Here is a 72089-nt window from a genome sequence, read left to right as displayed (position 1 = left end):
AAATGGGAAAGAACAAAGCTTCTCACAACCCTTTTAGCTGAAGAACTATTGGTTCTCCATTTATCATCAGTCCCTGCACTCGTGACAGCTCAGTCCTACAGGAGCAGGGTGCTGAGGGCTGGCTGGGGTTGCTGGCTATGGCCATAAATGATCATATCTCAGTGTGGGGGGAATGGAACTGTTGCCGGCTCCTGGAGGCATTCAGTGGCTCCCTAGAGCAAATGTTTTTAGCCTGTGCTTACTGCTGCCTCACACTCCCCTGTGCTGGCAGATCTGAGTTCTGATATTTCATCACATTTCACCATATTTTCTAACAGCCTTTCCATAGCCTCCAAGGAGGTTTTAACCCAGTCTGATGAACACTGAGTTCATCTTCAGGGCCTGATAAAAGGCACAACTAGCTTAAAAGGAAGATGCTCATCAACTCTAGCATGTGCTGCATTGTGTTCTTGTGCTGTTTGTTAGGGCAGGATTTGTTGTTTTTCTTTTCCTGTTGTTTCTCCAATCACCTTGTGCACCAAGGTAACAGCTTCGTTTTTGGATACTAGAGATGGATATGTCTATGGGAAGAACATCATTTTGCCGGACTCATACAGATCAGTATTTCAGGAAAGGTCACTGTTTTGTACCAGTAAATCTCTTCTTGAAGAAGATCATCAATATTAATCGACCTAGAAGTCACAGACAGTATCTTACAGTTGACAGGCTGCTGGCAAAGAAACCTTAAGAGAGCCCTTCAGGACAACAGACCCTGGCAGACTAACACAGAGCAGGAAAACCAGTGGGAAAGAAGGTATGGCCAGTAAGGCTTACCACTGCCAACTTGTGCTGAGAACTCCAGGAAAGTAGGTCAGTGCAAGTGGCTAAGACAATGTTATGAAAACAGTGGTTGTATTTATTCTCGCATAGTCAGGTGAAAAGGCATGGTTCATAAGCGGGTTGGCTGTGATAAGGGACTTAAACTGAGTGCGTAATATGTGTTAAAACTCTCTGGAGAACGTTTTTACACTGGTGTGCAGGTTGACATGGTTTTAAATGAGAAATAAAACAGTAGGGGAAAAAAAAAACAGGAGACAGTCTGTTCAGGCGTGTTTGGTTAATGCCTGGAGGGAGCTGTTACCATCTCTTTGACTCCCAAGGCTGCTGCTTACCTCTGTTAAGGACTCGTTGGACGTAGTCCTGTTTTTTTTGGCTCTCTCACATTTTAGTGAATGTGATCTCAGCTGTGATGTGTTCTATGTTATATATTTCATTTTGGTTTGGATACTTCCAAGGGTATCTCAAAAGAGGAAAATTGGAGAGAAAATAACTGACTATACCTTTATGTTTTGTTAAGTTCTAGTAACGTGGTATGGGTCTAATCTTGAAGTAGGACCACCATTCTACCTTATTTCACCTCACTTTAATTAAAAATAATAATAAAAAACATTTACTAAGAACCTTTTCTCCCTGAATTATAATTTTAGATTTCCTTCCAGCTCCCTTAGCTTGATCAAGTCAGTGCATAATAGTCGAGAAAAATCATTGACAAAGGAACTGAATTCACTTGATCAATCTTCGGGACCAGTCTGGATCATTTGCAGAATAAATTTTAGTCATTGCCCTCATCTGAAAGTGGTATTTCTGTTCTTATATTTATTTGTGGGCAAAGTAATGCCAGAGCTCAGGAAGCATTATCTTTCAGACTGGAGTCCTGAACCTGAGGGAATTTAGCCTATTCCTTTTAATTCCCGTGTGTATCCTGCTGCTAACAGAAGCAGGATACTCATACGCATAAAAGCAAGCATTATCTCATTACCTCTGTGAGCTGGGCAAAAGCTATTAAGAATGACAGCTTCACTTATCTGTGGGCTCAGATTTAGAGCAATATGACTCAGTGGGAAGGCTTTCAGATTAGTGCTTTGCCCTTGAATGTACCCTGCCAGGAGGTGCTGGGAGACAGCACAATCATGTGGCTGGGTTCCACCCCAAAAGGACAACAAAAATCCTTCTGATGCACCTAAAGTTATGGAGACAGTTTCCCATCCCTCCCACCTAGTTTTAAATATCTTATTTCTGTAGTCAGCAGAGACGGGTACATCTGTGGAGTGACTAAGTCCTCCCCTCTCACATCCTCGGATCCTAAGTGCCTTCTGGAGACACCTGATCCATTCATTGCAGGGGGAGCTGGGGTAGCTAGTTTAGAGACTTGAGGTACTTAGGTGGTATTGAAAACTCTCATCAGTTTATCATGAACATCCCAGGACTTTTTAAAACTCTGCTTGGAGGCATGTGATTACAGAAGAATATCGAGTTTGTTTTTGCTTAAAACATCTTCACGTACCGGTGAGAAACTTTGATTTTAGTTATACCCTTAGTTACCCTTGAGCTTGGACAGCAGGGGACAAATAGAAAGTGATATAAACTCAGTGCTTGGGACTTAGGAGTCTTCCCCACAACTTCGGTGGAAGTGGGCTTGTCAGTAGTCTTCCTCCTGCTTAAATCTAGGAGATACCAGAAGATCAGCCATCAGGCTGGGAAGGAGCCCAAATATTCTACCTGTGTTTGTTTGGCTTAAATGATCATTTTTATCACTGCCTTTTTCCAGAAGTCTTCTAATGAGAAAAGACAGCTGAGCAATTTGTATTTTCTCCTGTTTTAATCTTTTTTTTTTCTAATTTTTTTTCCTCTTTTCTTTGTGTAAAAGGACTGCAAATTCTTCTCCTGGCATATTTATCAAATCTGTCTTTTACTAAGACTTGTCTGTCAGCTAGCCAGACAACCCAGTTAGAGATACAGAGGCAATTTAAAGATGAATATTTCAGTCTAAGAATCGTGCCAAGGAAAGAGCATGCCCAGTTTCTACAGACCTGAAAATTCCTATTCATTTGGGATGCTCCTTTCATGTCACTGCTCATAGCAAGGCATAACTGAAACCCAAGACCTATATTCAAAAAATCTGTCAAGTAACCCCTGAATTGACAGTTGAATTAAAGCATCCCAGAAAGATACTCAATCTAAAATTGTTTACTTAATTTACCAAAATATCTGCTGTGCCTTTTGTGATTTGGCCTCCTAGTTGATAATTCAAGCTGTAGAACATCTTCTGATGGGATATTTTTTCTTTGGAGATGATGGCTATTTCATAAACACTGAAAATATCCCAGTGAGTGTATTAATAATATCCCAATGAGTGCTTTTTACTTTATTTGTTGCACCCACAGAATCCCCTTATGCCTTTTTGTGAACTACTTGGATGTTTTTTCTATCAGGTATTCCCTCTGTAGTTAGGTAGAGCTCATGAATAAATTGCCTTTTTTTCCACTTTACAATTGGCATTGGGAATAAAAGTTCACTTGCTTTGCTTTGTTTTGCATGTAACTGACATAATTAGAACTGTTTCCCATTTAAGTTACTTGGAGATCTAGATTGCACAAAGTAAGAAGAATCTGCCTCCATTTGAATCACAGGTGGGAATGGCACTATGGTTATGTGGTAATGTGGGTATTAGATGGCTGTGGAGCTGGGATATGCCCCAGGTAGGCAAGCCAGATCAGTTTGGCTTAGAAAAAGAGAGGAAGAAAATAAATCTCTCTTAGATGTAACTCCATTCCCTTCTATGGCATTTTGGTTGTAGGAAGGGCCATAGGAAGCAAAGAATATAAATCTGTACCCCAGGTATTGTTAAATCTTTCTTCTCTGTTCCTTCACTGGAAGGGCAGCCTCTACACAATGCTGCTCATTCAGGCATTTCCAACGTAAAGTAAATACTGCAGTCGTGATGATACCTTTGGAAGACTTACAGAGGGGAATGCTTTTTAGATGCTAAAATACTTTGCCTCCTGATTTGCTGGCTCTTGATTCTCTTTTATTCATTTTGCTTCTGCTTGTAGTCACTAGACTTTCCTCTTATATTCACTTACTGCAATCCAATGGTTTAATCCTGCAATTAATTCTTTGCCTGTAGTACTAGCCAGGCTACGTACATGATGCATAGAACTATGAGTATGTTTAAATATCAGACTGAACTAGAGCTAGGGAAAAGTAGGAACAAGATGTGATCTAAAAATATTGTAAGAGACTGAAGTTATTTAGTTACCAAAGGGAAGCAGATTAACAAATGTGGTTTGCATCGTCTTGCATGTTTTTCAAAGCTTTTCACATACTTAAATTTCAGAGATGTTCTTTTAATCAAAACAAAGCTATAATAAATATTTGTGGAATGGTATTTGGGAAGTAGTAGAGTGAAAGATACCAACAAGATAACAATTTCCATGTTGAGATATTTGCCAAGAGATTTCACACGGTCCCTATAATTAGCCCTTAGCTTCTTACATTCTGAACACTTCTTTCCCATGCTCTCCCTGAGTAGTTCTGGGTGATTGGTTCTGCATCCCAGACTTGTGCCTATGGCATGAGACATGAAAATGACTCCGCTTGTAATTCTGTGTGCAGTTCCTTGGATGAGGAATGTACAATGTCCTATTTAAACACAACTGAGAATATATGTGTAGCACTCATTGTGTCAAAGGGATCATTTTCTAAGGCATCAAACTGTTTTAACCTGCTACGAGTCCCTTCTTCTTCCCCCTTATTTGCCGAAAAATGCAGAAGAGCTTAGAGGAGGACTTTGTATGAGAAACATTAGTTTGCAACTTTATTTGAACTTTATTTGCAACTTAATGCAAAACGATGTACAGCAACTTCTCTATATTTCTTTGTTTTATGCATTGTAGTTGGGGAAAGATGACTTCAACTTCAATGTCAGTGTTAGAGAGGACTTTCATAAACTACGTTGTTAGCCCTCTTGCAGACTTTCAGTACAGTGCAATGTGTTTGCTCCCTATTGCTACCAGACTAAATTCCAAATTGTATTTAAATCATAATTTGCTAAGTAATAGCAGTCTTTTGACAGTTAATTGAAATGGGTCCATTGTTTTTGCTACAAATCTACAGGCAAGATATACTACTGCTAATACTAATTTCAGTTATTCCACGTCTTCTTGAAGGAAACTGAGGTCTTGGAAGAAAAACACAAGTGTGACAAGATACTACCCAGTTTTGCATTCCAGTCATAACCCTGCAGAAGTTACAGCTGTCAGAATTCATCACTGCAATTCTAACGTAATTATTATAAATGTAATCTATTTAATGTCCCAGGATATCTGTCCTGATAGACAGTGAAATGGCCCTATGGGCATCATTTTTGTGCCACACTCTTTCAGATATTGTTCTGCACAATCAAGGGGCCTATCATTCAAAGCCTTGCTTCTGGAAGGTTCTGAGGGTATAATTTCTCTAATTAAACTGCAGCATTTGTATCCATTAATGGGGAAAAAACAATCTCTCTCTGTGTGTATTCTGAATGCCTGATCTTCTCGAATGGATGTGCGCCACTGTATTGGCTACGTGCAGAAGTTTCTGTGTAAAGCTGTGATCATCATGATACATTTCCTAGCAGATTTTTATGAACAGACTGTGATCAGTTTTCAGACAGCACATGATAGTAATTTTAATTATAGTCAAAAAATGAAGTACTCAAGACTATATTGGAGAAAGCAACACAGACAATATAAGAAAACTTTGAGCTATAGTCCATATCCAGTTGAAGTGTTATTGGAACCATTGATTTTCAATTAATATTCAATATTGACCCTTACTATAAGGAAGATAGCAACACATACTGTAGCAAATTTATGGAACAAGCCATTGATTTTTTTTTTTTTCCTTACTGTGCAGCTGTTTCCATTAATAAGACTACACAAGGAAATACTCTCTAAAAATTTGTTTCTCCTCATTTCAAGGAGACATTGTGTGAGGATCTGTGCTCTCTAGAGAGGTTCCTGCAACACAAGATAAATTATCTCCTATGCATCACTCCAGTGCACATAATAGGTACGTTTATAGCACTGATTTCACTTTTCATAATGAGGTAACAACTCAGGCTCCCTTTTGGCCAGTGCCTTTATTTATACAGTCTGGAGAAGTTGCTCGGGCTGGAGAAAATCTTTGTTAAGGTGGGAAATAAAAGACATTGACAGAGGTCAGTCTGTAGCTGACAGATTTAGATAACTTGGAGTAAGGAAATTTCATCTGCCGCTCCTATAACAAACAGGTCCTAAGCAAGTCCTGTAAGTTGTGTTGCTGTTGTTTTTTCTTTGAAAAAGAAAACATAGGAAAACTTGGGATGTAGAAGTATCTGCAAATGATTTTTTCCAGTAACAATAATAAGCAAAAGAAAAATACAAATTTGATATAAATTAAAGTTTAATACAGGGTCAGGAAGAGGTTATTTTTGATTCTTTGTTCAGATTGTATTATAGCTATCTGCTGGGGTGGGCAGGGGGAGTGTGAAGTTAGGATATACAACTGATGTCTTTGGTTGTCTGCGTTCCACATCAGGCAGAACTGCTTCCTCAAGACCAAGTGACCTGTCACAGGAGGGGAACAAAATGTAATGCTGAAAAAGAATGGCTAGGTCAGAGTTGCTATAACCTGATATAGGCAGGTCAAGTTCTTAAATCCATATTTAACCACTAGGACCATCCTGTTTCCATGTGTCCTGAGTCATTGCACGTTCTATAGAAGTTTCAAATTGTGAAGGGAGAACATTTCCTAGCGAATCCTTAAAATTGCAGTCTGCCTATTTTTCTCCCAAGACTATGACTTTTTCCCACTGGTTTAGGTTATTAGTAGGTATTTGTCAGTCTATTTTCAGCAGCTGACAAGCTAGATAAATTTGGAGTAAACCTGTGTACGTGTATCTGCCAATAGTCACTTTTAAATATGGATAAAGCTGTCAGGATACATCAGATGTCCCTCCTGAACAGAAGGATAAAAACTAACCATGCAAGCTAACAACAAGCACTGATCTGAAAAATGAATACTTGTCAAAGAGTCTTACTCAGGATGGCCTGCAATAGGCAGAACTCAGGCCTTATATCTTAATCACATTTCAAGGAACGTGGTTATTCTATCCTTTTATTACAGAAGAGACTGGTAAAAAGTAATGTAAAATATCAGCTTCAATTATCCCCAATATGCTGGTGTCACAGTGGGTGGGATCTTTTCCCTCCTTTGCCAGCCCTAGTCCGGCATGGCTGCCTGACGTCGTCACCTGCACCTGTGCCAGGGCACAGCGCGCACAAAAGCCCGTTATTTGCAGAGACCACGAGGGAGAGTCCCATCCTCCCGTTGCCCTCTGCGCGCCAGCCTCTCGGCCACCTGCGGGACAAGGGCTCTTCGGCTCCTGGGAGCGGCGAGGCCAGCAGCTGGCGTGCTGCTGCGCTCTGGGTAGCGTGCCTTACCTGTTACACCAAAAGGGAAAGATCTTATCTTTCCTCCTCCAAGAGAAGGGGAAAGTTGGGGAGAATTGGTAGGGCAACTAAGGATGTTGTGTAGTATTAGTCGCTATTTGCGTTATTGTATTGCCTAGGACCTTTGATCTTTGGTCATAAGAGAGCAGGTGGCACAAAAACCTGAGCTAGAGACATGGTCCTGGTCCACAGGGTTTGGAGTCTCAGGAAAGTCAACGGAGAGTAGAGAGAGTACAGATATTTGATTGGCAATCCAATAAGTAAGCGATAGAGCTTCTGTCATAGTGAGATGATTCAAGAGGGGAAGTCAGGGGACAGATGCAGACAGAGGTGTGACGTGGCAATGGACCTGAGCCTTTTGCCATGTGCTTGCACTGATATCAGCAGATCAAAGCTGCATTTGCAAAACCTGCAAGAAAAGATGTTGCAGTAGCTTCACTCTAAACGCTGTGAACTGGAGGGGAATACGTACATGTCACGTGTCCAGTTTTGCATAGGATGTGCTTTTACTGGCAGTGTTGAAGTGTGGTTTTGCTCAAACTCTGTCACTGGGGAAGATGGACCCAACCATTAAATAGCAGGGCCAGTTCCACAGCTCGTGTAAAACTGACTCACTGACTGCTGTTTTCATACTAACCATGCTAGCTGTGGAGCTTGCGCTGTAAACGTAGAACGTAGTTTGATCTATTTGAAAGTACAAAATGGGCAGTTATACAGCAGTTCCTTTTAATTATTATGAGCCATAATGTGCAATTAATCCCAAACCAGTCACTGGAAGCATCAGACAGTCCACCTGTCAGGCTGACCCTCTAGGGGAGGAACTTTTTTTTTTCTCCTCTAAAAAGAAATCTGTTGCTCCACAGCTTAACAGGCAAAATTACCCTCAGGTAAACCAACAGTCAAAAGATAGAAATATTAGGTGTACAGGTAGGCACAAGACCGAAGTGGGAGCTGAATGATGAAGTGTATGAAGTGAAATGATGTTTTTTTTTTTTCTTGAGATGACTGTTCTTCTGCCTGGGGAGGTGGAATTGGTAAACACTCGATAAAACCTGCAAGGTGAATAGAAGTGAGAATGAACAAATGTTAAAGTTGTTCTCAGTGCTGTGCTGCTGACACATTAGGAAGCAAGCTAGATTTTTTCTGACTAAGATAATACAAATCAATGTATAGTGAAGAAAAGCCTTTATTGAATATGGTACTTTGAATGTTATTACGAGAACAGCTCTGGCAATGGCAAATCAGCAGTTACTCACAGCTTATTGCCAAATGCTGTAGGTCTTACAGTGCTATGTTATAAAAATGACATTATATTAAAGGTATTGCAGTGTGTGGCTTTTACAAAGCCCAAGAGTAATTCTTTGAAAAGCAGGCTCATTCTATCCCAATAGAGATCACAATTTATGGCACTAGAACTGCAATTTTGTAGCAGGGGTGAACAATCACACTGTTTATCTTCATCATTTTTGGTTGTTCTTAAGTATTCAGGCTGAGGAGAGCAACAGAGTAAGAAATCTGCAATGTAAAATTATAGCCAGTCCTTTATTTTTCATTACAGAGCTACTCCTGTTACTGCAACTCAGTCACCTAGGTCACTGCAGCAAGAAGCTCAGAAGGTTTCTTGTTCATGTACGGGTTTTTTGAAGAGCTGAAATGTTTCTACACTCCTGCAAGCTTGTGCTTTCTGTTTGCTCACAAGTGATTAGCTCTTTGTTCTGCACTTACCTACTCATAGAAATGGCCTGCAGGAATTAATTGTCAATGAGGGCAGCATGCTTTGCATGACATAGCTTGACTGGTGCTCACAGATTTGCTTTGATTTACCCCAGCTTAGGATCTGTTTTCATTTTGTTTCTGTTCTAAAGGCATTATGGTTCTTTTTGTAGATTGCTTTCCTTGCTATAGAGTTCTAGAGCTAAATTTTAAAAAGGCCAAAATTTGCTGCTGTTTGTATTTTATAGGTTTTTACAGTAGTTTCTGTGCCCATTGATTTCAATTCCTAGCAGAGAGGACTTTGAAAGATTTTTGATCTGGAAAATACCTTGCTCAGAATTCTAGCTGGCGCTCTATTGCGCGGCGTATGCTAGCCATCAAACGGAAGTGGATGCAAAGAACCAATTCTGTCTGGTTCTCATTTCTTTCGGCATATGATGCACTTGTCTTGTGTCATCTCTGTCACCCTACAAAGGCATTTTCTGAGGTGACACCTGTATTAGTTTTTTGATTATACAAATGAACCTTTTGGGCTTTTTTTTTCCCTTACTTGTCCATTTTACTGAGTGTTTCTGTAACTGGCAGGTATAATCTGTGTAGTGGGGGTGCCCAGCATGACATTTCTATCCAACCAAATCATTGCATTAGTCTTGCTTCAATGCAAAAATTCCAGACAAAACCTACCTTTTTTTCTAGCTGTCTGGCATTATAGACTAGGAGTTTGCTTTCTAGTACCCAGACTGGTGTAAGACTTGTAGGGCACCCAAATGACATAAGACTGTGTATTAAGTACTCATCCTTAATTTCACGCTAGGGCTGACTACCCAGGTGGCTGCTGCTTATTTCTAACATGTAGTAGAGAGCAGTTCAGCAGCCAGTCCCTTCAGATAGCTGCCAAATGCAGCAAAATAACCATTTGATCCAAAGCCCACTGAGGTTGATAGGAAACAAGTGTTCAGGACCGGGCTGTAATTCGCTGAAATGGATTAGGATCCCCTGTCTGCTTCATATTACTGCTCACTCTGCTGCTCCGCTGTGAAGGTAATTTACAAGGAGACACAATATCGGCAGAATAGTTCATTTATTTTCCCTATGAAAACTACATGGGAAGGCTTAGGTCACATTTGCCTCCTTTAATGGATGCCTTGCGCAAAATAACACATTGAAATGTTACTTTGTGCATTACCTTCTAAAAAGCAGATCAAACTTTTAAAGCTGTCAGCAGTAATGGGCTGGGAATGATCTACATGCCATGTGCAGTGGGATGACAGGTTAATGGCTACATTCCCAGTCTTCTTCTCTGGTGTTATTGTCTTAAGTGTGTGTACTTCTTACATTTAAAAAAAGCCATGATATTAAGCAGAAATGAATTTACTGCCATTTCATTTTCTTTTGGAAATATATCACTGCATTTGGTGCTGCAGCTTTTCACCCTCTTCTGCTGATCTTTGGAAACATTTTGCAAAATTCTCCTTTTCTGTAGTCTTAAGGATATGCTTAGGCAGTTCAGTAGTTTTACTTAGTGTTACCGCTGTGTGCTAATAGAAGCTGACCTTTACTGAGTCAGTGACAAGCTAAACGTTTGATCACGCTAACCCGAAGCCAATCACCCCAAAGGAGGAGTGTTTACTGGGGGCAGAACTATGTGTTCAAAACTAAGCAAATGCTCTAGTGTATTACTGAGACTGCGCTTCAAGGTTTTTCTCAATAATATAAAGCTGTCAATACACTGTAAGAGAGTGCTATTAATGTTGCAGTAATTTATATATCTCATCACATTACTATAGCATTAAATATTCTAAAAAAAGCTCAGAATAATTTTCTTATTTTTTATTGTCTGAAGAAAAACAGACATTTCTTTGATTGACTATGTGAATGTTGGTGCCTTGCTGTGCGTTGTATTCATCAGATAAGCTGTTTACTGGAAGGAACATATGCTAAATTAAGTGCTGGAGAGTAATTTCCCTTCTTGTAAATGCCAGAAATAATGCAATTCTAAAGTTCTCCAGCTCTCTGCACATGTGATTCTGGTATCTGTATGGTTTGGGGGGGATTTACTAAACTAAATGAGATCGGTGAAGAAACCAAGGCAAAGAATCTTCACAGCATGTTTTACTACATTAGCTTCTTTTGACCTTTCAGCTTTGGAAGCCTGTGTGCCCTCTGTAAGCAATTCAGTGTTATAACATGCTGGTGATAAATGGAAATTTTTGGTATTGCTAAACAAGCAAGCTCATGCAAACGGGAAGTTAGAGATTGCAGAAAAAGTGCATCTGTAGACTCACTTTTTGTGGAGAAAGAAAAATCTCTAAAGCATCTCTGTGTACCTGGCCATACCCTGCATGTCCTCCTGGTGAGACAGAGGTCTACAGCAACGTGTCAAGATACATGAGCTTGTGTAGGAAGAGCTGATCTGAACTGTACTGCAAGAACTGGCCTGTGTGGAAAGCTAGAGGAGCTGTATCTTGCTTGTAAACCCCTCACTTCTGCAGAGCCTATCAGTTTTAAGGTAAATTGGAGAGAGTGAGAATTGGAGGTAGGAAAAGGTAAATTTGAGAGAAGAGACTTATTGCAAGGGACCTGTCGTAATAGTGAGAGAAGAAACGAGGGAACAGATTTTCCATTTGGTGCACCCTGCAGACACCAAGTACATACAGGTTTTGTCCAACAGACACTTAAAATCCCGCCTCATGATCCATACCATAGAGATGTAAAACCCATGTAACCGTTAGAGCCATCATGGTAGGAGTTCAGAGCTCACTTTCTTCCGCCACAGCTCATGGAGGAGGGTAAATAGTCCCCTTTATACAGTAGTATGGGGATCATCTACTTTTTATTACGATGAGAATTGGAGCCTGGGGCCTGACCAAGAAAGGCCCAAGCGCCTGCATTTGAGGTCTTGCAGGACTGATCCTTCTGTTCTGAGATGCCTCTTTGAGGCCAGAGGAACTGCAGTAAGTTGGCCATTGCGTTATCAGACCCAGCTGGAGAAGGGGAATGCCTTGGGGGTTCCCATTACAAGCTGAGAGCTCAGCCTGAGGAGGCTGTAAGAAGGAAGTGTAGATGGTCATAGCAAGTTTTGAAGTGAGGGGAAGGGAAGATTGTAGGTTTCTCATCTATTTGGTTAGAAAAGGATTCTTGTTATGCTGAGTCTTGAGAGGAGGGATTAGATTTAAATCTTGCTAGCCTGTCAATATTCCTTGAGAGTAGGAGGGTAGGCAGTAGGATTAGGGTTTTTATTTCTTTCTGGCAGGATATAATATGAACTTGCTACTACTTTTCTCTGTGCTTTCTCTTAATTGTTCAGACTATAAGTTATTTGATTGGGTTCTGAATTTCTGCTTCCAACCTTCTACTACTGGCAGTGAATAGTTAGGACCTGGCATAGGGCAGTTGGTGTGACTGTAGGCACAGGTGGCTGTGGTAAAATGGGCTCTTGGTAAAACATGCCCACAGTGTGTCTGCTATTTCAAAAGACAAGGGGGAATGAGAGGTGGTTCCTTTTGTCTCTGGCAGTGACGCTTAGCCCTGCCACAGCCTGGGCTGCTCTACCTTGCATTGGCTTTGCAAGCGTCTAGGAAATGCTGGCGGATGCCATAAACCTTCTGCGTTCCCTGCTCTCTATAACTTTATGGGATGCACTGCTGAGCACAAAGCATGTGTTTAACGAGCCGAACACAGCAAGACAGGGCTTAAATACAACAGCCAGCCAGAGGACAAAAGATAAGGACACTGGAAAGGGCCAAATGGAATTGTTGTGCTATTTGAGGGTAAACATAGGAGGGCTTTTTATTTTGTTCTTTCTGTGGAAGGAAAAAGACACCTTATGGAAAGAAGTTTCTGCTTAAGTTACAGCTAACAATACTTTGTTAGATTCCTTTGTTCATTGAGAACAGTAAGCTCTTTCAGGCTCCATCTGTCATTTACAATATGTTTGCCCAGCACCAAATACAAAATGACCCCCATCAGGAGGCGTCAGCACTTGCTCCGCACTAGAAGTAATAGGAGGGAACATAGTCCCTCAGCGTTCGCAGATGAACTACGCCTGGGGTGGCCTGTGCAAAGCATGAGGAAGCGAGGAGGCCGGCAAGGCAGCCCTGATTGCCCGTGCAAGAACGTCTCGACCTTGGCCTGCAACCCCTAGCTCAAGGCATCTGCCCAACCCAGCGGTGCTGCACTGGCTGATGCCTCTTCAGTGGCTTGTGCAAATTGATAGTAGTAGTTCAAAGGGTTTTTATTTTCCTTCTCATCTGAAATTGCCCATGTTTCAAAGCTAGCCCTTGTCAGCAGTAGCCCTGCTAGCAACAACAGAAAAAAGTAATGATGTCTAAGGTGACCTTTCCCTTGTGGGCTTACCTCTGGATCACAGTCATATTGGCAGACTGATGTGGTGAAAAAATGTTGATTAACCCTCTGCCCAGGTTATTCTCAGGCACACTAATGCTAGGGCTGTCAAAAGCACTACAACGCATTTAAAAAAAAAAATCACAATGAAGGAAGATTGAAATAATTGTAAGTAAAGGTGGTTATTACTATAATATGTCTTATAGAATTGGCCTTGAGTTCAAAGGTCAACATCTCCCATTGCCATTTCTGTGGAGCAGCACAGAGTTAGATGCTAGGTCTCACTGTGTTTGGTAAATCAGTTGCTATGCACAGGTGCTGGGATCTCATCTTTACATCACCAGTTTGTAGACTGAAACATATCTCATTTTTGGAGGGATTTTAGCAGTCTTGCAGCTGTCAGAAACCCGACACTTGTTGTCATGAATTATATGGTGCTCATACCTTTTACAATTATATTTCATTTCTTTATGCTATTCGATAGCTACGTGTTACGATTATAGTGTTGTTCTTTCTCCCCTCACTGATGATTATGTATCCTATTTCCTCAGCTTTAATGCAGACGATGTCTGACCCCAAATTGAGCTGGCGACTTCCAGGTGATGTGTATTTGTGTCAGTCAGGAGAGCGCAGGGGCTCAAGTTGCACATTTATGCTCCATTACTCACCCCTGCATTGTAGGAAGGAGAGTTACTTCCTTCTGTGCTTTTCTCTGGGCAATTGTAATTCTTCAGCTCAATAGCTTTGAATTTATTCAGCCTAGCTGGATATTATCAGTTTATTTTTATGTGTGTGGAGAGACAGAGCCAAGAGGAGAAAGGGAGGTGGAAAAAACCCTACCCCTCTTGTAAGGCTTACAGTGGGATTTACACTGAAGCATGAAATTTGTCATATAAATATTTTAGGACTCTTATCTCTGCAGAGATTAATCTCAGAAATACTTCCAGTAGAAGCAGGGGCAATTTGTTCTTGGTTGCTTCCTCATCTCCCCTTTCTGTATGAAGGGTTGCAGGGGGCTCCCATGGCTTTGGCAGCAGTCTCTGCAGGCTTTTATTCCCCCTCCGTACAGAGGGGTGGCTGCGCACGGGCTGAGCAGCATCGGTGGCCACACGGGAGAAGGTCTTGGTGAGGCAGGGAATGATGGTGGATAACTGTGCTGTGATTCGGACTGGCTCGAGTCAGCAGTGACCGTAATGCTAGGCTTCTGCTGGAGCATCCTTGGCTTTGGGGTCTCTGGGTATGTGCTGGGCTTCAGGTGCGTTCATCCTGGCCAGCTGGGAATAGACACCTGCCCACAGGCCTTGGAGCTGCTCTGTGGTTCACAGTCTTGCCAGTTTGGCTAGTTGGGTCTGGCAAAACATTTAAGAATCCAGTCAGCTTTGTTGAACTTTCAGCAAAAGACTAGATGCAGTAAGGAGTAAATCTAAATAGGTCCCTCCAGTTTGGCCACCCAGCACATAAACCTTGAATAAGCCTTCAAATTATCTGAGCTTCCTCACCAGCAGAGTGTGGCATCGTCTGACAATCTCAGAAAAACTCTTCCCTGGGAAGACTCCCATTCCCCGCTCCACAGCCGTGAGCATGCCCCTGAGAAGTCACCGGGGCTTTGTCACCCGCTTCATCAGGCACAGGGTAGCAGCTCCGCTGTGCGACAGGATGCCAAGAGCAGATCGACAGTGTTAGCAATACGCTGCTTGAACATAGATGCCTTTCAGATTAGAGCCGTGCTTTCAAGAAAGCCGTTAAGTGTTGTTTGCGTTGTGGCATCTATCCTCTCTGACCCATCTCCTTGCAGCCTTTCTGGAGCTGATCCATTTCACGGCAGAGGGACAGCTTGAAGAGTAAATGTTGCCTTGTGCTTTTGGAGGTGCTGAATCCTGCCCTAAATGTGAGGTTGATTCAAATGCCTGTTGTTGATGGCGGGCAGTCACATTTCTGGGGAGCCTGAAACAGGACTGTCCTCCTCTCGATGGCCTGGTAAAGCAGCTGGTAGTCTCTAGGGCTTGACTATGCTAGTCAAACCTGATAGTGTTAGGATGGGGAGAGCTGGAGTGGGGTGGCTGCAGTGTTGTTGCCGTGTTTCTCTCCTGCTGTGGTACAAGGTCCTTCACCCTTTTCTCACTGAGGAAAGGAGCTTCTCTTGCAGCTTCTTGGGGCTGCAAAAGTGTGGGACAGCCGGGACATAGGCGGGCTGAGTCCTGGCTGATCTCAGATAGTACATGGCTCTTTTGAAAACAAAAGCTTTGTGAAATTACCCGAAGCTAACAAAATAGCCAGTGTCAGATCTGTGGTTTGTATCACGGGTAACAAAAGTTGCCCTTAGTGAGCTGGTACAACACTGCTAGATAGGGCTCATGAGAGGTGGGAAACTAGTTACAGAATGAGCTGCTAAGGCTTTTCCCAAGACTTTGTCTTTATTTATCCATTTCTGCTATTGTCAAGAGCACCTTTCTGTACTGCGAGATACTTGATGCTTCTTCAAACCCCAAAGGGTTTTTATGGTGTGGCTATTAGGGAGAAATGCCTGAGCGGCACTGCCGTGCTGCCTTGTGGTGGCGGGGCCCTCTTCCATCACTGCTAGTGAAATAATCCTTCCTGAGGTGCTGGGTCAATGAGGTCTTTCACAACTGCACCAACTCCTTAGGGACTGGCTGTAGCATCACTGATACCTGAATTGACAAGTTACCTGAAGGATTTGTATACAGAACTGAAATCTGAAAGGAAAGTTTCAATATTTAAACGGGGCCTTGGAGAAGCACCTTTGCATGGACATTCCGCTGCAGTGGGTGATTTCCGATTTATTCATGAGTTTAATAACGTGATCTGGTTCATACAGTCAGGCAGTCACGCCTCCAAGAATTCATGGTGTGTGGTTGTGTTCCTTCACACTTTATAAAAGGAGAAAAACGAGCCATGTAACGAGGAAATCAGAAAAAATATTCAGGATTAGAAATTTTTTGAGCACTTAATGAGTATTCAGAGCTTAAAGCCCTTCCTGTTGTATACTGAATTTTTGAGAGAGAAATATAAAATCCATTTTTTTGTACCCTCACTGTAGAATTAATGATTTGGAGTATGGAAATTTGGTAGTCAGCACTTCAGTTTTTTGTGCTTTTTGTAAGAATTTTATTGGCAAACGAAAGGGAAAAATTAAAATATAACTGGATAAACAGAGTAAAGAGCAATACAGTAGATAACTGTAGTGAGAGGATCTGAGGTAGACGTGTTTGTGTTGGACTGTAACTTAGCAAGTAGTTTGAAAGGAAATGATTCTGCTCCCAGGAGTACATTGCAAATATATTTAAATTTACAGGGATCCAAACTGAGATATCACATGTGAGTTAATGTACTATTTTCCCCACATTTCAAACCTGTTCCCTACCCCCCAAACATGAATGTGGCAGAGATGAACAGAAAGGTCGGTACATAGATCTCCCTGTAGAGATACTGGTCCAGGAATGATTTGAAAATGCCATTCCATGGAACAGATGGAAGAATTTGACGTAAATCTTTGTGGTGTGAGCTCATGTTTGTTGCACTATTTTTCTACCTCAGGTCTTAAATTTATCTATTATGTTTTACCTTCTGGTCCAGCACATGATCTTTGTCCCTATTCTTGAAAGTTTCCTCCTCCGTTTCTCTCCTGAAGGACTGTGATTATCATTGTCATCCAAAATAGTCTAAAGCAGCAGGCTTGGTACAAAATGCTGTGATCACAATTCTGCTGCTTCTGTTACGGACTGCCGAAGTGCGTTTGCTGCACTGACAGAGCCATGAAGATACCTGTCCCTGCAGCTGCTGCGGGAGGCAGCTACAGGACGGAGCAGGAATCCACGTCCGGGCAGATGCAAACACCCGTGGGCATGAGCGCCCGAACCGCATCCTGCCAGAAACACAGCTGCAAGGTACCTGCTGCTCTGGAGTCTGGCTCCCAGGCAGCCTAAGCAGCCAGAACAGATGGGAGAGAGCCACAAGGCACCCACAGAACTAATTTCAAGATAAAAATCGCACCCCGTGGGTGATCACCCTGGCACTGGCTCTGTAGCCTGCGTAACGTGCAGCATTCATGCCAGCATTGCAGTTCTGCAAGAAACCTGGTATCAGTAAACAGCCTGTATTAATTCATCTTCAGTTTCACCACAGGAGGGCAGGCTTTTTGTGTTTGCATTTATAATAAATAAATAGAAGAATGTGGAAGGTTTTTCAAAAGGAAAAAGGACAGCTAGATGTTATTGCTCCTAGGAGAAGTCGGTCTGTGCCTTGTGGAAGCCAGTCATCTCCTAGATGAGTTCATCCTCCACTTAGCTCCAAAGTCCATTGAAAATTCTCTTACTAAGTGGATGTAATGGTGTGTGCAGAGTATGAGGAGGTGGCAGAGATGCTAAGAAAGTTTTGGGAGTGAGCTGCTAATGATCCATCGTGGCACTGGTGCTGGAGGTGCGTTCCTTTTTGGCGGCGTTGGTGATTCTCGTGGGCTGCCGAAGGGCCGGCCAGCCTGCCTCAGCTCACAGCACTCCTTTTGGTAAACAGTGGGAAAACAAAAACCCAACCAAACAGCAACTAGCAAGCGTTGAATAAATACCTTGTCATTTCCACAGGCTACAAAATGCAGCTGCTTAGGCAGGTAAACCTTGCAATGCACATATTGAGGATTAGCAAGCTTTTGGGCGTACTTGGAAAACACAGTTACAAATGTTTGCAGAAGTTATAGCCTGTTTAAGACAAAGGTTTAAAGGACCTATTTTTGCCTTGCTTTTCCCCAGGAAACTATGCTCGCTTAATTAATTTGTAAAACACCTTCCCCCTCCCCCCATGTTTACTCTGCTATCTGCAGTGGTATATCTTCACTTAGCTCACAAATAGCATGGTGAACTCCTTTTAAAGAGCCATTTTTGCAAAGCATGAATATCACATAAGAACCAAATTGATTGTTGAAATGAAGGGTGATAGCTGCAATATTTTATATTTATACACTACTTCCAGGAGATTTGCAGAAGTCACAAAACCCGAAAAGCATGTGCAGTTTACTGAAAGATGGATAATCTTTCTGTGTTTGCAGTGCCATTAGTTATTTATAATGTTTTTCATCCGTTACATTGAGAGTTTGCTCATTTAAAAGCAGCTTTGCCTTCTGGAGAGCAGAGCCATTTGCAAGATGGAGTGAAGCGAAGACAACAGCATGGAAACCTTGCATAACAAACAACAGGGGGGGAGACATGCAAAAAACCTTTAAAACCCCCAATAATGTAAAGCCACTGGAAAAGCTATTTCTTCACTAGGAAGCTATCTTGTATGAAAGGAAGCGTTAACGAACGGCGTGCCCTACTGCTGGACACTCAGGGTAGGAAAGGGCATGATCCTGTGGTTTAAGCTCATCAACTGGCGGATTTTTAATCACAGTGGGACTTTCTCTGATGTGCCATCATCCAGGCCTAATAGGCTGATGGGTGTGTTACACTGTGCTAGTGGATGCTCTTTTTCTGGAGCAGATATTTGCATCGTATCCATTTCTATGCACCTTGTTGCCTTGTATCTTAACGCTTTTGAGGTCAAATACGCTTATCTCCCTGATAACCTTCTGTGGTGCTTGGGCACTGCTGTTTTACAAATCTAAAATGGGAAACTATGGTGTTTAGGTCTCAGGCTCTTGCATGTGTTTAGGGTCTAATTGATTAAGGTCTCCCGGCTGATTTCAGTGGTGGACCCCCCAGCTGGGGCACTCAGCCCAGCCCACGTGTGCGGCGGACGAGCCCTGAGCCCAGACCGGCCCGACCCCACAGCGCGCCCGGCCCCTTTCTCGCAGCGCTGCCTCCGCTCCGCGTGTCTGCAGCCCGCTCTGACCCCACGGTTGTTGCCCGTGGCGGCCGAGACGGAGCCGGCCAAGCCACAGCCGGGCTCTGCGCTGCTGTGAAGCTGGTTTGTCGCAGCTCTCTCCCAGGAGCCTTAAATCATTCTGTTTAAAACACAGTATTATCATAATCCTGGCTTGCTCTCTTTTCCTCAGTGTCATTTCATTAAAAACAGCCTGAACAGACTTAAAATCTGCCTTAAGATTTCAGCTGATACCCAAGTCCGCTGCCGTGCAAGGATAGCGGACACGGAGGGAATGTCTGAATTACGGAGGGGAAACGCTTGTTTCAGCCATTCATAAAAGCAGGGGAAGTGCGAGACCTTGCGGGATGATCTCGACATCCCCACCGCCCCCCGCACCCGTCCGGAGCCTCCTGCGCGGAGCCCGTCCCTGCCCTGCTCTGCCCCCCGGCTGCCGCTGCCCCCGAGCCCGCCCGGGCGGCTGCCGCTCTCCCCGGCCGGCGGGCTGCCGGGAGCGGATGGCTCGCCGGGGGAAAAGGGAAAGGTCAGGCAGTCTGAAGGCTGGATAAAAAATAGCTGTACTCCAGCCCAGCTTTGGGTCCCCCTGGGCTGCTAAGCTCCTGCCTCAGAAAAATGTATGCTCCCGTTCATCTTTACTTAACAGAGCTTTTAACCACGTGCTTAGTTTCTATCGTGACTTCAGAGAGACTGAAGAACAATAGTGATAGGTTGCTCTAGGGTGGAAATATCTGGAATTTAAGCCTTTTCCTACTCTTACTCTTCCTCTATTTTTCCTGTCTCTTATGCATAAACACAGTTTTGCATGCTTTTAAGCATAAATTGAACATGTTACGTTTATCTACTTTTATGTATCAGTTATACGTTTTTCTGTAGGTGACTAATCTAGCTCCCTCATGTTAATGCTACCTATTTTTTTCTTCCATAATAATCTCTCTTTTCTTGTTGCAACCCTTGGGGCACGTGAATTTTAGGCTGCTTGAAATATAGACTCTATTCCTTCCTTTTTATAGGAACAATAACATTTTTTCCCCCAAAATTGTTGCACTGTAGAGGCTACATGCTTTGTATTCTAGAGGAGGGAAGGGGAGCGCTGAAAGGACCAGCGACCACCTAACCTGCACGTGACTTAGAAGCATTAAAAGGAATTGCTTTCCAAGTGGTGTAGAGGGGAGGCACTTTGCTTGGCAGCCTGCTGCGCGGAGCCGGCCTCGTGGCCAAAGCCTGGAAGCGGCAGCGACCACAGTCCTAGGGCTACTACAGCTGTCAGGCTTGAAGAATTGCCTAAATTGCAGAAGTCGCAGAAATAACTAGCAGCCTGGTGGCGAAGTGTGAGTGGGGGCCAAGCACAAACCACCGCGATCTCGCACCGTTCTCTGGTGAAGCGTTGCTGTGTGCTTGGAGCGTTTGCTCTCTCCCAGCTGGCATGTTGATTAACGAGGGAAGTGGTGCTAAGGAGCAGAACTGTTAGTCTGTAAGTACAACTGGCTTTATTTGGGGTACTCCATTTCAACTGAAGCTGGGCTGCAAAAATAAACAAAACCCTAGCGATAAAGTTAGCTCACTAACGTTGCCTGGCCTTGAAATTAACTGCTGCTGCCATTGACAGACAGGGAAATCTAGCTGTCGGGTTCATTTCGAAAATCCAGCTGGCGTCCCAGCAAGTCAGTAAAACTCGCCCACACGAACCCCCACGTACCTACTGCAGTAGCTGTGGAGAGACGCGGCGATTTCCAAGCGTGCCAAGCCAGGGTTACCTGCCTGTCCCTGTTAAGTGTTGTGGGAGCAGCGCTGGCGATCCCGACCCCAGCGCCCAGCGGCAGCCTGGAGCCGCTGCCCGCTCAGCAGCCAGCTCCGTAAACAGGGAGATGAAAACGAACTGCTTAAAGCTCATTTTGTACTTTTAATTAGGAGTGTATTAATTTGACTTAGTTACTGAGCACTGACTGCTTTATGCATTCCTAATTTAGTGAGCTAATGGTGTGGGGATAAATAATACATGATAAAGTAAATCTTTATAGTGTTAAATTTTGCTGTTTTACAACAATTTTAATACATCTGTGTACAAGTCAATTAAATCCACAGTTTATTGCTGATTGTACTGATTATAGGGCTTTCAGGCTTCTGTACATCATGAAACGTAGCAGAAAAGTCACTGTGGCAAGCACTTAGGCCAGTAAAAGCCAGCAGACAGGAGAGTATTTCCCTGGTAATATCTGGGATGGCTCAAAGCTCAGTATTTTGTATGAGTAGTGATTTGGTAAGCGCAAGCTCTTATTTTTTGTCTCTGCCATAAGCAACCTAGAATGTTTCAGTGAAATTCAGTCAGGAGGTGATTGTTTTACCTGCTTGCATGTTAAAATGAAGAGAAACTGAAGTCTGTCTGTAATTTTGAACTGGCACAGTACCTACATTTGTCCATTAGGTGATGGAGGTGAAGGAACAAACCAGGAAGAATAAGCAACACGATGCGCTGGGAAAAAGTTGTCAGGATAACTGCTGTACTTTACCTAAATCAAACTTCTGAGAGATTGCTGTAATTCTACCCTCATGAGGGCTAATTTCCATTATACTTGCTTCTTTCCTTATCTATCTCTCTCTAGGAGAAAAAACTATAGATTTCAGCAGGTGTCCTGGCTGAGTTTGGTGCTATGTCCAACACTAACTTGTATTCTGGAAGAGTGCGGTACTTGTGCTGATTAGGTGACTTTCACTAAAAATAAGACTTTTGCTGAGAATGGAAAATCATTTAGGACAGGACCTGTACTTACATTCCAGTAAGATGTGTAATCATTAGGGAAAACAAGCCTTTTGAAATGATTAAAGAAAAAAAAAGCTTAAAAAAAAGATTTTGGATCATTAACAGGAAACTGTTTCTGCTGTTACAGGATGAGGCAGCTGAGCTATGTAAGAGATCAGTGAAGTTCAGAAATCTTCAGTGCGAGTGTCTGGAAAAACAGCTTTAAGTACTTGAGCGATCTTCATGTGTTAATAGGTGTATGTGGTGAAATGGCCTGTTATCCCAGGGGTCTTGAAGCACATTAGGCAGGAGTGCTGTGCACGGCAGCTTGCCTTGTGCTTGAGAAATAAACCTGAGGCTTTCGATCTCAGGGTGTGCCACTTGAGTTCTCCCAGGAAGCTCTGCGTTTTTGATTTGGGAGTTATAACAGAGAGAACAGAAATTAAGTGACATTGATATTTCCAAAGCTGGAGGCTTCTGGGGTCAATGGCGAGAGAGCTGTTGTGATAAAGTTGAAAATAACACTCATTTTAAGTTTGCTGAGGCAGGGATTTCCTTTTGTTCTTTCTTTGCTGCTCACTTGGACTCCCAGTCTATATGGGCTAAAAAGCATATGGTGGCTGTGAGATGTGACTAGAGTTAACTGCTGAAATAAGAGGCTAGTTCTCAGCTGACTCAGGAGGGATGCCTGGTGGTCAGTGAAGCACTGCTTGTCTACCCCAGCTGAGGATGTGAGGATGGATTTCGTCTATGTTATTAATACTTTGTTTTAAAACTGTACATTATGTTCAAGTGTAAGCTCATTGCAAAGCACTGCAGTGCATGACAAATAATCTAATACATCAACTTGTCAGGATGACTTCTTTTAAGTAGGATTAAAAGTTATTCATTCAGTAAGTCAGACATTTCTTCCCCTGGGGCTTATCAGCATACAGCACAACTTGTTATTATTAACTGTGATAATGTTAGCAATGAAGAGATAAACATATGAGTCACAAAGAAGACCATGGAGTGGAGTATAGCCATTTCCTGCCAGCACTGTGGGTAAGGGTAAATAATCCACAAACACGTATTATACATGAGGGAAAGATCGCCATGTCTGTCCTTGCCTATGGACAGCTTGCATCACTGTTTGTCTTGTTGTAATCACAATCCTATCAACCTGAAGCAACGAGGAAGAGGAAAGAAGAAAGAAAAAACATTGATAAATGGATATGCGGGAAAATAAATGCGAAGGAGGAATCTTTAATTCCAGTCTGAACAGCTTGTGAGTTGTTCAGGTTTAAAGGCAGCTACAAGATAGCTATCCTATTGGCAAATATCATGCAGTTTTGTTGTCATGTTTTGGGAAGAATTTCATGCATCACTAGTGCCTTTTCAAACTGGTACTGATAATCTGAAGACATTCACTAAAATTTTCAAGAAAATGAAAACTGGATGTTTCTTTCCCAAATCTACTAGCTGTGCTTAGGAAAATGTCTGGCCTTCATTTTGTTTGAGGCTCAGAATAAAGATCCTATTTGCAGCCATCAGTCATAGCGCACCAAGCAATTCCACGCAATTACCAAGCAACTCAGAATTCCTGACATGGAAATGTTGAGGAACATCTGAAGTACTGAGACAGCGTCTTACCCTGAGGCTGAAATTCTCTCCTTCCGGCTTGCCTCTGGAAAAGCATTTTACCCTGGTTTCTCAGAAGGTTGCAAGCCAACTCCATACGCGCTGTAGTGACGTTGCCACATCTATGGGAGCATTAATATTTGGCTTATGGCTTGTGAGATGTGAATGACCATGTCTTGGTACATAATTTCTCAGGGCAGTTGTAATGTTGTTGGATCTGTTTCCACGCTTTATAAGCAATTATGCTTTGACAGCTGATGCGAAATGTATTTCCACTTCTTTATGTTAAATTAGATGCATCTTTTGTTCAGGTTATCAGTATATAATAATAAATTTAAAAACCACCTATACTAGTTGGAATGGCCAAAACGCATGATACTTAACTGTAAGTTTCTAAACTTAAAACTTCTCGCTCAGGCACTGGATGTTTTAGCTCTTGTGGTGGTCTATGGGAATCAAGAGGCTTCTCCAGTTTCTGGATGGCCATTATAATTCTATATGAATCGCCTCAAAAGATGCTAATACCATATATAGTGTTCTCATACACTCAGGCTGAGTAGGTGCCCTCTTGTAGGGAGAGCACAGTATGGAGTTTAGAGCTAGCTGGAAAATCAGTTGTAAAACATGTTTATAAACTTGAGGGCTTAAACCAAGCAAATATTTTGAATACGTGGAAAGTGTCCCAGTTACCCCAAAATATATTTGAAGTGTCACTGAAATTTTCACTTCATGAAAAGCTTGCAAAGTTTTTGCTTTTTGGCCTGATTATGGAAAATTTTTTAAAATTTTGATAAGCCAAGTCACATGGTTATCAGTTTTCTAGCTAGTTAGGGAAGAAATGCAGGAAGGTTAGAAGCTCTAAAGCTGTCCATGATGGAAGAAGATACTAGTGTGCCAGAAATTACTCAAACAAAATAACAGGACTGTGATGGTTGTCCTAGGAATTCACATTTTGAACAAAATACAATAGTGAAGTGGTGAACCTCCTTTGTATTGGCAGTGGTATAAAAGAGTTGCAATAGTCAGCAGAGATGTGCACTGTAAACTCTTAATGCTGTTGTGTTCCGAGTTGATGCCAGAGGACCGGGAGGACCAAATCTTACTGTCAGGTTCAACCCTGCTTCTGAGGCAAAGCAGATTATCCCTTCCCTTTATTCAAGGTATATTATATCGATGCAGCGTATGCAGTCATTGGTTTCCAAGTATATCCCTTACTATGAAAAACATATATAATAAGTGGTAAATATTGAAGTAGGAAAGTGTGCTCAAGATAAGAGTTGATGGTACTCATCAGTTTACAACAGATCTTGGCCCATATGATGGGCAGAATTGTTTTAAATTTTAATTCATAATGCAGCAGCATTAGCAGCAAAGGGTTGAGTGCTGGATAGTTTATTTTCTAAAGTTAAGTCAACACTATAAATCAAAGTGCAGGAGGACCATAATTTAATTCATTAACAGTTAGAAGATTAATTACAGTGCTATTAAATATTTGATTAAATTAAACCTACAGTATTTAAACATTGTTTTTCAAATAATGTTTGCTCATTAATTAGAATGGCTAAATGTTCAAATTAATTAGAAGCGTGGGTTGTTGGCAAGAAATAAACCTGCATGCATTTCACTTCCTGGGGTGCTCTCAGCACTTCCCCACCACACTCCAAGGTAGACGTGAATAATCACTGCTGTTACCTTCCCCAGTGCGCATTAGTGTTTTTCTGGATCTGTGTATGCAGTCAGACTGAGCGAGTCCCAGACTAAACGCAGCCTGGGCCTGTCTGCCATCTCAGTCCTTGGGCACTGTATTCCCAGATCCGTTTGCTTATTAGTGAAATGAAGCAACTTCCAGAGATAAAAGCTTGTGCTCATCGTTTGAGGAATCCTGTAACAGCCCTTATGATGGGAGAAATCCTGACAGCTGGTGACATGAGGCAACCTCCAGGACAGGTTTGCTGGTTTATGTAGAGCCCAAAGATGTGCAAAGAGGGGTTACGAGAGCCCCTAAAACATCCAGAAGCAACCTTGCCCCGGAGCCTCGTGGTCCACAACTTCCCTCTGCGCAGAGCTCCCCCGAAACTCTTCTGCATTCACATCTGCATCATGTAGGTTTCTGAAAACCTTGTAGGCCCTTTGTCATCTGAAAACTAATTAAAATCAAAGAGGTCCATCATTTCCCCACCTTCTTCATCTGATCAGACATGCAGGCCTGAATTTTTGGTGATGTAAAGACCTCGCAGTGCCCTAAAGGAGTATTAAAATGGGATTAAATGCCACTTACACCCAGTATTACCCACAGGATAAATGAGAATTCTGTGCATAAGATCAAATGCTAGTGCAGTTATGCTAGCTGACACTTTCCTCCATAATTTTTATTATGAAGGGAGATATCTATCTTTCTCTAGAGACATGGCATTCCTAGTTGTCTGAAATCCCCAGTGGCATAGACAGCTAGTCATGACTGAATTATATAAACACTGTAGGTAACAGAAATAAATGGCAAGCATAAAGCTGAATTAAGAAAAAATTCTTGAACATCTCATGTGTGTATTGTTGTATGAAGCAAATAGGATTACTTGGGACTCAGTGCCAGGCTCTTAAGACATAATTTTCTATGTAAGAAGGTACGTGTGAAAATCTTACAGTGATGGATGTCTTCACAGCCATCCAGAGGATGAGCCGTCTTCCCCTGCAGAAGTCAAATGCAGGATGTGGAAAACATTTCTGCACTTTCATGCATTGTGTATCATTGTTACAACACCCTGCATTGAGAGTTAATTAAGACTTGCGTCCATTCTGCCTGCACAGATGATCAAGAGCCAGGCATGCAATCACACATTTTCGGCTGAAGCAGTTTTTGAGCTTTGTACTTATCTGTAGGATTCTGTGCTTGTTACAGAGATGAAAGGGATAAATCCTCTTAACGAATTCTTTCCTCTTTCCCCTCTGCTCCCATGGCTTGCTGCTCTTTAGTAGCAGGGTGGCAGAAGCCATCCTCCCTCAGGATCGGACAGTGCAGCGCCCAGGCGCAGCCTGTTTGGATGTCCTCTCTCTGCAGCGTCCCACGTGCTGTGCAGCCACCTGAAGGACGTATTGTGAAATCTTATGCCTGTCAGGCAAATATGTTACTGATCTATTTTACTAAATGAGTAACAAACGTTTGGAATTTCTTGCCTTGTAAATCGAGTCCCCAGGAACAACTCTCAGAGCTAGCGTAAGTCTGAGTAAATCAAATCTGAAGTATATTTTAATTGTAAATTTATTTTATGACTTATAAAGATGACTGGAAGCACCAGTTTCATTTCAGCTTCTTTCAGACCTCCCATGTTCACTGGTTGTTCTGCGTTTGCCAGTGTGCTCTGTATCACTGCTATTATTTTTTACTCCCAGTACAAGGAGAACTTGCAATATCTCACATGTATTCTCAAGTCTTACACCACGTGGAGCCAGATTCTTTGAATTACCTCCTCCATTCCTGCTTCTGACTTCCCAAACACCAGCTTGGACATAAGAATAAATGTAATACGACAGCCCACAAATATTCTGTAATGCCCAGGGATTCTTTCTGCACTTAAAATTTTCTAGTCAGAGGAGTAAGCTCCTCTGCATCAGCCCGGACTGACCTAGTTACCACAGATTCATTCCTAAGGCTTAAACATTCTGAGTTTGTTCACTTCCCATAGCTGTAGGAAAGGAATTCCTAATCTCTTGGTAGCCTATTGAAACATTTGCTTTTGGGGTGCTTTATATAGCTACCCTATTACTAGTATGAAACTGAATGATTTCGGCTATATTTGTATGAAAACAATGTGAGATAGTAATTGACTAGTGAAATTATTATAGATTTAACGGAGGATGGTGAAGATACATATATGAAGTTTGTGCCCCGTGTCCCAAGCCCCAGCTTCTTATCCAGTCTGAAATCAAACTGATCCGATTAACCACCCCTTTCTGAAAGAGCAGCTGTCCAATCTCCCTTCCTACCGAATGCCTCATGTAAATAACACATTCATCATCTTTGCACTGCAGTGACTCTTCCATGTGCTCTGGGAAGCAAAGCAAGAAGAATGAGTAAATGGCAGCTGGGATTACTTGACAGTTTTGAAAACCAGACCATAAACATCCTCATTTTTTTATTCCAGGTATATGTTTCTAGAGAATAGGTTTTACTGTTCAATATGGGACACTGAAGCCAATTAAGAAAGCTGATTTTCACGTGTTTTAGGATCTGAGTTCCTTTAAGCTGTACACTAAAAAATAGGGAAAAACATATTTGAGAAGCAAAAATGAAGAAAGGCATCAGTGTGCTTTGCCATTAAGTGTGTATTTCTTTTTGGTTTACCGGTTGTTCCCGGCTCCGCTATCAAGAAGTGGTAACAGTAGCTATACTGAATTACATAGTGGGTCACCAGGTATTTGATATTAACAGAATGAATTATTACCACATTGTTTGGCCTTTTCTGCTCTACTGATTTTGCTGCGTGTTCTATTTTGGTCATTCATCCTACATTAAAAAAGCAAATTAGTGTCCCACATTTCATCTTCATTGGTTTGAAAGTGTTTGTGCTACTCCGTACCTCCAGGGTTTCTACTGCAGGTACGTTATCTTGCTCTGCTCTATTAAACAGGTAGTCTGAGGGTCAAACAATAGATTTTGTGAGTGTAGAATTTAGTTCATTTTCACTGACATTTGTTAATTATTAGCTATGTCCAGTAATATTTCTACACATCTCTTAATAAGTTCTGCCAGCACCCAGGTACTGGGGGAATGGTGTAGCAGTCTGTAACTCAGGACTTTGGAGGCAATGATGGTGTCAGCCTCAGTCCAGTCAGTATCTATTCAAAAACTACTGCTCTTAGACACCTCTGGAAACTCCAGCTGGTGAGGTTTACCTTGAAGAATATGTCTTACAGTGACAGTAAAGAGTCTAAATATTTTGAGCTTTATCTGTACTGGGGATTAATGTGCTGAAATAGCACAGCTAGCAAGCTAGAGCAAAGCCAACAGTTATTTTCACTCTCTTTCCACACAGCCAAACTAGCAGAAATTAAAAATGTGCCTAAAAACATGCAACCAGTAGAAGATCTTGCAGGAAGGGAGTTAATGCAGTATTAATTATAATTCTGTTGTGAGATAGTAACCCTGAGGGGAAGAAAGTCCTCCTTTTATTCATATGCCCTAAAGCCAGGATCTTTTAGTGGGACATATTACACAACCTGAAGCCTTGAATCCTGCTCAGTCATTCCTGCATCTAGTCCTAGAACGCCTGTTTAAACTAAAATGTGCCTTTTCAAAAGATAGCTGATCTTTAAAGTGTCAAATGATGAAGAATTTATCACACCCCCTGCTTGTCTGTGCCTATATTTAATTGTTCTTACTGTTTAAAATTGTGTTTTATTTCTACACCTTTATCCATTTATAATGTGCACATTAAATGGTGACATAAATGCTCTACATGTGAAAAAAAACGGAAGTATTGTATGTTTCTTTCTTTCAGTGATGCTCGATGGGAATTGCAAGAATAGGAGATTTGGGGTATAGAACAACGGGAAACTGTTGTGAACAGGGGGAATATATCTGATGGGGTGTAGAGTCATGCTCCTCCATAAATGTCTATCTCTGAGAGAATATTAAAATGGCTTCTACGTTTAGTATATAAAGAAAGATCCCATGTAGCTTCTTCTGACAGCTGCTTAGTTTATAGTTTATTTACCTTTTTTTTTTTTTTTTTAAATTGATTCATTTTCCTAGGAGGAAATGAAGTTGGTTCATCTTGTGTCACTGGGCATTCAGAGAAGATGCACACCAGGATGGCAATGTGTTTTTAGTCATGAAATGTCTTAGGCACTTTTTATGAGTTCTTTTTTTGGTAATTGCATCTTATTTGTCTTCAATGACTTTGTACCCAGATACAAAGTCTTATGAGGGATTCAGTTTGTCAAATACCTAAATGCATTGCAGGTTCTTCAATATCTGTGACTTCTCCAATATGCCCAGAGAGCTCCAGTAAGTTTGGCAGGTGTTCTCCATTCCAAAAACTATATGTGTTTATCAGTATCCTTTCATGGTCAGCTAAGTGTAATTTCATTTTAATGATCATTAATCTTAAGCATCCACCTTGCAAACACTCAGGCCCTGACTTTACTAAGCGCTACGTGCGCCTCAATTCAGATTTTTACAGTGTAATGATCACTAATATAAAACAGCTAAAATTGTAATACTGTCCAAGAGACACTTGTGGATGATAATGCCTTTGGTGAAAGCACTTCTGTGCTTGCACACATATAAGTGCTTTTGCTGATGAACACCCAGCGCCCCGCAGAGCTGGAACCTTTCAGCAGGCTGCTGGCTCACGGCTGCCACGTTACAGTGACTGCAAAGGGGCCCTTGTCTCTCCATATTGCATTTATGAAATGAGCTATTAAAGAGAGGGTTTGGGGCGGGGAGTGGTTGGACTTCAGCTAATAAATATACACTTGGCTGAATTCCCTGTTATGATCTGCCACAGATCTATGCTAATTGGCCACTTTAAACCGGATTAAGAACTGTGCACAGTGCTAGACCTGTAAAAATCTGTGGATGGTACCAGTGAATTTGACTTTAATTTCCTCACCTTTACCCATCAAATTCCAATGCATCTGGGGTCCACAGCAACATAAAGGTTCAGTATAACTATTTTCATTGTTTCTCACGTTTGTGCAAGCCTTGAAGGTAACCATCACAGCTTTAACAAGTTGTATCTTGACTGACTCTCAGTCCTTTGAGACAGAAATGAAAGCAGTGCAGGAGCAGAGCAATACATCCACCCCTTGCGGAGGACACCTTGAAATACAAATGAAGTGCAATCACGATGAAATGGTCATGGTTAGCGTTGTCTTTTGTCCCCTATGCTGCATTAGTGGAGCTGTTAACAGAAACCCATCACATTTTTTAAAAGTTGGAACATTTTTGTTTCCATATGTTTTTTTTAAAATCATAGTCTCAAAGGAAAACATGATTTTGGTTTTGTTAAAAAAAAACCCACCACCAACAACACAAACCTCAAACCTTATCCAGTAAAAAAAGATCTTTCATTCAATCTGAAACTATTCATTTTCCAGCTCTTTGTATTACCTGGAAAAAAATGTTTATGGTTTCAGTTTGGTCAGTGAGCCAAAAAAATCAATTATTTGCACAGCTCTACTCTATCACTCTCTGGAGGAAATTCTAATCTACAGAAGTAATGGAGTCAACAAAAAAGATGAGTTTTCATTGCATACAGAGTTATTTTTCTTCATCTTCACTGGTGATCTGATTTCACTCCAGCTTTTCCTCAGAAGAACTTGAATTTGGGTTACCTGGGGGCAGGTGGCTGGGGACTGCTCTCATGGTTGAGATTTGAAGTACAGCACCGAAAGCTCTGAGGTCCCACAAATTTCCGTGGTGCCTCCACAGGAGCCTTACTCTTTTTTTAAGAAATTGGTCTTTCTCTTCATCAGTTTCCCATGCTCGTTATCTGCCTATCAGGATTTTTAAAAGTTCTAAATATGAACTTAATGGTGTCTCTCTAAGAAATAATTACTTCACTCTGCCCATAATCTGGTTTGCATTTGATATGCCACTTCTAACAACCTGTAGAATTTTTATTTTTAATGCAAGAGACCTTATTTTTCACATATCTAACAAAGAGCTCATCCCTTTTCATTAAAAACAGGCTTTTCAGCTCAGTGATTTAAAAATAGGAAATAAAACAAGGAAAAGAACAAATAGACTCTGTGTTGCATGGGTTGTTAGATACAGTTGAACTGTACATGAGGAGAAGGAAAAACAAAATCTAATTTCTCATTAGACACATGAGTGGCAGCTGAGGGGTTCATGATACCCTGGCTAAGTATAACAGCCACCAGTGAGGAAGAAGAGACCTGCTGGGAGCCTTCTTGGAACAGGGGAGACCTTCCTTTTTAGCACAGCTCAACCCTTCTTCTTTGCCTGGTTTTTCTTGAAAAAAAGAGGTGAGAGACTGAACAATGAAGGCTCCCAGGAATCAGAAACTGAATCTATTTTTGCAGTAGAACCCAGTAAAGCACCCCAGCCCACACCCCATCCACCATGGCCAGCACCTTCCTGTCACAGGCAGAGCGCACACCCTGGCACGCGTCCCTCCTGCCTACCATGGGCATGCACCCCTTCCGCACTCACAGCTCTGCTCCTTCCACCCAGGGGGGGATCTCCGGTGCATGTCAGAACAGGAAGGGGTCGAGGTGAGCATGGCTTTCACCCCTAGGAAACTCCAAACAGGCAGTGTAGGATGTCTCCCACCACATGCAACTGTCAGAGCACAAGCATCTCTTCTCCTTCAGCTGTCAAGGCTTTGTCTTTAGCTGCAGGAAGAGCAAAGTGCACTTCCAGAGGTCAGTTCTTTCCTCCTGTTTTAAACACCTTTCTCAGGATGAGACAAATTGCCTTCTGGAAGCATCTCACTGATGATAGAGAAGTGCTAATCAGTTAGGTTAGAGTAAATACATTGCAGATGGCTGTAATTAGATGGGAGACACCCTCTATTTAAGCATTGTTGAGCTGTATCAAAGCTAATTCTCCAAGAAGATGGGGAAGAAAAAGAGATTTGAAACAGTGAGAATGGGATGGATGGAGAAACTGTACTGTACTTGCTGTAGCTCAGGTAAGCCACTACAGTGTGTTTAAGTGTTGGGAAGAGTCAAATGTTCTACTGCAAGCAACCATAAAGCAGTTGGGGAATAAATGTAATTCTGCCTGACTTTTAAGGCCCAGGCAGACTGACAAAGTCAGATAGATAAGTGGATTTGCTCTTTCTGAAAATGAATTCCCTGAGTGTAAGGCAAAAACATATGCAAAAAGGCTACTTTTTTTGCTGTGTTCACCTTTGTTTAAAAATGTCATGCACAAATGAGTTAGAAGATGGTTGATGCGAGGGGGAGTATGGAAAAGCACTTATGACTAAGCTATTTTTCTTCTGTACTAGTGGATAACGTACTTATACACGAAGTAACTTTTGTGAAATAACTAGTGTCTGGATCATTTTGTACAGCCACCGCTTTCAGATTTGTTATTAATTCTGGGGATTGGAAAAAACTTGTAGATCCATTATGTAAAATCAAGGGTGAATGTTGTGAACAAAAGATCATTAACGCAAGAATTATAAGCAAAGGAAATAGATTTGGGTTTTGTCTGTCTGTCTCTTTTGCTCGCTTTTTTTTTTTTTTTTAATAATTAGTGTTACTGACTATATAGCTTCTGAAAAAACAAATGCACAATAGCTTCTGCCCTCAGACTCCAGAGTCCTTAGCAATTCTTTTCTGTAGTAGCAAATGTCCCAGGGCCTGATGTTGTCCCAATGCACCTGAACTCTGTCAGCAATAACAAGGATGAAAGATACTGAAAGCCCCCTAACCATGGCTGTACGTACAACCATGGCTCTTGCTTGCATCACAGGCAAGGGGACTGTGGAAGAGGAGGCAGGATGCGTCTGCAGTCAGCATCAGAGCAGCGTAACCTTATCCGGTTCTGCCCACCTCCACGTCTATGGTCACCAGATAGGATTTGGCCCTTCATGTTTCTGTATTTTTCACTTGTTTTTGCCAATAACGTTTGCCTGAGGGCAAGAGCTGTGTAATCATCTCTCATTGCCTATATGCCTGGTAGAATGTCTAATCCTTTATTTTGTGATATTGCAATTAGCAAGACAGAAATTACCATGTCCCCAAATTAAAGACCTACAATTTCAGAAGAGGGAAACCCTCCCAAAAAAACCACAGCTGGAACTGATGAACTTCTAGTTTGCAGAGATTTAGTTTTCATGCAAATGCCCTAATTTAAAAAAAAAAAAAAAAAGACAGTATCTACAGAGAGTAAATGCTATCTAAGCAAAATTGTTTTCAGATAGAGTATCTCTTTTTCACTCTGTGTGGTAGCAGCAGGCCTGAGAGTCCCTCAGGACACACAGTCTGTACGAGCTCAGCAATTGTGCAGTGATGTATTCGTGGGGGTAGTGGATTCGGCAGCGACATTGCAACGAGTTGGAAATGTGTCTGTCAAAGCTGTGAGGGCTGAGGCAGAAACGATGGGAAATTTGTGCATGGGATGCAGGCCCAGCTGCTGTCCGTATTGGATCTGCCTCTAATAAATATCACCAGTCCTTAACTTTCATCAGCATTGAGTGCATGCAAGGGACAACTGCATATGCTGTGTCTAATTTCTACCAGTTATCTTGGTGCTTTATTGTGCCCTTACAGCAGCCCCAGAGACACTAATTGCTGTATGCAATTACTGTGATGGTGGTGACAGAGGTTAGCGGTGGCATGTGGGCTGCAGCAGCCCCTGTGGGGCTATGCCTACGGGTGGGATTTGTCTCATCAGACTTTAGGTATCTGCAGGTGGAGCAGTGACTCGGGCCTAGCTGTGGAGGGCTGTCTCCATTGTGAATGAGGAGAGATCCCATTTGGAAGGCGATAGACCTGGTTTAGGATGTGGTGAACGTGTGGCACTTTCTCAGGACAAGGATCGTGAGGAATCTGCTCCCAACCCATCCTGCTAAATGCTCTGAAATAAATGGAGGCATAGCAGAGTGCAAAAGTTTTCATAAATCCCTCAGATGCATTTTTGTACTTTTAAATCACTATTCAATGCTCATCCCTCTCTTCTGCCACTTCCAATGAAACTAAAATTCTGATTTAAAGTGAAAAAGGAATTGCTTTAAAACCTGCTATGTTGAAAAAGACCAGAGGTGCTACTACTCAATTTTTGTCATTCTTGCAGCACAGTATGCATCGCAATGCAGAGCAGCAAGAGACGGGTACCCTACAGCTTGCTGGGAGCTGCTAATGGAGTAATGTTGCAGAAAACTGGGAGGGGAAATAGAGTTTCAAAATCTGTTTCTACCCCATGTTTTGCAATGAATTAAAAAAAAATTAACAAAATGAGTAAAAATGAACAAAAGCTTAGAACAGCGCTATTTCTGTGGAGTTTTTTGTTTGTTTTTTTTTAATCCATGTATTGAATAATCCTTTGTTCCTTTCAGCTATAGGTCTCAGCTTTATAAAGAAATAGGACTATTGTTCAACTTATTTTTGCTGGATGGGAAACTACAGTGCAGAGATTGTGAAATTTGCCTAGACAGGCAAAAAAAAGCCCCAGCCTCGAACTCCACTCCACCTGCAGACGGGACCTTTGCTCTTCCCGCTGCTGACAAAATCTGCCGGGTCTGTGGGAGGCTGCCTTCCCTGGAGCCGACCGCCTCTGCTCCCGTGGTCACGGGGCTCCCCGCTCCCAGCTGGCACCGAGGCCATGGGCGTTTGCGGTGTCCCTGGTCTCTCCTGAGCTCGCGACTTTTGTGGCTCTTGTCTGAGCGGTTTGGGGTACCAGGGACAGGAGCAGAGTGACCAGCAGTTAGGGTGTGATGGGGATGATGCCCTGGTGAGAGGGGCAGTGAGTTTGCACGCTCGGTGTGGTGGGAGCAGGTAGCATGGCTCTTTGTGTACCAAATCCCCTTCCTTGCTGGTACTGCTGGAGGTGACAAGGCTCAGGTCTGGCTTTGCCACGCTGGGAGACTGTTTCTAGCAGTCGGCTGTCTCCCAGCTGCAGACATTTCTTCTGGTGTTCTGGTGAAAATGCCAATGGGGACTTTCCTGCAGGGCCAGACGTGCAGATGGGAGCTGCCGTCCCGGGGGAGGAAAGGCTGGAGTGCTCACCAAGTGCTTTTGGGGAGCAAAAGCTGCTGACCCTGCCAGCACTGCTCAGCGCTGCTCTGCACGAGCAGGAGCCCTGACAGCTGCCGGGCCTGGGTTGCACAGGCTGGACCAGGACAGCTTCAGGGTGTCTCCTGTGCATGCCCATGTCTTCTGGGTAATAACAGACACCTTGGCCCAAGACACTACTGGAGAGCCTCTAAAATGTGGGGGAGCTTGGGATTGCTTTAATTTTTTTAATCAAGTGATGGGATGAACTTTGAATATTGTGTAACTGGTAGTCTTTTTACCAGTCAATTTCTCTGTCATCTTTGGCCTTTAGGGTCAGCTTTTCTCTATGCAAATCAGCCTAACATCAATTTCTCCCTTTAGAGTGACAGTAACTGGCAGCGTTTCAGTGTATGACTTGCGTTTACAAGGGCCCTACTGACCCTCTTTTGAGTGTATGTGTATTTATTTAAATGATTTGTCTACTGATACATATGGCAGCTTGGTAGAATGAGTTGTTACTGCATTGGCCTTTCAAGCACCTAAGTCTAGTTTAAGTGATTACTAGATCAGTTTTGACAGACTGTTGGCTATTATCACTGCTTATCTCACATCTTCTGTAATATAGCATTTCAAGTTCTTCCTGGAGCACCACCAAAATCTTAGCGTTTCAATCAAAACTTCAGTTTTCTCACTCTGGCTTTAGAAATTTCAGCTCTCAAAACACTGCTATTACCAGACTAGACCTAAATGTGTGTTTGAGAGCTTTCTAGGTCTAGTAGACCAGAGGTGCTGCCTGTAGAGATGCGGCTGGTATCTCTTCACTTAAACTGCTAAATCCAAAGCTAGTGCTTGACTTTGGGTGCTCCGCTCCTGCGGGAGCACGCTCTGCGCCACCTCCCATCTCTGCTGCTCGCTGGAGGTGCTTGTGCTTGCTGTGTGCAAAGTCCCCTGTAAGTGCACGTCGCCTGGCTGGCTCCAGCGCTCACGGAAGGTGTCTCATTTCACACAGCAGCTTACAGAAAGCTGGATTCATCATGCAGACGGGTATAAATCCGAAAGGGGGTTCACCCAGAATGACGGTGATGCGGCTGAGCGCAGGACCAGCTATCTGCTTTGGTTTAGCTGGCATCATGCAGGCATGTGGCTAATGCAGCTCACAAGATGCTCAGAGAAACTTTCCTAACCAGCTCTGTGATTTCTTTTTTGGGACACAGTGATTCTTCTTGATTGTAGGCCTTGGGTGGCAAAGAGTTAAAAAGAATAGGCTTTTAATTAGTGGGAAAATAACAGTATTCACCTGCCAAACTTTCCCTAATGGAAACCGTTCAACTCAATAGTAGGACAAAGAAGACAGATAGAAGCAGGTGTGTATAAACAAGATACAGTCATATAAGAGAGAAAACAAGCATTCATTGATGTTGTGTCTGTGTTAAGAAAATAAGAATTTAGTACACTGAAGAATGCTTGGCATGAGAGATTGTTTGATTAGCAAAGGTATCTCAGAACATGCCCAACAACATGTTATTCAATAGCAGGAGGTAGGTATTTCCATAAAGTTATTCATTCTACTTAATTTAGTTCCTCATCTTGTGGTGTGTGTGTGTGTGGTTTTTTTGATTTTTCTTTTTTTTTTTTCCTGGATGTGTCTCTCTTGCCACTCGCAACGGAGGAACCTGAAGGACTGGCTTAGACAGACACTTAACTAATTTTAGTGAAATAAAAGCTAAGGCCCAGGACTCATCTTTGCATTTTCCTAAGCACGCTTGTCTGCATTGGGTCATACTGTTGATCATGCTGGTTATGATGTGCTCGTGGGAGATGGAAGCAGCAGGAATGTTTGCGAATAGAAAGAATCTCTTGGGATTTGGGTTTGTGTTCTTCTCCTCAGTGAGCTAACCCAGTCACTTGGCTCGCTGGATTGATAAGCACTCTCTTGGTTCATTTTTGTTAAATGTTAAACCATATTGCAGCAGAAGCTGACAGCCCCTTGGAAGCGACAGTACAGATTGCAGCAGATTTTAGCTTCTCATTTTGTTGCTGCAGATGCCCAGCCAGCAGCAGCATAGGAATGGGGGCGGGTAGGGACAGCCATGTGCATGCCAATGTGGAAAAACAGCTGTCAGGTCATTGCCTGATTTTGACTATGTTTTTAGAAAGGAGAAAAGTTTGAAAGGGTCTGCAAAGATCATCTATCCACAAGCACTGGCACCCGTCAAGAGAAGTTTAGCAGCTGTGGATATGGTGCAGATACAGTGCTTTTCTGTGGACGTATGAACATCCAGGTACTCTTGCAGTACCTGAGTTGTTTATCCAGCCATGGTTACAACACTTATGGCATAAACATCTCACTACAGTTCAGCGTGGCCCGGCCCAGCCCAGGTGGCTGGTGACATCTGTTACCCGTAGCTCTTACTCCCTCTTGATTTTGTTTTCTTTGGGTATTACAGAATCACAGAATGGTTTAGGTTGGAAGGGACCTCTGGAGATCATCCAGTCCTGCCTTCCTGCTCAATTAGACTGTGTGTATTGCCTAGAATGAACACGCAATGTCAATATTTTAAGTTTTACCTAAAGATTTCCCTTTGAAAATGGAGGATTAATTCTAATACACCTTTTTGCACCTCAGCTTTTTCTGTGTAGACTCCTTTATTTATTCATAGACTTTAAGGACAGGAAAAAAAAAAAAAAACTTTATGCTGGACCAAATCATCTTCTCAGAAGGACACCTAGCCTTGATACAGAGATACCAAGAGAAGAAGACTCCGAACAGACCCCAGTAGTTCATCCCGAGAGTTTCTCATCTTCCTCGCTAAGAAAGCATGCCTGGTTTTCCACTGCAGTTTGTTTGGCACAGGCGCTACTGACTCTTGCTGTTATTTTCTATGTTAGATTAAAAATCATTTAGTCGCAGGAATTTTTCTCTCTGTGAACATATTAATACTTGTAATCAAGTCACCCTTGGCCTTCTTTTTAATAAACTAAACAGATAGAGCTCTTTAATTGCTCACTGTAGAGCATTTTCTACAGACCTCAATAGCTTTTACAGGTCCTTTCTGAACTCTGTCCAATGTTTAAACCATTAGCAAGCCTGTGTCTTTAAAAAAATATCTGAATATCATCTGTAAGCCTCAGCCACGTTTCATGAGCTATATCTCGTGTTTAAGTGATTGAAAAAAATAAGAGAGAAAAAGAAATGAAACTCCACACTTGCACACAGATAGCATTAGCTAAGACATCTGGATGAATATCATCACTTGAAGCAGTTTTCATACTATTACTTCTGATATCTGAGGAGCAAATAGCCACTCATTTAATTTATACTGTAATAAAATCTCCTATTGATTTTAATGAAGTTGAAGACTATCATTTTGAATGAAAACCCTAAGGCAGCTTCTCCATAAAAACTGACTCTTCTTATTTTCTTTGCACATGTACATTGCAATTTGCGTCCGATAACAGTGAACTCGGACAATTGCTTCGTTTCTGGAAAGCCAGGGGATAATTTTAAATAAAGAGCATGAGGAAAACCCCTTGTTAGAAAAGAGGTGTTTGGCGACTTTAGCGTGAAGCCTATCCCTGCTCTTACTTTGATGTAGTGTACAGCTGACAGCGATATACTGCTTTTCTTACTGTTGCTGCCCTTGTCATGCTCCTCTTCGAGGTCTCGATGTGTGGATCACAAAGGGTGACTAAGGCACAGGTTACCAGCTAGGGATTTCACACTGTTTGGCCAACCAGCCAAAATCTAACACCCCTTACAAGCATATCAGCTTGTCCTTTCTCGTTCAGGCTTAAAATTCCCATTGAAATCAGGATGCTCTGGAGAACCTTCATGGATTGAGTTGTTATTATTTATTAAACTGCTTTAGACTCTGCACTCTGCAAATCTTTAGTAGCTGCTACACACCTCACACATATAAATCTCATCTATGTTATTTTTCTGCTCAACCTAGGCAATAAGTTTAGTCTTGTGCAAGAATTCTGCCAAACTATGATTTACAGATGAGATCAGTTAAGGAGGAAAAACAACAGCAGCAGCAGCATAATTAATGCTCACCTTGATGTTCAAGTTTCACTTTGAAATGTACTTCCACAAGATGGACTGCTAAGCAGAATTAGGATTCCATTGTTGAATGAATATTCAATATGCTTTTAATACTGCTTCCTTCTACTTACCCAAACTGAAGCCTCTGGTGAGACATCTCTAATCAGCTTTGTTTCTGCAGTGCTAAATAGCAAGAAAAAAAAATGCAATGCAATAAGAGGAGGATGCTGAAAAAGAAATGCATCAAGAATGCTGGGACTGAATCTGTTCAAGCAGTCTCAGTCACTCTCTGTCATTCTGACCCCCTTCCCTTCTCTAAAAGAACAAACCCCAACAATTATTTTGATTGCTTATCCTGGCACTTGAGTACTTTATAACCTGATCTTTCTATGGGAAGTCTGAAACACGCTTATCTCAAAATAATGAGTAGTGGATATTGAGAATTAGTGGGTTGCTTTATAATCTAACTCTGAAAAATCACTGTGTATAGAGATGGAGCTTAGACAACAGACTGAACTAAAGGGAGGGAAAAGCACATGTTGGTTTTGGTGTCTGTAACTGTACTGGAACTAGCAGACTCATTTAATAACGTGTCTTGGCACAGGCAGAGGAAACTAAAAGATCTTGACATTTTCAGTGAATTAGATTAATGTATTGGGATGCATTCTGGTCACCCAGAACCAGCAGCTTTTTCAGTATCATTATCTGCCTTGTCCCTTTTGTGTATCCATTTTTCCTCCATGACTTACTGCACTTCTGAAGCCTATTTGGTAATCTAATAGGCAATAGTTACAGTGAGCTGAAACTGGCAATTTTTTCTCTCCTTTTTCCTTCCTCCTCCACTTTCTTATTTGAACTCAGCAGGGAATTTCTGATGTGTTGTCAGAGATGCACAGTAAAGGCAGAGTTTTTTCACCAGTTGCAGTGCTGTGGTTGTTATGCAGGAAATTGCTTTCCAGACATGTGAACATTGAGCAGTGGTCAAGCCCTGCAGGTTCCCAGCCCATCCATGGAGCTGCCTTTTTGCTACTTCTGAAAAGCTCAGCCCTAGAGCGGGCTATGGTGTTTTTGTTGTGCTGGATCCATTCCTCAAGTCTGGCATAACCTACCATTTACAGATTGAATTATAGAGACGTTTGGACCTACAAGGTTAAAAGACCTGCAGGAATTTAAGCATTCAATTCTCTTTGGCTCCTCAAAAATCTTATCAACAACATCCAGGTTTTCAGAGCCATGGCAGGTGGTTCCCCATTGCACCTTCACCAACAGATCCGCTGTCCCACGTGACAAGAGAGATCGGGGCTTGTCAAAAAAAACCCTGTTTTGAGCTTATTAGCTGTAGGTTAGGTACATGGAAATTGAAAATGTCCCTTGGCCAGCATGAGAATGGTAAAGATGTGCATTTATAATACGAGCAACACAAAATGGGAGGCACAAATCAGAAGGAGAAGAAATTTAGGGATAGGCAACCCTATATCAGCGCAGAGAGAACTGTACCCTGGGGATACAATAAAACAATGCTGATCTAGCTCATCTGAGGGAGGAACCCATGGTCTAGAAGTGCTCTCCTGATCAGCCTCCATGTTGTGATATCAGAGATCAGCTGCATTTCCTTTGTGAACTCTTCTTTTCTGTAAGCCTCTGAGAAAGATCCCAGCAGAAAAAGGCAAGCCTTTTTGATTGTTTCTTGGATTTTTCTACCACTTTGATTAGGTGAGCCCCATGCTACTTCTTATCTTGTTCCATCAAATGAATGGCTCATTGATAGACCAGTCCTTCAGCAATAGCAATTGTATTTGTTTTATATATGCACATTACAGCTATAAAAGCTATAGTATTTACCAGAGGCTATTTTCCTTGGCTTGCAGTTGGTTTTCATGCTAATAATGATTAGATGCCCAGCATGACCTTTCAAAGCGGGTATATTAGGCGCTCTCGGGAGAAAAAGACCTTATGATAGTGCACCTAAGCTTTCCCATCTGATATGGCTGGGTACTAACCTGACACCAGGAAGCTCCATTAGGTGTGGTGCTGAGCCCTGCTAAGAAACCAGGGTAGAAAAGCTCTGGCAGAGCTTCCAATTTGGAGCTGCCTTGCACTGGCCCGCAGAGGACCACATAGGTCAGCAGTCAGCATCACAAAATTCGGTTCCTGTATAAATGTGCCAGTAGAGGATATTTATCCTCTTCCTTACCAATGTTTGATGTATTTTTATCAAGATTTATAGTGAACTCTCAATCCTCAGCAATTTTTAAATCCCAAACTGATGTTTTACATAGCTGTACTCTGACCTGTGCTAGCTGAATGCTCTCAAGATGTGCTCTACCTTATTCATCCTGGGATGATGATCTATGAACATACCTTCTGAATGCCATCACGCTGGCTCAGGGCATTCTCCTTTTCTATAAGGGATTAAATGCGATCATGCTGGCTCAGGGCATTCTCCTTTTCTGTAAGGGATTAAGCCACATAAAGATAAGGGCTCTTTATTCTTCTAAACACATCTGCTGCAGGGCCTTTGTCCTAAAGGAAGCACGGGCATAGTTAAAGCAAGACAATGTTGCCCTTCCAGGAGGGATGTGCCTCTAGGTCCTTTAAAACATATGCTTTTTAAATTTTTTTTTTAATTATTTTTTAGGCCCACAGAGCAAAAAGGTCATTTCAGTTACAATGACATTCATTTTAGCGCAAGAACATTGGAAGGAAACTCATAAAACAGCTATATAGAAGTTATGCACCTGCTTGGTGCTAGTGAGCAAGGCTCCTTCTGTAGCCAGTGGAGAGAGAGGCACTTTGAGGTCCCTTCCATCACCTTTTAATCCAAAATGGTCCTTTTGGCTCCCATCTAGATTTGTTATCCGTTCTAAAACAGCAGAAGATACAAGTGCTGATTAAACTGGTCCCTCTTTAGCAAAATGCTACCCACAGATTTTCTGGGAAAGGTCTGTGGAGTTACCCATCGGTGCACAGCTTTGAGACAGCTCAGGCAAACATCTGAACACTGACCTGGCCTTGGGGTAGGAGGTGAATTATGTTGCCTACTGCAGATTCTTTCAGACCCTACTTTTTCTATGGTCTAGTGATTCTGTGATTCATTTTTCTAGTGGCAGTCAAGGTGATCGCTGTCAGAGAAGTACTGGCAGCTTAACCTTCAGTCTGGGACTTTGCACATGTCTGAGTTGGATAACTCCTCCAGCTCTGCCAGGGACAGTAATCAAGGACAGTTATCACCTGCTTGGAAGAAGAAGTACTAAGAGTTAGAGGAGTACCATTTCTTTCCTGTGCTCCTTCCCGGAATGGTTGGGGCTAGTACAGCCGTATATGGCTTCTTTGGGAAGGGTTTGAATTAACATGCCACTTTCCTGAAAAGGAACACCCCCTCCCCCCAAATATCACTTAAAACTTTTGCTAAGACTAGCTTTTGTACAAGGTGTGCTATTTTCTCATTATATTGCTATCTTAAGGGAAATAAGGCATTATTTTCACATTAGATTTATACCGTCAATAAGACATGAGCTGAATAGTGAATAAGCACCCTGGAGGAAATTGCCTTGTCACAGTGTGTAAGGATTTGGTGAGAGCATTGCATTATCTCTACTATGTGATTGCAGTATGGGAGAAAAGAGCCATTCTTATTTTGTTTCTGGTTGCTAGTAGGCTTTTTTCCTTCTCAACTTGTTTGTTAACTGTGAAAAAATATATAATATAGAAACTGAAGCTACGATCCAATAGGGTACTTAAACACATGCCTAATTTAGGGCATGGAAGTAGGTCAATTGACTTCCCTGGAATTATATTTATTGAAAATCATGTTTTTGCTGTGTCAGGTTCAATCAGAGAAAGTCCTTAAGTCTTATTTGTGCATACACAAATGGAGAATATCAAAAGACGAGGGAAGACCCATCAGAGTAGACACTGTGATTGCTCTGACTATAATAGGATGCCAGGATTGCATCTTAAAGTGAAATTTACCTCTATTGAGAAATCTTAAGATCAATTTACACATCCTCCTTATTTTGCTGTGGCCTTTTGCTGGTCTTTACCAAAGGAGGAAATTCACCCCTAAATATATTTAAACTTAAGAGGGGGGGATCTAGCTAAAATGTTACCAGTCTGATGAATGTTTATAAGCAAATGATTGGGGTCAAAGCAAGCAGCTTTTGCATCTTTTATGAGACGGGGAAAGAATTCAGGTTTCCCAAACTGTTCTGCTTCTGAATGGTAACTGTCGGCGCTCTGTTCATCACAGTTATCAATTCGCTTTGTTTCCATTGTTTGAGCAATAGCTAAAACCTGCGTTCAGATCTGGGGTCCGGCCTGGCTGTGTCGCGCAGCGGGGCTGCCTGCACCCGCGCCGCGGGCCGGCCTCGTGTGCTGCGCCAGTCGTCCAGCCCTGCCCGCGGTAGCCGCCGTGCTGCGAAGCGATCCCGCCGGCAGCTGAGAAACGGCGGATATCGCGCTGAGCGGCTGCACTTCTGCCTTGTAGGTGATGAAAAATTACCTGCTTCATCAAGGCAGATTACTGTTAATTATTGCTGGGCAGGCTTGGGTGGTGGGAAATAGTGCAGCCGGGTTGCTTTAACTAGGTGTTGGAAGCAGGGGGAAGGCAAGGAATAAGCTAAGACGGTTTGAACTGAAAGCTTCTCCTCCTGCTTTTTCAAATATCTGGCTGTTACTCAGTTATCGTGATAGGTTGTAATTGCCTGTGGGGGGGCTGGGATCCTGTTCTGCTAACTCTGTGCTTGCACTCGTGCAGCGCCGCCGTCCCGACCTGCAGAGCCTCTGCGCGGACGCGCTCCTTCCCCGGGCTCCAGCCGCTCCGGTGTGCGCGTTTGTGTGCTATAGCCGGCCACGACAGCAAGCGATTAGGTGGGGATTTGGGGATTGGGGCTACTGAAATCCTCGTAAGTGTAATGAAACAGGTCAGACCACAAAATCCCCGTGATAATGCCATGCTGAGAGGCTTTTTTTCCCTATTCCCTTAGAGGTGCCACAGTCTTTCATTACTGTTTGTTACTATCACAGTGATGCTGGGCGCGTGCCTCAGGAGCTGGGCGCTATTACAGGTGTCGCACGAAACAGCGAACGAGGCTGCCGGAAACCCAGAGCAAGTCCCAGAGGGGCTTCTTCACCAGGCTCTCGGATGTGGATTGCACCTTTTCTTTTTTTTTTTTTTTTTGACTAGGAAAGTATAAGGCTGCTGATCTGTTGCTTTTGAAGGGTTAGACACCAAGTCCAGATCTCTTTAAAGGTTCCTGCTGGGCTGTTCAGGCGGGATGAACGCAGCGCCCCGCGCTCCGTGTCGGAGCGCTGCCATCCTGTGGTCGGCTCTGCTCCCCCCGGCCCCGCGCGTGGCTGCTGGGGCGCACCGGGCGAGGGAGCGGGGCCGCGCCGAGGCCAGCGCCCGTCCCCTCTGCTGCGGCCGCGCTCACCCGTCTGCCCAGAGACCCCGAGCGCGGGGACGGGCCGAGGAACGCCTGCAGCGGCCTCGGGTGAACACGCGCGACAAGCTGCGTTGAAAGGCAATGTACCTTTGGCCTGGCGTTTTGCTGAGAGCAGCAAGGTTTGTGGTTTGCATTTCGCAGCATTCGCACAGTTTAATTAAAGTCGCAGGAGTGCCTAGCCTGTAAATCCCAATGGCTGCTATGGGCTTGTACAAACAGTGCTTTATCTGCTCCGTAACTGACCTCCATTCTCCAGTGTTTTTTGGCTAATTTTGAAGAAGTAGTTCAGTGCTCATGCTCGCATCACATGCGAGGATGCCGCGTTGTATTTATGTGCTTCTCTTCCCTTTTCCTGTTGTGATCTGTCCTTGGCTACAGGCACGTGGTCCAGCATCTCACTTGTTACTGTGCCTGGGAGGTGTCAAAATGTTTGGCACGTCCTGATAACAGGGATGTGACTATCAGACATCTATTTCACATGAAATTTTCAATACAGCCATACAGATTACCAAGTTTTGCAATGGCTTATGTGTGTGTGAGAGAGCGTGTGTGTACTTGTGCTGATTTTAGCCAAAGGGACAGACTTTTCAAGATGCTCTTTAAAGAAACCAAATGAAATTATCAGCCTTATCAAAATTTTATTTTCACTTCAGTTAAGAAAACCTAATAAAATAGAGCTCTTCTGTTCTCTGATACTGTTTTTTAGCAGGAAGCCATCAAGTACTCTGCTGGTCTTGATGCCATTCTAAATGGCTGGCAGTGCTGGTCAGAGTTATTAGGTACTTTTGAGGTCCGGAGATAAAAGGTACAGACAGAGAGCATCACTTTCACGATTCGGCAAATGAATACATTAAAAATTCATAATATTTTGCACAGTGCCACGGTCAGTACCATTTTCTGATGCAATGCAAGGTGAGCAGGAGGTTGTTCTCATCTCGTTCACGCTGCCGTGAATCAGGGTTGTGGTTTGTGTTAGAGGGCAGAGCCCGAGGAGGATCCCCCCGTTCACGCGCTGCCCTGTTGCCCACACTGGCCCCGGGCGGGCAGCCCCGCGAGGGTCCCGGCGGGAGGAGGGTTCCCCCTGTTCGGGTGCCCTGTTGCCCCGTTGTGGATCCCTACCCTTGGATGTCCAAAGCCCCGTGGGGAACGGCCCTGAGCAGCCTGCTGTAGCTGACCCTGCTTTGAGCCAGGGCGTTGGTCTCGCTGATCTCCAGAGGTCCCTTCCAACCTCAGCCATCCGGCTGTTCTGAGTCCATTTTCTGCCTCTTTCTTGCTCCTGCCACCTCACCTGCCTCAACAGGACAGCAGAAGCAGACTTCATTATCGCTCACCACAGCACCAAGAAGTGACAGGCTGCTGCCTTCACAGAAAAAGCTATTTGATAGGAGCACAGCTGTCCAACAATCCTTTTAAACGTGTTTTTCTTTATTCAAGTCATTGCAGACAATAGCCTGCAGGACCAGATATGAGGGTTCCAGTCATTTGGGAGTGTATTTAGTGGGGTTTTCAGTTTGTTTTTCTTATCTAGCTGTATAGACCGGCTGCCTGATTGATTAAGTAATGCTGATGCATCTCTCAGACAACGTGAATCAGAGCTAATATTTTTTTGCAGTTTACTGTAAGTTTTAAACCATTGGTCAAAAAAGAGGACTGAAAACATGTGAATCATGCTTTGTTAATGACCATATTTTTCTTGAATTAATGTTTTACAGCAGCAGGGATTCTGTAATCCCAAATGAGCAACAGGCATGACGGCTTACTTAAAAGGTGTCAAGCTCATTTACTAAAAATAACAACTGAAAGCATGCAACAGGATAATTTTAAGTGTGTGCAGTTCCTGCAAAGCCTGGGTTTCTTCTGGCAGATACCAAGGAGAGAAAAAGTGAAAGGGGAAGAAGTGGACGGAGGAACTGATGGGATAGGGAACCGAAGGAGCCAGCTTTGAGGAGGGTACACGGGAAGAACAGTTTTATGTTTTAGGTTATCTGCAGCAATTTACTTTTCTCAATTGTGAAAGAGAAAAAGCCAGCTGGTTGCCTTTCTGAGAGTGACAGGTAGGGAGCTCAGTCAGGGTGGGTGATTCTGTATTTGGCGTTGTGCATAAACTGCATGGGAAATTGTGCCATCATCCTTACAGAAGAGGAGAGCAGGAGAGGAAAACGGACACAGAGACCTGCTAGTCTTTGCTAGAGTCAGAGATGCTCTATCTGTGTCCTGCTCGCTGGTCCATGCCAAACACTCGGCATCCTCTGAAGTATTTTGGGCAGTCGGCAGCAGAGTGATCCTGACTTTAGCGCACCTATGAGCCTGCGTTCATTTACAAAAATGAAATCTAGGCGTTTTCCTATGTATGTAAGTCCATTAGTCTAATAAATGTAAAGGCTTTTCGCTAGAAATTGTGTATTTGAAAATCCCCTTCTCCTTCCCACCTCCAAAACTGCCTCAGTCACTTCTGAAAATAATATTTTGCATTTAGAGTGACAGATAGCGGGGAAGGCGTCACAGAGGAGGGTTGAACCTAGGCTTATCAAGAAATGGTCTGGAAGGGTTGTAGAAATAAGATGTTCAAATGTTGGTTTGGATTAAAAACACGACCTGTGACCTTTGACTGAGGTACCCCATCTAAATGATGCAGAAGCAACATGGGTGCGCTCCTAAAAGAGAGCGGTAACACCTCTGAGAAAGGTGGGATGAGATTCCTAGCGCTGCAAGAGACGGGTGATGTGGCATCCCACAGGGTTCAGCTACACTGAAACCACTGCAAAGACAAGAAACAAGATATCTTTGTGCTGCCATAAGATCAGCTTGCTTTATTTACTATTTTACTTTAAACAATTGTGAAAGAAAATGACAAGAAATGCACAGGTAGCTAATGGGGTGGTTCTGAATTTGACATAAACTAGGGCTAAAGTATGACTTGCCCTTCCTGGTTTTGCCTCCCCCACTCCTGCTATTACAGAAGTGGGTTATTTCCAGGCCATTGCACTGTGCTAGAAAGGCACTGTGGGCTTGGGAAACCTTAAACCGATATAACTTCAGAGGAAAGTAATGTAGGGAGAACCTTCTGTTCAAATATATTTCTGGCTTTGGAAGATCTAACTTTCCAAGAAAATGATGAGCTCAGCCACGCTGAGCCTGGGAGTGCTCAAATGCTCTCTAATTAGGCTGCTCTGGCGTTATGTTTCCTAGCGAGGGCATTCCTGTAATATAGGTGGTAGCCAGTCATTGATGCAATCAAGCTGTTTCTGCAGTGGGGTGCATCCTCCTAATGGTTTTGGAGGACTTGCAGACATCTCAGTGCTGGGAGATCTGCTGGGGACTCCCCAGGCACTGCACAGGGCACTGCCATGTGTCTGCAGAGGGAGGTTCACCTCTCGTGCATTTTGTTCTCTCATTTTTTCACATGGAAGAAATTGTCTGTCACAGCAGCAACACTTTGGTGCTCTGTGTCTGCCTTGATGAGTGGTAGTAAATTTTCACAGCAGAGAATTGCTATGGTTTCAGGTGCTATATTCTGCCTGTGCATCTGCACTTGCATATGTGAATAGCCCAGTTTCTGGATGTCCCCAGGTTTATACCTGAGCCAACTGCAGTGGTATCACCCCTCTGCTCCCTACAGAGTGAGTCCTGCTTGTGAGGAGGTCACAGAGAGCAAAAGCAGTCCTTGGGAAGAAACCAGTGCTATTAGGGGAAGTCCTTCTGTGAGCTGCAGAACTTGGGGAGTAGGATTTCCTTTGACTCTCCCTTGCAGATTCTCTGATGTCTGGTAATGTGGGTGAGCCTACTCTGTAGCCGTTCTACAAATAAGTGTGTTAATTTAAGTCTCTCCTTCCACCAGCTGTTTTTTTTTGTGAAACTTGTAAGAACTTTAGCATGTCAGAGGCCCTAGAGCTCTTGCCATGTTTTGAAGAAAATGGACAACAAGTTAAAAAGTAGTAGAAGAAAAAGGGTTCTGTGATAGAGGATGAGGAGGTGAGGCTGAAAGGGCAACCAACCCGACAGCACAATTACAGAAGGATCATTTCCTCAGGAAGTCAGGCTGAAAATCCTGTAATGCAGTTGTTCAGAATTTGCTCACACTTCTCACACTTGTCAAACCAAGTGAAGCCACGCTGATTTACGCCTGCTGAGCATCTGACTCTGAATAACCTCTCAGGCAAAATCCCATCAAAATTTATAGTGGTGGACAGCCACCATCATCTTGGCAAGAACTAAACAGCTTCTATTAATGAAGTCTTGGTTTTCTGAGTCAGGCTTCAATTCCTTGAAAATGCAACGTTGCGTTGTTTGTCAGCATGCTGAACGCTAAATGCGAAAGGTGATCGCTTCCCTGTTCCCTGACCTGTCTTGTAAATCAGGGAGGTGACGTGCTTTTAGGTCTCTGGGGGATAGTCTCTAGAACAGATGGAGACTGGAGTACAGGTGACATTGAAAGTCTTGTTTGAAAATCTTCCCTATATTAAACTGGATGTTGACACAAAGATTGGTGATGCAACTGTGAAAGCCCCAGTGATTTAGGATCTTAAATAACAATTTAAAAATGTGGGTATTGAGAATGCTACTTCACTGAGGCTCTTAAGAGATACGTTTCCAGGGGTCTGGAGACACCAAATAAGGCTGTCAGACATTTTGAAAACCTCATTCACTGTCTGCTTGCATCTTTGAATGTCTTTGAAAACGTGGCTATAGATTAGACTTGAAAATAAAGCCTAAGATCCATACTCACTTAGATGCTACTATAAATTTTACTGCAAGTTTCAGAGTGGTGAGATACCTTTATCTCTGTTTAGATCTCCTCAAGTGGTGAGAAATGGGGCAGCTGCACTGACTCCAGTGGACCTGCCCTGGCTTTAACCAGCCGAGAAGCTGGCTGTGAAGCAGCAGCGTGTTCCCCCTCCAGAGCTCATACAGCAGAGCACCAGGTTTGCCTGCCCCGTGGAGCAGACAGTGCTCTGTAGTGTGACACTCAAATGTTAACGTGGGCATGACATCCATGTCAGCTGAACAGCAAGTTTCATTGTGTTCCTGGAGCTGGAGCAATTTCATTTCACTGAGTTGCTCTGCAAGCTGCCTCCTCAACCCAGCAGCCCAGCCATTTCTACAACCTGCATCTGTCACTTCTCGGCACATGTCTTATGGCCCATCTGGGCATGACAAACCCAGCTAACCTCCAGCCAACAGGAACAAATGCCTTGCTTGGAGCTGCAAAGACACTCTTGCTGCAGCAAGCCACACGCACAGCAATAAGCAGCGCATGGCAGTGAATTAGAAAGTGCACCTTAGAGGAGCCATCACGGGAGCCCGGGATGACAAAGGCGTACCTGACAGTTCCCAAACTTACATAGTGCCACTTTCATCTTTATGGGTAAAGGAGCGTTATGAACAGAAATGGAAATGTCAATTAACAGCATAAAAAACATGCACATAGTTGCAGGGAGAAAGGGAGTGTGAAATTCTGGACAAAAGGTTGGGTTTTTTTTTGAGTCAGCTAGCTCAAGCAGACAGTTCTGCCTTGCATCCATGGAAACAGCCTGCATGAGATCTTGTCAACGTTTGTTTTTCACTGGGATTTGTACGTGCATGACCATGTTGTCATCACATGCTTTGTCATCAGAGTTAACATTCACCACTCAAATTATATGCTCTTCATCTGGAGACCTCCAGGCACGTTACAAGCAAAATGGTGGCAAGCAGTGGAAACAAAGCCTGTAGCAAGGCGGTAACTTGCTGCAGGTGCAGATAGGTGAGGTGCAGGGTGGAGACGTGCAGCAGTGAGGTGACTTGCTGCAGGTGCAGATAGGTGAAATGTGGGTAGAGTTGTGCACAGAGCAGCGGATGGTGGTCACCAGAGTACAGCGCAGGTCCTGGCACCCTCGGTTTGGGGATGGCAGTCGAGGGCGCTTCCAATGCCCACGTACAGCTGGTGGATACAGCACACAGGAAGGGCGATGTCCTTCAGCAGGAACCTTTTCCCCCCTATTGAATCTGTGAAATTGTTTCAGTCAGAACCACAAAATAACCCTCTAAACACTTTGTGGAGAAGGAAGCATATGTCCTTTTTGGCTTTTGAATAACATACTGATTTTAAAATATCATTGAATTTGTAGCTTCTAAAAATAAAGCTAAAGCTATGAAGAAATGTTTCATTTAAAATGAAATATTTTTAATGAATTTAAAAAATTTTAAAATGTTTAAATATTTAACACTTAATGTTCTTTAGGGTCCAGTTCTCTGGAGCTGGCTGGCGCTTTGGGCATTAAGTTTGGTTGGTGACTGACAACCCCAGATAACAGTAGGAAGGGGAGTTTCCATCTCATGGAAAGGGCCGTATTAACAAGGCAGAAATAATATATATGAAGGGAGAGAGACAGAGAGGTGTGATTTGGAATGATAAACTGGAGTTGTGCATGGAATAGATATTTAAAAAGAATACTGTTTCAGGAATAAACAAAATGTGATTAATAGTCTGATATGTAGCCTCAGGATCACAAGTGACAAAATTACTTGCAAAAATGTTTTAGAGTTGAGAGGCCACTTTTCTAGTGGCAAAATGGTCTGTTGGGAGATGCTCGCCAGCACCCTGCATTGGGGTTGGGGGCTGGTCAGCGAGCAGGGTTCTCGATCCCCAGCACAACCACCAGCTGTCCCACTGGATGGGGAAGCTGCAATTGCAGCGTGCTCTGCATTTCAGTGGATGGAGTACGAGAAAGGAGAGTGCGTCTCATCCCTGAGGTATCTTTTGGTTATTCACAGGTATTGTGCCATCCTTTGGAGAAGAGGCAGAGAGAGAAATCTATCCAAAAATCAGTATTCATAAAGAATTTTTCTTTTAATTGATTCCAGCATAAGACATGCTCCAGGCAAACAAAATATGCCTGATGAGGTGCAAGAGAATGGCATCCTGGAAAAATCCTTCAGACTTTGTTTACCTTCTCCAGTTTCAGCAGTGCTGACCTTAGTTTGATATGGAGGTTTAATTCAATCTCCTGTTCTCCTCTTTCTGCTGCAGCATGACCTAAGAATGATAAAAAGCAATACCTTCCAAACTAAAAGATAAATATACCTGACAGGGCCACTCTCTGCCGTCACCCTTTGGGAGCCGTCTGAGCATCCCCGTGGTGAGCGAAGAGCCTGCATGGGCAGCACATCTGCTCACCACAGGCATTGCGCCTGCACACCCGGAGGCTGAACCTGGCAAAGATGCTCAGAAGCAGCACCAGTGAATTGCCACTTACAAGAAAAGGTCAATAACACACCTCCTCTCTCCAGCCTCTCCCTTCCCACCAAGTCTTTCTTTCATCCCCAGGAAAAGGCATCTAATAAGGACAAGAAGGAAAAAGAAGGGTTTCTGTAGGTCTGAAAAGATCTATTGTTAGCTTAAAGCAGCTCACCCGGAGGAAGCCTTGGGCGGCCTCGGTGAGGTGGAATAGCATGACTGTGCACAGGCTATAAAAGATATTGCTGAAGAGCTTAGGGCCCCTGTTCAAAAGCCACCACTTTGGCAGGGAACAACCCACTTGACATTTACAGCCTGGCTTTGACTGCCAGGTGCATTGCCTGTGGGTGGCAAGGACAAGATCCAGACTCAGCAGTGCCACCCCCAGCTCACATGTGGCCTCCAGGTGCTCCACAGGCAAAACCTGTCTGCTGCGTCCCCCCTCTGCGTTGCACTCTTTCAGAGGCTGCCTGATGACTCACTGCTGCCATCAGAGCTACAACAAAGCATCTGCTGATTTGCCTGGTTCTGACAGAAAGCTGTGACTGTCCCCATGCACAAGGCTGTAAAGGTCCCACTGCTTGTTCATTTCCTTGCACCTGGTCAACACATCAGAGGTTTGTACAAGGTCATAGCCTGGCAACCTGCATGATTTCCACTAAATTTCCTGCCAGGATGATCACAGCTCACTGCAGGCTCTGACGCTGGTGCTGTCAGAGATGTCTCCGGGTGCGTTTGGGACCTAGAGGCATGCCAGAGGCTGGGGAGTCAGCCTTGTCCTTGGGAAGTGGGTTCAAAACTCGATTTCAGTGCAGCTTCTTTGTGTAACCTTGGACAAATGAGTTAGCCTCTCAGTTCCCCACCTGTGAAACGGGGACAACAGAAAATTTCCTACCTTGTGGGCTTTGGAGAATGAATACTCTAAAGCTTCGGAGTTGGGCTGGTACCTCAGAGGATGGGGAGTGTGATTGCTGATGGCGGGACATATATCAGAGACTACAGTTCAGTAGCATTGTTCATGGCTTGTTTGTTCGGTTGTTTTTTTTTTTTTTGGAGGGACTTAATTCTTCAGAAGAATGAGTTAGCTATTTTGAATGTGTCTTTCTGGTGCAGTGATCCTGATGAGGACGCAAGTATCCTGCAAGAAACCCAGAGAAACCCAGACTCCTTTCTATTTATCTTATTCATGAAGGCCAATTTTCTTCCCTTGCTTTATGTAATTGTCTCATCCTCAATCTAATGTTCCAGGTTTATGAGGAACAACAAATCAATACTCTCTTTTTTGAAAACTGCTGATTAATTATTTGCTGGTGTCTGCCTGGATGCTACAATTGTATTAATGTCAGCAGTAATTAATTTTTAAAGGAAATTATTCTTGTTAATTTTTTTTTAACGTGAGGTCAGATCCTACCTTTACTGTATATCCATCTAAAGAAACGTTGGACTACTCCCTGCTGGGGTATATCTCCTGACTGATGAGGTAAGGAACGGGGCCCAGCTCGCAGGGAAAACGGGAAGGTGGCACATCTGCACTGCAGCTCCCAGGAGACTCTCACAGCATTTTCAAATTAAAATATGTTACTTTAGCCTCTGAGAAATTGAAAACGCATGCAGGAAACTGAGACAAAGATATATATCCCTTTGGAAAAAATAACCATTGCTACCAATGTAGAAAAAAATTCTGCAAGGTCTCCTTCTACTGCTTTGCAGACACATTTACTGTTGTATTCATATATACTTTGAAGGAAAATCAAACCTCAGCTTTTCTGGCTGGCATACAAATTACTTCTTGTTATAAACCAAACTGAACCCAGCTCACATTGTAAATTTTTAGAGCGAATACAGGTAAGGAAACATGCTAGCCTCCTCTCCTTTTTTTTCTCGCCAGTGGTAAGCATGCTATATTTCTTCAAGTATCAGTTCTCTTCCCTGAAGGTCAAGTGCGAAAGGTCACTCGTGACTCGCAGCCCTGTACCCTCAGGGTCAGTTCAAAAAGTATCTATATTGTTCATTTGACATACAGGAATAATCTAGCCTGAATTCTGTGCTCTTAACACAGCCTCTTCTTTAGCATTACTGCTTGGGACCCTCCCCTCTTGTGCTGCATAGAAGAGATCTACAGTATAAATCTTCCAGTTATATAATCTTTCGTCTTGAAGAATGCACTTTAAAAAAAATCTCTAGTGGGCATACACATGATCTATGGCTGTCATTTCGCCCACCTCTGAAACACGGCCACCCGAGGATTGAATGCTGCAGCCGTTCAGCAGTGCAGAGCAAGACAAAGGAGCAGCTACAGGGAAGTGAAAGGAGAGCGCCCTGTCCAGCTCACAACGTGGGGGGATTTAAGAGCTCTAGGATATAATTACAGAAACTGGAATTAAGCCAGGACACCACTGTTAACACAAAGCGTCAAAAACTCTAACATGTCGGGGGCCCCGATTCGCTGTAAGTCTGCCAACTTTACAGCTTAATAAATGACACTCACAACTCTGGAGCGTTGATACGGCACCAATACGAGCTCCAAGCCAACAAAACACTTGCAAGTTTGCCTTATTTTAAGCAGTGGCAAAGTCCTGTTGTCCTTAAACAGTTGGGGAGAGAAGAATACTTCCTATTGGTTGACTGTTTTGCTTTAGGAGCTCTCTTGGTGTTTTCAGTGATTTATTAGTTTAAGTAATTTCTTAATCTGATCTAAGGCTTTTTTCTCTCCCTTTGCCTATTGCCTCAGGGTTACTTTTGCAAAATCATTCTGTTTTCTTCTTTCATAAACATATTCCAATGCTAGCAGCATTGATTTACTAAATTGTGCTGAGAATTAATAGGTAATTTTCCAATGATCTCTTTTGTAGTTGATGTCCTTTCCTATCAAGGTTAGGGCTTCTGAGGGTTGAGCTTTCTATCTGCAGCTCTGAAATAGCTGGGAGAGGTAGGGGGCAGTGCATAGGGAAGATGTGATTTTAGCCTCAGATTCCTGCTTGTTTCGCTGTACGTGCTTTTTTGATGCTTTCCCCACCCTGACCTTTTTTGTGCTTTCAGTGCAGGAGGGTGAGAGGGTGTCAGCCGAGCTGGCAGGTGCGTTTCCTCAGGCTCTGGAAACGCATATCACCTGCTTGCATGACCATGCGGGTGACCATTTATAGGGTCTGAGGACTCCACTGGCTGTTGCTGTTGTTGCAAAGTTCACTTCCATGTTAAAGCTGTGATAACCATAAAGGCTACGAAGATGGGAAGGAGGGAAAATACCTGCTAAAGATTGCAAGTTCTGGCTTTGTAGCAGTCTGTGCTTTCATCAGGATGCTATGTCCATCCTATCAGAAGAAACGCTGGCTGTTTGAGATGGCAAGGTCTAGATGGGGAGCAAGGTGAGCACAAGTAAATCTATTTTGAGTTGTAGAAAATATAAGGAAAGCAACTTGGGTCAAGTTTGCTTTTATGCAAACGGTACTTACAGCCTGTCCTTCCACTCGAACCTCCAGAGAGATGGATGCTGAATTCCATGATCACAGGGCAAACATGGAATATTGGTGTAGGTGGATTGGATGATTTGTGCTGGTGATGAGTTTGCATTGTTGGACAGTCTCAGTTTGCCTTCATCCTCCTCGGTGTCATTAAGCATCCTGTAAGGCACTGACACAGGCTCCTGCGTGGCTTCGGGCAAGTTGCCCTATCAGTCTGTGTCTTCACTGCTCCCCCAGTAAGCAGGGGGATGATAGCATACCCTAAACTGTGCCTTTCTCATCTACTCTTTAAAAAAAAAAAAGTCTTCAGGGCAGGCTTGAAGCTGGGAAATGACTTCTGATATGCTGAGTCGTAGTCCAGCGTTTAAACTACGCAACTTACCTTCTATGAGTGCCATAAAATAACTTAGTTCCCTGTTTTGTTTGGAGACCCCGATCGTGCATACCACTTGTGCATCAGCCTCCAGTAGAACGGCCAGTGCCTTCCCAGCCTCGACCAGCTGCGTTCGGGGACGGCTCGCTCCATGGAGCAGTCTCTGTACCAGCATAGGTATGACCATCCCAAGTGTGGCTTTCTCTCCCCTGCACAATCTTCAGCACAATCCAAGGAGACTTTAAGCCTTCCAGTATCCCCCGTCACCTAGTGAGACACGGCTCTGCCACCAGAAGTGTACTTTATATTGATGTGGGAAGGCAAATGAAATAAGGCTGTTTTGGTAAAAGCACGGTGTAGTTGCAACTGCATTAGGGCTTTTAGGTACAGAGGAATGCACAAGGTAACTATAAATCAGGCTGTATATGTATGTATAATAAAGCCAGTTTCCTTTTCGTTAAAACTTTGTGATGAAAAATAGAGTTTAAGCAAAGTATAATTTGGGGAGGAGGGAGGAGAATAGAACAGCGCTAACTGTTGTGACCTATTGTTTAAAAACACTTTGAAACGTAACATTCAAACACTCTGACAGAATATTTTTCAATAAATCTTGAATGTGGCAGTTACATTTTCTAAACCATGGTGGAAAAAGGATTACAGTATTTACTACAGAGACAGAAAGATTGATTCTCACTTGGAAAATCTGCCAGGTTTCTTGATTTAGAGAAGTGATGATTAGCGGAGTGCTTAGATTTGATTTATATTAAGCTTGCTTTCTTTCTTTCTTCCCCCACCCGCATGTTCCTTGTATGATAATGTGAGCTAGTCTTAATCTGAATTTTTTTTTAATGAACATCGTTTTCCTTGGATGCTTTTGATAGTCAAGTCAAAACTCCAATACGTGCTTGTTTGGACTAATTTGACTAAATTTCACTTGCATGAGGTCTAAAAAAAGTCATTTGGCTTTACAATGAGACTACCCTCACTTTCCCATGCTGGAGACAGAGGCATGCTATTTCAAAAATATCAGTTCTTCTTGAGGACCTCGGCTGAAGTTATCCAAGTGGTTTAAACTCCTCAGTGCGTCCTTCTAAAGCACTTCGGACCTGCTCCTAGGTTAGCATGTGATTTGGCGTGTGGAGAGAGGATTGATGCGGGTGCTGGCGGGGGCATCCCTGTCCCGATGCCTGTCCTTGCTAACAGCCCCGGTCCGGGCCTTCTGGTGGAGGCAAGGTGGGAAGGTCTCCTGGGTATGTCTGCAAATAAACCAGGGCCTCAGTCTGTGCCGTGGGGCTGTTATCTCTCTCGGGAACTCTAAATTTATTTGAATAATTCAAAGCAGAGACAAGCCAGCAAAGAAGATGAACCCATCAAAGCCAAAGAAACTTAAAAGGATAATCGATGCCCTATCATTATCACTACAGCAAGCATCTTATATCACAAAAGTAATACATGGCACTTCTGTATTACAACCAGTCCTGTATCATTAATTATAGTATGAGAAAGTTCCTTTGTTGCACTTTACTTTCTGGCCTACCTGGGCAGGCTGTAGCGTAGCTGAATAGCTACAGTATTGTCCCTCTGAAGATCTTTTCCACCTAAAGTTGTTGCTAATTGGGCACCCAGTGCATTCTTTTGTCTTCTCTCCTTTTATTTTTAAACAATCTTACTAAGATTAATTATTGAAACATGTTAGTTTCAAAAATTGATTCACCAAATCAAATGATTATTTAAAAAAAAGAAATCCAGGCAACAAGTGATAATTATTCTATTGTTTAATATTAATAAATCGTAGTATTTATTGGGGGATGCTTACAGTCCTTGACTCGTACAAGTAGAACTGTCCCTAAACTGAGATGATTACAAAGTGATGCTATTATAAGGAAAAGGAGAAGGGGGAGAAGGATGATAGAGCAGCTGCAGTAAGGCATTGTTGTTTTTTGGGGGGGTTGTTTTTTGGTTTGGTTTTTGTTTGTTTTGGTTTATTTTCCCCCATCTTGCAGAGGGATGCTTTGTCAATGAAAAGATCAAATGCTTGACATGCGGTTTAGGGTAAACAACACCACCTTGAACCCAGCAGCGCAGCCCTGCACCGTTTCCTAAACTCTACTCCCGTGCAATGGTACATTCGTACAAGGCAGCTTATCATCGCAGTGTAGGAAACCATCCTGATCCAGCTCCAGTCCTATGGACGTTTAAATACAAGCTTTTAATGTAAAGTGTGGGTGGATGATGCGTATTCTCCTTGTGGAAAGGTGGTCTTGGCTCGGAGAGCTCTGTAATAGATTGTCTGGAAGAGGGAATGACAATGCCAGTGGAGCTTTAAAAGTCAGGTAAAATAAGTGTTTTCTGGGTCTAGTCATGGAAAGGAAGATGGATTATAGATCTTTTGAGATTCCCCTGACTCCTGGTCCTGTTTTTGCAGACTCTGGACAAAGTCCAGAGCAATGCCTGATAAGCCTGGTCACAAATGAGCATGTGCGTGTGAAATATTTAAAAATTGTCCCGCACCAAATACCTCTTAGATTTTAATGCTGATATTCATATTTTGAATACAAGTTTTGTTTTATGTTTTTCAGTTGAAATATTACATAGCTGAGTATTGGCAGTCCAAGTGAGTAATAGCTGAATGTGCATAATATTGACCTAATTACATTGGTGTTGAATTGCAGGTGAAGCATTAAATGGATTTTTAAAAAATCTCTTTGCAAGTATCTAGTATTGATGAAAAGGTCATTATGCATTTACAGTGAAGTCTGCTTCTGTGCAATGAGGTCAGGTCAAGACCAATGTAGGTCTTAAGCCTTTAGGGTTTGAGTGGAAGTCAAGTTCTGCATCGGAGTAACACTGACCTGCTGCACAGCGATGGATTTCACCCTTATTACTTCATGTAGTTTTCAGTTAATTAGAAGACATCTAGATTTATCTCTTATTAAATCTTTAGTGCTCTTTTAACAATAAATTGATATGTAATTAACATAGGCAATCTTATTAAATCCATATTAGAGAGCTTATTTGAGACAATTGAAATCCTTAATTGACGGTGTTACTAAGTGCCTCTCATTCTTACAATAGTAATTGTAGTTCCTTGCTAAATGCATTAGACTTGCAATGGATAATACCCACCAGGGTGCTCCTAGGTTGGTGGGTAAAACTGAGCGAATAACCTGCGCTGAATCACTTCATTTTCTACAACTGTTTGTGGTCTACGCACGTGTGGTCTACTGGGTGTTTTGTGGTCGCTCCCCTGGGCTGTGGCCGGCTGGGGCGCAGGGGTCCCCGAACGGGGCTGGCTGCTTGGGGACCCGGATGGGACCGGCTGCTCCAGCTGGCAGCGGCACTGTGGGGACAGTCGTGGGGACCCTGTAGGCACAGAGCGCTGGGCATGGGCAGCCCCATCTGTGGAGCGTCACGATGTCTCCTTGGCGGTTCAATTCCCATGAAATCTTTGGGGTTAAATCAATCTTCTCTCTATTGCTCATAAGGAGAGACTTGTTCTTGTCAGCTTCATTGGCTCCTCTCACTTTTCCCAATTTAGACCTTAACTAGACTCCAAGACCACAAATCTTGGTCTAAGCAGTTTGCTTTTCCTCTTCTCTCGTATCTAAATCTGCCTCGCTCCGTCTTCATTACATTGACAGGAATTCTGACCTCGTTGACCTTGTGCTGGCTGAAATCCTCTTGTTGTTTTTGTTTTGTTAAACCAGCTTTTTTCTATCTCATTAGGCTTTGGGGAAACTCCTACTGAGAACAGTGTGGATCCCAGCCAGTCTTATTATATATCCCTTCTCCCAGCACTGCTTTCCCCCCCCCCCCCGCCCCCCCCTGCAAAATGGGTCAGATGATTTGATGGGGCAAAGCGGTGTAGCTCGGGTGAAATGGAGGCAGTGCCACGTGCCAGTGCAGTTTCGAGTGGTGGTCATGGCAGCCAGATCTGAGGCAAGGCCACCTGCATGAACGGGTGTCCGGTAGCGCCAAAGCACAGACACTACGGAAGCCGTGCGTTAATTCGCGTTTTCAGGAGCGGTGTGTGTGCGGGGGTCTCTCTGCCCCCGTCTTGGGTCCCTGCAGCAGACCGGCGGCAGCATCGGGGCTGGCCCTGGCGCTGCTCCCGCACGTGGAGCCCCGTGCCGCTGGCGGGGTCCTGGTGAGCCATCCCAGTGCGGTTTTGAGCAAGCGGAGGAAGCAGGAACGTCAAGGGAAAACAGAAAATACTGAAATGAAGCAAACAAATGCAGAGGGAGGTAGAAGGAGCCCAAGGTCATTTCCATGTTTTCCTCTGTATTTGTTACTCAGACAAGCGAAAAAGAAACTTTTTTTTTCGGGTACAGCTGCTGTCACTGCTGCTGTCCTTTTTTCATCGTCTTCCCCTTGATGAATATGTTCAGATTATGTGCCAGAAATAAAAATCAGCCATCACGCTCCTGAAAGTAGAGGTCAAGATAACATCTGCCTTTCCTACTCTGTTCTGCACTTACCAATGTAATAATCATGTACAGGAAACATCTGCTTTGGAAATAACTTAAGCAGCTAAGAAGCCCAGCTCTGTTGAGTCAGAGCATCCTGCGGTAGCTTGTCATTATGGCTGTTTATTTTCCCCTTGCTGCAGTGAACCACACCATCCTTGAAATTTTGCTGCTGGAACTGTTTGCTTTTCTGCAAGACACAGTCCTGGCCCGCAGGCCAGTCTGAGCCAGGGTTCAGGGAAAGGAGTGCGGGATGGGGCTATACTTGCCCATGGGAGGAGCCCTCCCAACATGCCAGGCCTGCGAAGGCGGTGACCAGCCCTCTGGCCCAGGCATGGGGGAAGTAGGGTAGTGGTGTGTCACAGGAGCATGTACATGCATAAATATATATACACACACACACATGTACAAGTGAATCCCAGAGATGTGCATTTTATATATGTGTATGCACTTCAGGAGTACTTGCTTATGGCCACACTGAATGGTGTCTTCTAGACCCAAAATATTAAGTGCCACCTATGCTATTTTTAATAATATGCTTTATGTATGAATTGTGTGAGCCCTATTCCATGCATGAGAGAAATGCCCTTTAGCTGGGGGACTAAACCCTTCATGCAACTCTAATTGCAAGCAAAAATAATATAGATCTTGCCTGTGGGTTGTGAGCGTGGATTGTGGAAGCTAATCTTTCAGACAATCAGATTGCAGTAAAGAAAAGTCTAAAAATATGTGTGGAAATGTTTAGTTCAAATAAGGAACAGGTGAACCTTCACCTGTCACTCAGGTGGAATTTCAATGTAACCCCTTTTGTATGGTTCACTAAAGAACAATTGATTTAAAAAATTTTTTTTCCTTTTTCGTTCTCTTCCATGTGCTTCTGTAATCCCTGATTCCAGGACCCAACGTTGAGAATAATCAGAGAGAAGCTGTTCTTGCAGGAGCGTTTCTGACCTGAGTTAATATTAGAAATTTCAATCGGGGGCTTATTCTTCAGGGATTTGCAGGGCAGTCTGCATGCCGGTGAGGTCTGTGCCCTGCAGACCAGGAGGGGACTCTCCGCTTGCTTTTGCGGAAGGCAGTACTGAGCCAGGCAGCACCGGTGCGAGCGTTCGGTTTTCCTTCATGCACTGCTGCTCGAGTTTGTGTGAGGACCTCCAAAACGACGCCGGTGCTGTGCTTTGGCGAGCCCAGTCTGGACAGCGCTGTGACTGCGGGAAGGGAGCAGGGCGGGTGGGAGCCGCTGGCCTCCCGCGCCCTCGGGACCGCCTGCCGCGGGCCGGGCGAAGCGCCGCTCCAGGGGTGCTGCCTGCGCCCTGGCGCCCAGCCGGCTCCCGGCACAGCGGTCGGAGCGGCGCCCTGCGCCCGCGTTCCCGCGGGGCGCCTGGGCTGGCACAGCCGCTAGCCTGGGGCCCTGTGCGGGCCTTACGTGGTGAATAAGTCTGAAAAACTGCTGAGAGGAAAATCACAACACTGTTTGCGGGCAGCGTGTAAGGCAGCTAAGGAGATGCGTTTCCTAATGAAGTATTAGCTATGAATTATTCATCTGGTAGCGGCTGAATTAATGCTGACTCTCCAGCAATCAGCGGGCTGCGAAAGGCAGGGAGCCTGTGAGTCGTGCATATCGGAAACCCAGCATGCCTTTTTCTGTCTTTCCTTTTATTTGCTGCTCACTTGGGCTTGTGGACGAGAACATGAAACTTCTCCCTCCAGCCTCATCTCATTCAGCTCAACCATGTCCTGTTGTATCAGCAGCGTTGTCCTCAGTTAAGCAGATGTTGTCGGGGTCTGACCTCACCAGGCTGGGCAGGTGTCACGCGTGGCCATCCTTGGTCCCCACCCCATGATCCAACCCGCTGCACCGCTGTGTGAGGGCATCTCCCAACGCTTCCTGGCATGCAGCGTCTTTGAGGGGAAGGTGGAGCAGTCAGGGAGGAGAAGGGGAAGCAGCCTAGCTCCTGATCCCTGCAGAGGGCATTGGAGGGAAGGCAGCGTATGCCTGAATTACAGCCAACGGAAATTACTTTGCCAGTCTTGAAATAGATCATTTAAATCATCCTCATATTTTTTACAGGCCTTTATTCCTCATTTCCTAGTGGACTAATATGATGAGTGACTTAGTAGTGACTATATGGTGTAATCGGGGTCAGCATCCCATTTTGCTAGGTACTTTTCTAGTGTGTGCTTAGAGAGACTTTACTTTCAGGGGCAAGCAGATTTAGACCTCCAGCCAGCAAAATCCTGCACGTCTCTTCTTCTGTGCAAGTATTCCCTTAGTAATGTACTCAGAGTTAAGTACACATGTAAATCTTTCTCGTTGGTGATTTTTTTTTTGTTTTTCCGCGGCTCTGAGTCAGACCTAAGGTGAAGCTTTTTGGATTTTCTTTTTCTCCTACCCTAGCAGAAACAACTTCAGTCCTTCCTCAGAAAGGAAAGATAATTTTCTGAGCCCTTGGCAGTTTGGAAGCTCACAAATTGGGAAGCTTGTCTTTTTCCCTTGGGGAATGTCAATCAGCAGGGGAAAAATTATGCAATCACAGAAGAAGCCCAAAGACCAAATTATTCTCTATACAGATTACATCAATGAACCTTGTGTGCATAGGACTGAAATAAGTGGGACTCCGATCCTTGTCTGAAAAAAAGGATTAAGAAATCCTTTATTAACATGTCATTCTTCCTATCCATATAAACATTTTAGCATGATTAAAATCAGCGTAGAGTCAAACAAGGATCAAACCTAATGAGAAAAAAAGATGTCTAAAATAAGCACAGTGGACAGTTTGCTCGGTGGTGTCCCACTCTCTAATGACTACAGAGGAAGCCCAGGCAACTAAAATAAGCTAAATACATTAATTTATGGGTAGCTTGGTGAGATAAATTCCATCCTAATGGACTAGGAAGTGGATTTATAACTTGTGTTTACCCAGTCTTCTATACATATGTACATTCTCATCATGGCTGTGATGATGTGGTAGGTTTAAAAGCAGGTGATGTTGCATTGAAAAATAAGTTCTTTTAATCTTTCTTTCGGATCCTGCCCATGGTTAAGGGTAACGAGGAGAAATGACTCTCATTTATATGCCTGATATTAAGACAAAATTCCTTCTAAGGTAGGATTCCCTATCTCGTCTGACACGCTGGCTCTCAGTCCCATCGCAGCTGGGGCAGTGCCTGGAGCCAAGAGCTGGTGAGAGCTGCTAAAATCCCTTGGCACTTGGAGGGAGAAAAAGTTGACGCTGCTTCCATTTTCTCACTTGCATTTGTCAACTTGTGGATCAACCATTCGCATCCCGCTTTGGGGATGAATGTGATCCCACTGCAGAACTGCCCTGTTGCTTCCCTGGATTGGTAAAGCCAATGGTTAACTTTCCCAGAGAGGCAGGCTTTCGGCTACGTTTTTCTGTTCCCGTGCTGTAGATCTTGCTGCGTGATTATTGATTTTTTTTTTTTTAACAGTTACTAAACTGCTACATTTACTGACTCATTCAGTCTTTTATCATATCCAATAGCACCAAGTACACTTTGGACATAACATCTTTCCCATTCCTTCACAGCTTCTGCAAATCAAATTTATTTTTGTCACTGAAAATGTCAGAAGGATTCAGCCAAAACAAAGGTTTCCCCTTATCCTATTGCAATAGCAGGCAGAGGCCAAGGTTTTCAAAAGGCAGTTAAAAGTCCTGCTTCCAAATTTATCACTAGAAACTAAGTGTCCTGATGTTCTAAGGAGTATGGAGTGCCCAGTAATTCCCTCTGATTTAAGTCTGCAGTTGTCTGAGACATACGCAGCAGTCTCTTCTGTAAACTCTAGGCGTGCCAGGGCTTACTACTAGACAGACTAAGAGTAAGAACAGATATTCTCAGCTGTAGCTCTCTGTAAGTGCCTTATAAAGGAGTCAAAGATTGGTACAGGAAAACAGATGCACAGAGAGGGAGAATGACTTTGCTCAAAGTCAACCACTAGATCAATGACAGAAGTAGGAACAGATCTAGTGAACAAAGATCTCCATGGGAAAACTGTCTCCCTTACTGTCAGCCAAGTACATCCTCTGATGGCATAAAAATAATGTTCTTAGTGGAGCCACACTAGGAAATAGCTCGGTCCTAGGATTATCCTATTGCCTCACCAGGAACATACAGTGTCATTTGATCTTAACTCCTGATACCTGTGAAGTCTTAGAACAGAGAAAATCCATAGAAAATATGATAGCAGGAAGATGCTGTTCTCGGTGATGCTTATGAAAGCCATTGACTTGGCTGGGATTTTTCTCTGGCCTTGCTCATGTCCCCAGAAGTTCCTCCGCTCCCTTGGTGGAGCCTGAGTTTGGGCCTGAGGGCCAGCATGGCCCACGGGGACCTCACAGCTGTTCTCAGGTGAGAACAGCACAGCAAACCACATGGAGCAAGCTGTGAGGGCACGCCGCGTAGGAAAGCGTTTGGCTGGGACCGTGCAGGGCGCCCTGCAAAATGCAGTTTTTGCTTCTAGTCGCCTTGTGCCTGCAGCACTGCAGCACAGCCCTGCCCTGTGTCAGGTAGTCATTGCTGTGGAGCAGTCTCTCTGGCTCTCCAGAAATACCTTCTGCTGGAGACGGTGTGAGCACCAGCGTCCCTCCTTTGGCGCTGGCACCATGCCACGAAGGGGCTGTCGGGGTTTAGCCACAGGCCCCCTCTGGGCTGATTTGCCTCCTTGAGGGTCAGGCAGGTCGAGGGACTAGGCAGGGGGAACTCGCCTTTTTCTTGTTTTGGCTCATTCACTTTTTTGTCTCTTTTATTAGTTCTGAAATGAGCGAAGCATGACAAAAGCTTGTCTTGGACTTCTAATGTCCCTTCCAGGAGAAGATTCCACACTCATTTATTTTTTTTTAATGATAGCTGTAACTGAAACGTTTTACCACCTATTTTTGTTGCTGCTGTTGTTGCTGTTATTGTGTTTACAATTAATGTAACTGATTCTATAAAATATCAGAGTTATTTAGGAAACATGTCTATGGAGATTTGTCCTGAATAACAGTGCTTTATCAGAGACAATCCTTAGCTGCTCAGCTCAAACAACACTTCAGAGCTGGAAGTCTCTCACAGAGAAACCAATTGTGAATATTAAAAGGGATTTGGAGGAGGAGGGAAGAAATACATTTTCATATGTACCACTGAGTTGAAGATTTAACCTAGCAACATTACTGAATCCTTACACTGGCTCACAACCTCATTTTGTTTTGTATTAAAAGACTGTTGGCTGTGTTTTAATTGTGTACATAATATTATTGATATTTAGCAATTGTTTCTTTCACCTTCACCTCAATCAGCATTGCAAAACACAGCTTGAATTAACGTGGAAGTAATTTCCTGGCTAATGTTTCTTCTCATCTCCTGAGAGCAGTTGATATAACCGCTAGTAAATCATGGATCAAAAAGCCCCTGTTTCATAGCTCTGCTCGTTCTCTCGGCTCCATGTCATCTCCAGCTGAAATGAAAGTTATTTTATCTTACATAATGAGGGGATGGGTTCTGAATTTTCCAAGCTAAGGCAGCTCTTCTCAATAGTTCAAGAAGGATGTGGAATGTGACTAGCAATTAAGCATGAGAGAAACATGAAAAGTAGCAAGTTGCTGGCCCAGCTTCAGGAAGACTTACTCACCCCCACACATTCATGCTTCATTTTGGCTGCTCCAGCGATGCCGAGCGTCACTGCAGGCAGACCGACTGGCCGACCCCATCCGTGCTGTGATTGCCTGCTCCCTGCTGCAGACAGGAGCTGATGGGAGAGGTGCCATTTGCAGCAGAAGCCTGTTGCTCTCTTGTCAGCTGTGGAGGCATCTGTTGTTTGTCCCTGGAGTTTGCCTGGCCAGTCCCTGTGTTTAAGCCAGCAGGTACCTGGGTCATTCCTCCCTGCAGGCCAGGGTAAGGCCTGGCCCTTCTCGTGGACCTCGGGGCCAATGGGGAGGGGTTATGGACCCACATGTGGTGGTTTTGCAAATACATAGCAGATGTGGCACCCAGTGAAAACCATCAGACAACTCTGGACTGAGAGAGCGTTTGCCTTAGATGTTACTTAACCTCGCCATGGGCTGATGTGAGCTTTGGGTCATGTAATGCCTGCATCTTTGATGATTTTTCTCACTCTGTCTCTCTCTTGTCTAGCTAGTAACACTAAAGTGAAGCCCTGTTTCTGCATAGGAGTTTTCCCATTGATGTCTCTGAGGTGAAGAGTCCCCATTAGCATGCAGAAGTCTTGATCACCTCCCTCTTTTTCCTAGGGCATGTAAGCACAGCTGAGAAGAGTGAAGGAATTCAGATGAGCTCCTCCGCTTTGCTCAGTGTGAATGAGATGGAAAAATCTCCTTGATATTTGAATCCAGTCTTTATTCTGTACCTCCGTTTGGGAACCTGCCACCAAGCCAAGCTTTTCTCTCAGCCCCTTTGTTGATCGAAGCGTAGAGGAAAGACCGAAAGTGCCAGCCCACAAGCAAGCTCCGTTGTTCTCACTCCCATTGTCCACCCATTAAAACATACTATCCCTTATTAAAATATTCCTGAGATCATTGGTATAGCTCTTACCCATGTTGTTGGCCTATACCTCAGAGAGAAGCTAACCGTCTTGTAAGTAAAGTATCTAGTGCTCTGTCCCTTCTACTAGCATTTTATTCTCTTCCTGAACTAGCAAAAAGGTATGTAAGCTCCTTTGAACACAGACGTTGGTTACGCTTGTGGTCTTGCCAATAAAATATTTGTATTAATAAGTGTTATCTTCACCTTGAATCCAACATGCTGCCTGACTCCCACTGAATGATCCTCTCTGCCACTGCAGAGGCAGGTGTTAAAGCAAACAGCCCTTGCTTTTTCTTAGCTGATGTTTCTGCCTTGCAGTAGTAACATGTAGTGATTTTTGTGAATAATATAATAATTGCATTGTCTGCTGAATTCCTCACTTACTGTTGATTTAATTGCTTGGTTGGGAGTATGTTAATTGTTTATTGACACTATTCAGCTCTCATGCTGGGGTTAGACAAATCTTCAGACTGAGCTGTTCATGGGCTGAAGTCTCAGATGGGTTTGTGCTCTGCAGGCTGTGAAAAAGGTCTAGTTGTTGCTGCCCAGTGTCATGGTGCGACTGTGCCCCGCTATGGCTCGGGGTCTGCCTAGCTGACAGCAATGCATATGGTTACTCTACATAATCGTTGCATAGCTGTCTATGTTTTCTGGGTCCGGTTCATGTGTTAGGTCCGTGAAATCTGCATGTGCACCACGATGCCTGCTCATGATGGTACTGGCTCTGATGTTGTCCCAATTCTGCAGGCTGGGGAGGCCAGTGACTGCTGTGGAAAGAGGGAGGGCAAGTTTAGCCCTGGAGGAGACTCACTGTAGTTTTTGCTTTAGACACACAGCAGCCACATAGCCCTGCTCGTTCCCTAGGACATGTTCTTGGCATTTGTTGCTCTAGGTTCAGACTGCCATGCTGAGTTGCACGTATGGTTACTAGGTGTAAAAAGTACCCACTGGAGAAGTTTCGAGCTTGGCCCTTGTCTAGTCTTCAAAGACTTTGTTCATTGCAATGATTGATGGTGTCTTATCCATGCCATGAGTGTTGCCTGTAGACCATAACTAAATAGGCATCTATGAGGGCTTTTACTTTTCTCCTGGTTACCAGGCAATAACTAGAATTTTACCAGAATTCAGAGATGAGCACCGCAGGGCCATCTGAAGCCCATTTTCTGATATGAAAGGCATGTTTTCTTCAGTGAGCTTTGAATCAGGATCTAATAGCTTCAAATTTAGTCAGAAGTGAAAAAGAAGGCCATTTGGAGAAGGGAAGCAGGTCTATGTATTATAATATCTTCATGCTATATATGTAAAGTCTGCTCTGCTGTTCCAATTTAAGCATGCACAGCATGATAGCATAGAGCCCGTGCCTGGCCATCTCCTGATTATGCTGCAGCAGTGAAGTATTAATTTAACCTTTTGCTATTCTGGATATCTCAGAAGGACTATTTCTGCTGGATACCATAATAGTTTTCATATCACTGAATTCTCCTAACAAGTTTGCACTTTAATAAGGAGCTAAGAGCTTCGATCCCTCCTCATTTTTAATAAAGCATAGCAGTGCAAGTCAATAACCTGTCAAGTGCTACTCACTGTATTCAACTAGAACAACTGCTCTAAAGCAATGCTGTTATATAACCAAGGGATGTCTACAGAAAGATTTTGTAATACTGTGCAGTGGGGCAATCAGCTTTCAAAACTGCAGTGTGTGGAAGGGGGTGTTGATGCTGCGTACCGGTGTTTGGGTTTATTGCATCAGAGATGTGGGCAGGAGTGCTGGTCGCAGCAGCTCCTGTTAGCTCCGGCTCCCGTGCTTTGAGTGAACTGTAATCAGATTTGTTCTTACCTTCTTAGGGCAATCTGTCCTAGCATTAATGATGCAAAAAGGAGAGGGGAAATAACAGCTGTGAAAAGAGAGCTGGCAATTCACAATACCTACCAGCCCAAGATGAAATATTACCCAGCAAAAGGAAATCAATTTAATTTTGAAATTCACCACTGTCAAAATAACTGAGCACTCACTCCAGGACATAATTTAATTGAGATGAATATAACTGAATAAGGAGTCTTTCTATTAGATAATACTTGTCTCGTACTATTCCTATCCACCAATCTCAGAGTGTTTTGCAAATACAGGGAGAGGCAATGGAAGTGAGATTTCCTGTGTAGGAAAGCAGAGGGACCACACAAATCACACCCTGCAAAACTGGTTGTAGTGCCAAGTCTCCTGCTTTCTGGATTGGTACCATATCCACTGGGCAGTGCTGTTTGATGCATTGATTTGTACTTGCTTTATTCAAGAAACAATCTCTCATCTTCTCTAAGTGTGGACCTCATCTGGAAAGAAAAGGTGACTGTGTTAAAAGCACATAGCATCAAGGTTTATGAAAGAAAAAGGACAGCGTGGTGTCTAATTGACATTATAGGATAGCAACATCTTTCTCCTCTTCTTCAAGTGTTTTCCACTTCATTAAGAATGACGCTTCCATAGAGCAAATATTCCTGCTCTACCATTCCTGCCCCCCAGAAACGTGAACTTCTGCCTTGGACTGAGTGTCTCACACATGCAACTGGTTCGCATTTTAACCATTCTTTACCTTCTCATAGCTCTCTTTAGCTCTCTCTCTCTCTCTTTTTTTTTTTTTTTTGGACTGAAATTAAAGCTTCTCTGAAATCAGAACTTAAGTGACGGTTGAAAGGTTGGTTCTGGCTGAGAATATTGTAACAAGACACCTTTGATATTTCCAATGTGCAGCAATATATGATAATCCAGGGATAAGTCGTCAGGTGATGGAAATTCCAGAGGGTATCCCAAGAAAGATAATGCTTTCACCAGCTGCATAAAGATGCAAGTTTTGCTCATCTCACATGTCCGCAGGACCAACTCTGTTTCAGTCCTGTGAAACTGCAGTTGCCAGCAACGAGCGTTTCATTTTGGTAGGGTCTCTCAGGTCCAGCCTGCACAGAGTTTTTGTAGCAGTGTAATCTTTTAGATAGGGAGGAGAATTTTTTTTTTTTTTTTAAACTCAACTGCCATAGCAGTCCTATGCCCTGCATGAATGCCGTAAAACCTGTTTCAAGGTGCTGTGAACCATTCAATTTTGTTCCTTTCTCTGTAAGAAAAGCTACAAGACAAGTATGAGCAACTTCTACCCTGGTGTAACTGGCTCTGCTTTGGGAGGATCATACCTCTTTGACTATGCCAGTCACATGAAGGAGGTATAATTCCTGCATGCTGAGAAACTGCAAGTGAAGTTTGCCCCTGTCCAGAAGGTCAGCACAAGGAGCAGACGAGTACATGTCACTTATCTTGGCCATCTGGTCCTGGGAGAATTTCAGCTGCTTTAGCCAATTAGCTTTTCAGCGAATTATCTTAGTCCAAATCATTGTCATTAAGCAAAGCTAGGAGCATCTTGTTCTTGCCGTGAATATGACTGTGAGCTCTGGCTCTACGGGCCCTCTCTGGTACAGCAGAGTCAGGGGAATATGATCTTTGATGGGTCCTCCCCCCCCCCCCCCCGCTGTAAAGACATGGCTTTGACATCAGCCCTTAGATAGTGACCCAGAGGAAAAAATGCACCAGGCTTCTCATTTCTCCCAGCTTCCACCAGCAGAGTGACATGCAGACACAGTCAGCCTGATGGAAACCTGGGGCAATGTCAGCTTGTAAACCCGTTCAACCATGAGCACCCCAAAGGGCCAGCAGCAAGGAAAAAATTCTAATCTTCCCAAGTTCATTCTAAGACAACATAGCCCTGAATACTCTGAGACAAACAAAAAACCAAATGAACAAAGAGGCAGCACCACTATCATGCATGTTATATCCAAATTATTATAGGAAGAAATATCATGAGCTATCTAACAAGATTTTTTAAGCTCCTTCTCCACTATACAGGTATTTGGGATTTATTGCTGCTGATTAGACATTTTGCAGGAAGACGTATCACAGACAGGATTGTGCGCTGGTATCCATGGAAACAATAGAACGTTTCCATCCAACATACATATTAATTTTTCCAAGCTGTTACTAGAACTCTGCTGTTCCTGCCAAAGGGGTTTCAAGCTGCATTAAGAAAGAAAAACATTGTAGCAAAAGATGTGGAACAGAATCACTATTACAGGGATTATGAGAACAGGACTTTTTTTCAAATATTTTTTCAAACAACATAAGACCGCTAACATAGGCCACATCCTGTAATTTCAAAAGAGTTAAGTCATTGGCATCAAATGTTGACAGTGAGTTATGTCACACCTGTATTGTCAGAAGACCTATTTATATTATAAGAAAGACAATCAATATTAGAGGATCTCAGTGAGGTGAATCAGAAAAAAAAACTGTCGGATTTGGTTCCATACTTACTCATTATTTACATCTCCATGGTACCAATTTTTGGGTTTTACTACTGAAAAAAGAAATTTTAAAAATTGTTCTAAAAGCTTACATTTCAGTTTCTAGTCCCTTCTGTTCCTCAGGCACTCTTTCTGATAAACAGTCCTAAATTGTCCTTATGCTCAGATAGTTAGTCGTCATCTTTTCTGTTTTCTCCACCTTATGAAAGACCATTGTGTGAGGTTCAAAAAACAAGACCTTTCATTTTTATGGTGGTGGGTTCTGTGTGGAATCCATCTTAATAAATGTATATTCTAGGCCTTATTTTTTCAGTAAGCTCCAGAAATCGTGACTATACATTTGCTGTGTTTTTTTGAGACCATATTATACAACGCTGAAACTCTGACCCTATGAAAGTCAGATTGCCATGCATGTCCCTGGCTGCACTTTTACCTTTCCAACCTTTAACAGTTCAGCTCTTCTTAAAGAGAGAGGACAGCATATAGGAAAATGGCACTGAAAACAGAATTTGTCTCAGAGCTGGCATGATAAAATGCAAAAAATATCTTTTTGCAATCAACTTTCAGATATCCAAGTGAGATGTGTTTCTGGAGCAAGCAGATGTTTCAGGGCTGGCTTATTTTGATACCTACTGAGAAATAAGATCTCATGTGATCTTTGTCATGTGAATGACAAAACTATTTGGTTTTTTAAATCTTTTTACTCAATTACTGATTTGGTCTACTGGGCTGAATTAGTGAGTTACACATTTTCGTCTAGTTACTTACCCAGTATATAGGATCATAGCATTTGCATGTTTCTCTGCTTACACGTGTAATGTTGTAGCTATGACATATGGCTGCATTTATGATAACAGAGATACTCCCTGAGCAGAATGTTACCTCTGTGAACCAAAAGTAGTGACTGATGACACTGTTATTCTGTTCTCCATATGCAGTTGTGGTGTAGTCTTAGTTGAATATTATAT

This window comes from Struthio camelus, chromosome 16 (genome assembly GCF_040807025.1).
Source record: "Struthio camelus isolate bStrCam1 chromosome 16, bStrCam1.hap1, whole genome shotgun sequence".
NCBI lineage: Eukaryota > Metazoa > Chordata > Aves > Struthioniformes > Struthionidae > Struthio > Struthio camelus.
This window is presented reverse-complemented; position numbering follows the sequence as displayed.